Source organism: Neoarius graeffei, chromosome 3 (genome assembly GCF_027579695.1).
Source record: "Neoarius graeffei isolate fNeoGra1 chromosome 3, fNeoGra1.pri, whole genome shotgun sequence".
Taxonomy (NCBI): domain Eukaryota; kingdom Metazoa; phylum Chordata; class Actinopteri; order Siluriformes; family Ariidae; genus Neoarius; species Neoarius graeffei.
This window is the reverse complement of record NC_083571.1, coordinates 65479060-65551148: the sequence shown is the minus strand read 5'-3', so window position 1 is coordinate 65551148 and position 72089 is coordinate 65479060. Positions and strand designations below refer to the sequence as shown.

Here is a 72089-nt window from a genome sequence, read left to right as displayed (position 1 = left end):
GCACCCACTAACTAACTTTTTTATAAAGATGTTAAACAGAAGGAAAACAAAAAATATCACCAAGAATGTTCTTGAGGATCAGGAGTTCGGTCTGCAGTATTTTGAAAAGTAAGGATTAATGCCAGGCTCTTCTCACTTACTTTGAATAATCTGACACGTGTCTTGTGAGCCTCTTCTCGTTTTTTCTTCAAAGTTTTCACTACAGCTTGCAGCGTTCTTACTTTGTCCTCCAGGATGGAATTCTCAAATTCCAGCTGAGCATTGGACTCAAAAGCAATCTTAGCTCTTTCCTCAGCGTCAGCCTGAGAATCCTGAAAGTTCAGTGAACAAATGTGATTTCACTTTATTGACTTCTACACACGTTCATTTTTAAGGGCAGTATCATCAGCCATGGGAATAGCTGAAAGGTTTATATGTTGCAATGTTTAAAGACTATTCAATATTCTCTCCTAGATTTACTAAAATAAAAGCTTAATAATAGTACACACAGAGTGACCAGATCATTTCCAGTACAGTCACAACATTCTGAGATGCTTTTGTGGAACAGTTCAGTTTTGGGCTATGGATTCTCTTCCCAAAGACTGACTGACTGACTGTCTGTCTGTATGTCTATCTATCTATCTATTGCATGCCAACCAGAACTAAAGCCAAACATTAGCTTATAGGAACAACATAATTAACAATACATAATTGGGAGTCACGTGAGGAGGACCTGGGAAATGGCCACGCCTTAGATGTGCTCCCGTTCTCTGCCTACAATTAATAACAGTTAAACTATATAAAGTCTCCATGAAAGTTTAATTAATGCCATAAGTAGTCGGTGCTTCTACACAGCTCAAAGTTACACGAAGTTACACAGGTTTGAACCGCACAATGAACCAGGGGAAACGAAGTGTGCAAACTCGCTTGAAGACTTCAGCTACCATGGACACTAACCCTGCTAGCCCCACTAGCAGCGAAGCTAGCCAAAGAAACAACATGGGGGATATCCTCGCGGAAATTGCAAAGATGAGCACGACTCTGAATAAAGTGGCGAGTGACGTGTCGACAGTTAAGTCGGACACAACGGAGCTCAAAAGCACAGTAAGTGCTTTGCAAACTCGGCTCGAAGAGGTGGAAAGTTGCATTGCTGATGTGAAGGATAACAACACTATCATGATTAATGAAAACAAAGTGCTAAGACACAGAGTGGAGTAACTATGGAGTCGTGTTGATGATCAGGAAAATCGAGGGAGACGTAAAAACATTAAGCTGATTGGACTGAAAGAAGGAAAAGAAATGGGAAATGCAATGAATGACTACATAAAGAAGATACTGAACGAAGGACTGGGGCTACAGGGGGACGAGTATGAGATCGAGAGGAGCCACAGAAGTGGGGAACCACAGCCAGGTGACAATCATCCACCGCGGGTGATACTGGTGAAGTTTCTACGCTACACGGCTTGGCAGAAAGTTTTGACAGCTGCGAAAAATAGAGAGAGGGATACGGTGGGAGGACTGCAGTCTCTCTATCTACAAAGATATGACCAGGGAGTGTGCTGACCTACGAAGACGGTTCTCCCCAATAATGAAAGCTCTGTGGGAGCATCAGGTGAAACACACGTTGGCACACCCTGCAATCCTGAGGTTTACATGGAAGGGGAAGAGATTGAGCTTTACCGAGCCAAAGAAGGCTGAGGTCTTTGTTCGGGAAAACATTCGAAGCATGGAGAACGATTGACTGTGTGACATAAATAGGAGGGAGAGTGGAACTTTATTTTGAAGGTACGGCGGAAACGGAGACTCTGGGGCGCTGTGGTAACCGGATGGTTGGTGAGAGGAGCAGAAGGTACCGTCTATAGGACCTACACGGACTGGCATCACAAGGCTTACTACACTGTCATGTTCATTTTAAAGGCAGTGTTTTTTGAGTTATTGTTATTTGGTATTGTACATGTCCCTGTTCTGGGATACTAGTTCTGGAAGTGTTTTTATTTTTATGATGGCAGGTGTAAGGCATTAATGTGTGTGGAAGTAATGAGGGATAGCATCATGGATGAGGGTAAAAGGAGGCAAAGGTATATACTCTTTGGAGGTAATGAGTAGTGGACATATCAATATAGTGACATGGAATATTAATGACTGTAGCACACCAATTAAACACAAAAAAATACTCATCTTAAATCTAAAGGCACAGATATTGCATATATTCAGGAAACACATTTCAGGGACCAAGATGAAGCTTTAAAAATGAAACATGATTGGGTCGGTCATGTCTTTCATAACTCGGTATCAAGCAAGAGCTGTGGGGTTGTTATCCTCATCAACAAAAAGCTGAATTTTGCTATATTGAATCAATTTAAAGATTCTCATGGATGGATCTTAGTTGTGGAAGCACTTATTAATGGAGTTAAAGTAGTACTTTGCAACCTACGCGTATATGCACCAAATGGAGAAAATGCATCCTTTTTTCATGAGGTCAATAAAATATTGGGAGATACAGATGATCAGATAATCTTGGGGGGAGATTTCAATCAAACATTAGATGATCATTTGGATCGCAGTAAAATCAGAACAGGCATATTCCCCAGAGACGGAGCAGCTATAGATACTTTACGGGAGGAACTGGGTTTGATAGATACAACCCCGATTCCAAAAAAGTTGGGACAAAGTACAAATTGTAAATAAAAACGGAATGCAATGATGTGGAAGTTTCAAAGTTCCATATTTTATTCAGAATAGAACATAGATGACATATCAAATGTTTAAACTGAGAAAATGTATCATTTAAAGAGAAAAATTAGGTGATTTTAAATTTCATGACAACAACACATCTCAAAAAAGTTGGGACAAGGCCATGTTTACCACTGTGAGACATCCCCTTTTCTCTTTACAACAGTCTATAAACGTCTGGGGACTGAGGAGACAAGTTGCTCAAGTTTAGGGATAGGAATGCTAACCCATTCTTGTCTAATGTAGGATTCTAGTTGCTCAACTGTCTTAGGTCTTTTTTGTCGTATCTTCTGTTTTATGATGCACCAAATGTTTTCTATGGGTGAAAGATCTGGACTGCAGGCTGGCCAGTTCAGTACCCGGACCCTTCTTCTACAGCCATGATGCTGTAATTGATGCAGTATGTGGTTTGGCATTGTCATGTTGGAAAATGCAAGGTCTTTCCTGAAAGAGACGTCGTCTGGGTGGGAGCATATGTTGCTCGAGAACCTGGATATACCTTTCAGCATTGATGGTGTCTTTCCAAATGTGTAAGCTGTCAATGCCACAGGCACTAATGCAACCCCATACCATCAGAGATGCAGGCTTCTGAACTGAGCGCTGATAACAACTTGGGTCATCCTTCTCCTCTTTAGTCCAAATGACACGGCGTCCCTGATTTCCATAAAGAACTTCAAATTTTGATTCATCTGACCACAGAACAGTTTTCCACTTTGCCACAGTCCATTTTAAATGAGCCTTGGCCCAGAGAAGACGTCTGCGCTTCTGGATCATGTTTAGATACGGCTTCTTCTTTGAACTATAGAGTTTTAGCTGGCAACGGCGGATGGCACGGTGAATTGTGTTCGCAGATAATGTTCTCTGGAAATATTCCTGAGCCCATTTTGTGATTTCCAATACAGAAGCATGCCTGTATGTGATGCAGTGCCGTCTAAGGGCCCGAAGATCACGGGCACCCAGTATGGTTTTCCGGCCTTGACCCTTACGCACAGAGATTCTTCCAGATTCTCAGAATCTGGAAGATGATATTATGCACTGTAGATGATGATATGTTCAAACTCTTTGCAATTTTACAATGTCGAACTCCTTTCTGATATTGCTCCACTATTTGTCGGCACAGAATTAGGGGGATTGGTGATCCTCTTCCCATCTTTACTTCTGAGAGCCGCTGCCACTCCAAGATGCTCTTTTTATACCCAGTCATGTTAATGACCTATTGCCAATTGACCTAATGAGTTGCAATTTGGTCCTCCAGCTGTTCCTTTTTTGTACCTTTAACTTTTCCAGCCTCTTATTGCCCCGTCCCAACTTTTTTGAGATGTGTTGCTGTCATGACATTTCAAATGAGCCAATATTTGGCATGAAATTTCAAAATGTCTCACTTTTGACATTTGATATGTTGTCTATGTTCTATTGTGAATACAATAGCAGTTTTTGAGATTTGTAAATTATTGCATTCCGTTTTTATTTACAATTTGTACTTTGTCCCACCTTTTTTGGAATCGGGGTTGTATTTGGAGACTCATAAATCCGAAAGAACGGGAATACACATTTTATTCTCACTCTCATAGATCTTATTCACGAATAGATTTCTTTTTGGTTGCTGGCTCGCTTGTTGACCTGGTAGTAGACTGCAATATAGGAGTTATAGCAATAACAGACCGCACTGGTCGAATTACATATGAATTTATGTTCTACTAAAGGTAATGTTGGGAGGTGGAGACTAAATACAAGTTTATTGCAGGATGAACAGTTTGCTACAAAACTTTGTGAGGATATAAGGCTATTTTTAGATATTAATAGAGGAACAACAGAAAGATTAGCTGCTGTTTGGGATGCACTCAAGGCATTCATCAGGGGAAATGTATAGCTTATAGTTCATGGAAGAAAAAGGACAATAAGGAAAAAAAGTGTAACTATTGGAAAAAGAAATAGGTAAATTGGAGAAGCATCTAGCTGAACAATACAATGAAGGTTTCAGGAAAATCTGTAAACTAAAATTTGAGTTGCGTGAAATATAGAATAAAAAGGCAGAGTATTCACTATTTAGGCTCAAAACGAATTTTTATGAAAATGGTGAAAAAACTGGACGATTATTGGCAAGACAATTAAAACGCCTGGATTCAAATAACACTATTACAGCAATTAGGAAAGATGATAAACTATTTACATCAGCTAAGAAAATTAATGAAGTTTTCAAAAACTTTTATGAAGATTTGTATACGTCTACGTGTTCGGCTAGTGATGAAGACTTAAACTCTTTCTTCTAGAAGGTAGAGCTACCACAACTTTCTCCAGAGGAAAGGGATGGTTTGGATGATCCCATAGCGGAAGCTGAAGTTAGAACTGCAATTAAGGGTATGAAAACCTGGTATAGATGGCTTCCCGGTGGAGCACTACAAGAAATATATTGATATTCTTTGTCCATTTCTCACAGAGGTTTTCCAAGAAGTGTTTCAATATGGCTCACTCCCAGAAAGTCTTAGCAAGGCCATTATATCACTAATACCAAAAAAAAGACAAGGATTCAATGGACCCAGTCAATTATAGACCCATACGCCTAATAAATGTTGATTGGACAATATTTTGCAAGACATTAGCACTAAGATTAGATCAGGTTTTACCTAAAATTATTCACAACGACCAAGTGGGATTTATAAAACATAGATCTTCAGCTGATAACATGAGGAGACTGTTACATTTAATTTGGATAAATAGAACTAACCCTCACCCTGTTTCAGCCATATCACTCGATGCTCAAAAAGTGTTTGATAATGTGGAATGGGCTTTTTTTATTTGCAACTCTTTCAAAATTTGGGTTTGGTGATGGTTTCTGCAGATGGATAAAAGTCTTATATTCGAGCCCTAAAGCTGCAGTCTTTACTAACAGGATAATATCTCAGTTTTTTGGCATAACCAGGTCAACTAGACAGGGGTGTAGTCTAAGTCCACTATTGTTCACAGTTTTCTTAGAACCTTTGGCCACGTCGATTAGAGCAGGGTCAAGAATTAAGGGAGTCATTGGAGGTCACAGGGAGCATAAATAATTTCTTTATGCTGATGATATTTTGGTACTGAGTTGGGATCCAGCCAGTTCTGTGTCAGTTTTACTAGAAACTACTGAAGCATATTCTAAAGTTTCTGGTTATTGCATCAATTGGCACAAATCAGAAGCCATGCCAGTGTCTCGAACTTGTTCACATGGTCAGCTATCCGCTTTTAATTTCAAATGGTTACCAAAGGGGATGAAATATTTAGGTATAGAATTAGACCCAGACATTGTTAGGACTGGGACTGTTTTGGCCTCTAGAGGCCGCTGTTATTTCCTTTTCGTGTCATGTTTGTTTTGGCCTCTAGAGGCCGCCACTGTTCCTGTGTTTTGTGTTTGTGTTAATTGCCTGTTTAGTCCTGATTATTTTCACCTGTGTTCAATTTAGTTTGTGTATTTATACCCCCTGAGTTCAGTCCTCTTGTCACGGAGTCTTTGTGCTGTTATGTTTATCTCCAGTTTCCTCTGTACCGTGTTCTTTGTTTTGCACTTTGCTTTTCTTTTGGACCTAGTAGTTACTGTGTTTTTGGATCTTCTGAGCTTTGGTATTTTTGCCTTTTCTTTTCTGGTTTTTTTGGCTTTTGTTTTGTACTTTTGGATTTTTTATTTTTTCCCTTATATCTTCTGAGCGTTTTTGGATTATTACTTTTTGGATTTTTTGTGTATATATTGTAAATAAACCTTTTGGTACTTTTTTCTACTTCTGCCTCATGCCTCTGCATTTGAGTCATCCCCCTGGTGGCCTAGTGGGGGTTTGCTGGATTATCACACCAACGAACCAGGTTCGAATCCTAGCAAAACCCTAACAGACATAAGGGAAAGTATGACAACTAACATGGAAAAAGTATTAAATAAAATAAAAGCCAATTTGGATAATTGGAGTAAATTACACCTGACATTATGGGGTAAAATAAATGTAATAAAAATGGTTGTAGCACCACAAATAAATTACCTAACCGGGATGATACCCATATGCATTCCAAAGCAATTATTAGTAAGATATGACAAAATTATAAAACAATTCCTTTGGGATGGGGAAAAAACCTTGAATTTGTTTGGATAAATTATGTGAGTCCAAGAAGAGAGGAGGTTTATCATTGCCGAACATAAAATATTAGTGTTGCTTTTGAGATGTCCAAGCTTACAGGACATTGGGATGAAGCTGGTGTTGACCTGGACTGGGTCCTGATTGAGCGGGAACTCACCTCCCCCTTTAAACCTATTGAGGTTCTAGCACAAATAGTTAAAAATGAGAAAAATGAGGTGAGTAATCCTATTCTAGAACATTTGAAAATGGTTTGGCAGGAGGTACATAAGAGATGTAAAATTTCTCAGTATACTCAAAAATATGCATCCATATGGCATAACCCGAAAATAAAGATTGATAGACAGTCTATCTAGTGGGCTCAGTGGCTAAGAAAAGACATCAGAATAATAGATGATCTATTTGAAAATGGCAATTTTCTTTCATATATCAGATTTAAGGAAAAATTTAATTTAGAGGCCACTTTTGGAAGTACTTACAAATTAGACAGTGTATTAAAGAGGTTGTTCCTGTTGGTCAAGATAGAAGCGCGGTTGAATGCTACTTACAACTACCCAAAATGCATCATAAGGCTTCAGGATGGTATGGGATGTGTCCTTGGACAAATAATGGTTGTAGTAATCTCAAGATTATATGGGAGAAAGATTTGTCTTGTACACTGGATGAAAAAACATGGGAGGGGATTCTTTCCAACACTGAAGAATACATAAGAGAAGCCAGAGGCAAATTTATTCAGTATAAAATAATTCATAGATATTATTTTACTCCATCAAGACTTAACAGAATGGGTTTACTCAATAATGATCTATGCTGGAAGTGTGGGGAAAAAAGTGGTACTTATATCCATGCATTATGGGAATGTTCTAAGATCCTCCCCTTATGGGAAAATGTTATAGATTATATGAGCAAATGTTTAAATTGCGAACTTCCTAGGTCACCAAGATTATGTCTCCTCGGAGACAGAACTATGGTACCCCAGTTAAACAAATATACTTTTAGAATATTAAAAACTGGCCTAATGACATGTGCACGGACTATTCTGAGGTGCTGGAGGGAGCCTCAAGCTCCTACACTGAATATGTGGAAAACGCAGATGATGTTGGGGAGATTAAACTGAGAAAATTATATGATGAGAGAAAAATGGGATAGTTTTGGTGGACAGATGTGTTGAGTCGCCTACCCTGCCTACTTACCTGCCAGCTTACCTGCCTGTCTGGGTTTTATTTCATTTATTTTCATTTATTTATTTAAATTATTATTATTATTATTATTATTATTATTATTATTATTATTATTTCTTTATAACCTCCATCCTATCTGTTTTGTCTGATGTACGTTTGTCTGTTTGTATTTTTGTTAGCAATAATAAAAATATAATAAATTTGAATTATAAAAAAAATACATCATTTAAATTATTATATCCATGTTCACTGGATATGAGCAATCGCATGCTCTGATTGGCTACTCTACTACTAGGCTATCAGCTCATATACTGTGAGTAAAGAAAAACAAAATGGTGGAGCATGTAATGGAAATTTCTAATAAACACTTCAGAACGCTTAACAGTCGTCTTTTCAGTCATTTATTAAAGTAAATCATACAAAGGTATATAAGAAAGAAAGAAAATTAAAGCAAAACATCACCTCTAGTGATGTGAGAGTACGCGCGCGCTCTCTGAGTTGTGTTTTAGTGGCTGCTATCTATTATACTCTAAAGGCATTTGCTTACTGCTTGCATCTTCACGTGATTGGCTCAAGATTTTCTATGAAGCTTTGTTAGAGCGTGCACCTGGCGTTCGGGCGGATGCGTAGTTATGAGAACTCAGGCACCCTGCTTATCACCACCAAGGCCAGGAATGGTGGTTACATCATGAGAAGATGCAAGCTAGGATGAACTCAAGCACCCTGCTCATTACCACCAAGGCCACAGAAAAGCGATTACAACATAGGAAAAAACATCTTTCTCAGTCTAGGCCACTTGAGCTCAACACACAGAAACACAGAGAATAATAATGTTCATCCATTAAAAATTCCCTCACAAGCGTGTTGCTGAACCAACCGAGAATGAAATAAAAACTTTACTCGAAAACAAAACCCCCCAAAATACAAAAAAAGCAACAAAAATATGGAATAAATGTATATGATGGTAAGAATGTACAGTATCTAATTTTTTATTTTTCAAGAATTATTATTATCGCATTTTTAACAAATTGCTGCTGTCATTTTGCCGGTTTGTTTACATTCTAAGCGGAAATGATCTTGTTGGACATTTTGTATTAAGTTTTTATTTATCAAATTTGCAAAAAAATAAAAATGCTTTGTTTCTCAAAATCCAGTGAATGTGGATTGAATAAAACAGTTATTCCACTCAATCTTGTTGTACATGGCTTATAACCAACTCGGTGCTACGTGCCTCATCAGCTGTCAGCTCATGTACGACTCGATTTCATGGAATAACTGTTTTATATATAATATACTGTACATTTCATTTGCACATTCTAATTTTCATTCCACAGTTTTATTTTATTATTATTTTATTTTTGACTCTTTTTTCGTCTTTTTATCTAGTAGTATAAGTAGTTTGTTTAAATACATATGTCAATCCTTTTTAACTCTTTACCCCTTAATGACGACATATGACAACCCTGTGTATATCCCATAATGATGACATATGACGCCGGCATGTATGCACCATAATGATGACATTTGACGACTCTGAATTTGCCTCTACATACGTATTTTACCTTTTACAGGTATCCCAGGTGAATATTTATGATAAAATGTATGAATTTTGAAAAGATAATTGAACGTTATATAAAGCATCTTTGTAAAGTTACAGTAATCATTTATTGTACACCATTTGACATGAATACTTCATGTAAAATGTGAAGATTGGTTTTCACACAGGTATTACTCACATTTCAGACACTACCTGTGAGTTGGTGAATGTTGAAACATAACTTTATGAGTGATTTTTGTATTCTGTGTCATGCCCTCTTTTCAAAAATGTATGATATGTCATGATTGTTTCAACATAATGAAAGAGAAAACTGATATGAACAAAACCTTGCCTTTAGACTTTTTTTCTTGTAAATATGTTCTAAGGGTGAATAGTATATACAGTGGTGCTTGAAAGTTTGTGAACCCTTTACAATTTTCTATATTTCTGCATAAATATGACCTAAAACATAATCAGATTTTCACACAAGTCCTAAAAGTAGATAAAGAAAACCCAGTTAAACAAATGAGACAAAAATATTATACTTGGCCACTTATTTATTGAAGAAAATGATCCAATATTACATATCTGTGAGTGGCAAAAGCATGTGAACCCCTAGGATTAGCAGTTAATTTGAAGGTGAAATTAGTCAGTCTGTTTTCAATCAATGGGATGACAATCAGGTGTGAGTGGGCACCCTGTTTTATTTAAAGAATAGGGATCTATCAAAGTCTGATCTTCATAACACGTTTGTCGAAGTGTATCATGGCATGAACAAAAGAGATTTCTGAGGACCTCAGAAAAAGCATTGTTGATGCTCATCAGGCTGGAAAAAGTTACAAAACCATCTCTAAAGAGTTTGGACTCCACCAATCCACAGTCAGACAGATTGTGTGCAAATGGAGGAAATTCAAGACCATTGTTACCCTCCCCAGGAGTGGTCGACCAACAAAGATCACTCCAAGACCAAGGCATGTAATAGTTGGCAAGGTCACAAAGGACCCCAGGGTAACTTCTAAGCAACTGAAGGCCTCTCTCACATTGGCTAATGTTCATGAGTCCACCATCAGGAGAACACTGAACAACAATAGTGTGCATGGCAGGGTTGTAAGGAAAAAGCCACTGCTCTCCAAAAAGAACATTGTTGCTTGTCTGCAGTTTGCTAAATATCACAGGGACAAGCCAGAAGGCTATTGGAAAAATGTTTTGTGGACAGATGAGACCAAAATAGAACTTTTTGGTTTAAATGAGAAGTGTTATGTTTGGAGAAAGGAAAACACTGCATTCCCGCATTAGAACCTTATCCCATCTGTGAAACATGGTGGTGGTAGTACCATGGTTTGGGCCTGTTTTGCTGCATCTGAGCCAGGACGGCTTGCCATCATTGATGGAACAATGAATTCTGAAATATACCAGCAAATTCTAAAGGAAAATGTCAGGACAGCTGTCCATGAACTGAATCTCAAGAGGTGGGTCATGCAGCAAGACAACGACCCTAAGCATACAAGTCGTTCTACCAAAGAATGGTTAAAATAGAATATAGTTAATGTTTTGGAATGGCGAAGTCAAAGTCCTGACCTTAATCCAATCGGAATGTTGTGGAAGGACCTGAAGCAAGCAGTTCATGTGAGGAAACCCACCAACATCCCAGAGTTGAAGCTGTTCTGTATGGAGGAATGGGCTAAAATTCCTCCAAGCCAGTGTGCAGGACTGATCAACAGTTACCAGAAACGTTTAGTTGCAGTTATTGCTGCACAAGGGGGTCACACCAGATACTGAAAGCAAAGGTTCACATACTTTTGCCACTCACAGATATGTAATATTGGATCATTTTCCTCAATAAATAAATGACCAAGTATAATATTTTTGTCTCATTTGTTTTAACTGGGTTCTCTTTATCTACTTTTAGGACTTGTGTGAAAATCTGATGATGTTTTAGGTGATATTTATGCAGAAATATAGAAAATTGTAAAGGGTTCACAAACTTTCAAGCACCACTGTACATATACAAGGGTGGCTGTAGCAACTGCTTTAAGGCGTAAAGAGTTAATCTACCTCGTTCTGTTTTGTGTAAGTTTTGTGGGGTTTTTTTTGTTATTTATGCAAATGTATGTGCATATCACTTTCCCTTTGGGGTTTAACAAAGTAATCTGTCTATATATCGAGAAGAAAAGCTTACCGTAAGGGTTTCAAACTGGAACCAAAGGAGTCGGTAATCCCTTTCCTCTTGCGCCCTGCCCTAAAAGACAGACTTGAGTGCTTTACTTTTCATATCTGCAATAAGCCATTTCACTTTTTTTTATTTTTTTAATAAATGCAAAATTGGAAACAGCCCTGGAAACTGCAGGGCTGAGTTGAATGTTTATTATGCCATGACTTTTTCATTGCACATCAACTAGTTTCTGAGTTCTTCATGACCTGGGTGAGATGTAATAATAAAAGCAGCAAGTGATGAAAATCTAGAAGAGGTCACAGCAGGGACTGTTGTTTCCAAGCTCTTTTTATGTGCACTCGCTAACTTGTTATAATTGTGTTTTTAACACAATTTATAATTGTGTTATAATTGTGTTAAAAAGAGGGGAAAGAGAAAAAAAATAATGGCACCAGCAATGTTATCGGGTGGTGCAATTCTTTATTCAGCAAAAAATATGGAGGTCTGACATTATTTTGAATAGTAGGCCTTTTCTCACTCACCTTCAATAACTCATTACAAAAAAAGTGATACTCGGTAAGTTTTCTCTGCAGCTCCTTCACTTTGTCTTCAGGCAAAAGCTCAGAATTGGGCCCCTGAGTACTCGAAACTGTCTCCTCAGTCAGAGAGTCCTGGAACAAACAAATGTCATTAGCTTTACTTACTTCTACACACAGACGAATATTTTTTATAACCGTATCGTTGAGAATCACTGAAATGTTTACAGTGCCAGTCAAAAGTTTGGACTCGCTTTCTAATTCAGTGATTTTTCTTCTTTTTTTCATTAAAAAAAGTCACTTCATGTCTTAAATTAATGATGGACGTCGTTTCTCTTTACTTAGTTAAGCAGTTGTTGACATAAAAAGAGAATATTGCATGGCTATGAGAAAATATGAAGTTTATCTTCAAGTGGTGAATGCATTTTTCAACATGAGAAGATAAACTTCATATCTTCACGTAACCATGTAATGTTCTTTATATTATATGAACACATCCACACACAAAAAAATGCAAGTTAATCAAAAGAATTTTAATTTTGAACCAGTTCACCATTTTGACAACATGCATCCAGTCAGCGGGAAAATACTGGGAGTGACATCATCGGAGTGAAATATCAGGAATTATTATACATACAGGACACTTTTTCAATGGAATAAAAACATGTTCTATTCCCTTTTAGCGAGTTTCATTCATTTGGTTTGATAGCATGCAAGATTATCATATCACTTATCCTACCCAATGGAGAATGAACGTTTATATCACATCACATGGTTGTCAAGACAACATGACGTCACATGTCAGAGATGTAAAACTTCCGTGCTAGCGAGCGACTGTGACAATTTGTCAACAAACATGGCCGACAGGTTTGCTTCATTAAATACGGAAGATTTGAGAGAATTTTGCGTTGAACACCCGAAAGGATGTGTATGTATAATAATAATAATAATAATAATAATAATAATAATAATAATGGCCAGCTTTTTTATGGTATATCAGATATATTCCATTCGGCTAGCATGATATTGAACTCATCTTTGACTCGTTCAGTATCATGTTAGCTGCATGGAATATAGGTGATAGACCACTCAATGCCAGCCAATATTATTTAAATATGTCACTCAGGCCCATGATGTATTTCGTCTGAAAAATGTGAGTTTTTCAGCACGAGAAGATAAACTTCCTATCTTCAAGGCAACGTGTGAGTTTCTTTTTATTATATAGACACACTCACAAACAAAAAGTATCCAAATTTATCAAAACAATTCATCGATTTCCTCACGCGTGACATATAGAGATTTATGTCCCGGTTTTGGTTCTCCATGTCCCGGATGGAGCTCGTATGAAAAGTATGAGTGGTGTATTTCCCATTAAAACACTCGTGTCTATGCAATATTATGGATTACTACAGTTGTAGTACGGAATAGGGCTATTTACTGTATTTTTATTATTTGTTATTTACTGTTTGATCTCAAACACATTTAAAAGGCAAGAAACTCGTCCACTAATTAACTTTTTTTAAATGTGCAAAGCATCATCACACAAGATTTCCACAAGCTGTGTGCAGTGAACAAGTGAATCATCATAATGTAAAATGTTCATTCTTGACTGTCACTCCACTCCTACTTACAGCTGTGCGTTAGCTGGAATGAGTGGTACAGAGTGAATGGTTTGAAAGTTTGACTTGTGGTCATATGGGCTGAAATGTTTCTTTTTTTTTCTTTCATAAAAGCTTAACTTTGGTAACTTCTCCTTCTGTTTTACTGCCTCCTTCAACTCTTTAAACACCTGCTGCACATACTCACACTCCTGAAAGATAGCCATGGGTCAGAACATTTCTTCTTGACTGAAAGAATTCGCATACAGGCGACAACATGCAACAAATCTTCACTTATGTCCACATGAATTATATTTACATCTCAATACGTAATACGTTACATCTTGAACACAATGGTTCCAGGTGATCTGTTCTTCACAGCAAAGACCTCTGACCAAACACCCTATGTCATGAGTTGTCTTCCTGCCACTCTCAGTGAGTAACCTTCCTACATTCTCTTCACCGGCCACACCCACTGCCATAATTCAATCACTACCCTAACCTATCCATGCTCATAGGCAATGAGCCAATCAGTGCCTTCACCTGCAGCCACTTGCCATCAGTGCCTCTGCTGTATTTTAACCCCAGTTCTCCAGTAGCTCTCTGTCAGATCGTCTGCAACACTCAGCGTGATAACCTGCTCTGTGTTCCTGCTACTCTGACTCCTGAAGATATTCAGTTCCGTCCGACTCTGTCTGCTCTCCAGCCCCGGTAACCTGATCTGCCTTCTGTCCTGCCGACTCTGCCTCTTGCCTGCCTCTCCTGTACCTTTGCCTGATCTCCAGCTTGCCCAGCCCTGCTGCTCGCCTGCCTCTCCATCAGCCCGGTGTGAGCAGCCCTGCCTGGAGCCCAACTCTGCGGTGAGCTACCAGCCTCCTGCCTGCTACCTGCCACCACTAACTCCCCCATTCCCTTCCCTTTAATTTAATAAACTGTGGTTCGAGTGCATTTGGTCTCCTCTCCTGTCTGGTCCTTGACAGAACGATCTGACCAAGACATGGAGTCAGCGCCCGAACCATCTGCCCTAGACCGGCTGCAGCGCACCGAAGGAGATGTCAGTCGGATGTCTGCCGACATTGCAGCCCTGATCCAGCTTGGTCATCAGCAGCAGCAACAGCTCCAGCAACAGCAACAACGACTGGACCAAGCACTCCAGCTGCTCACCGCCCTAGCACCCCCTGCTCCTCTGAGTCAACCACCGCCGCCCCTCGATGCATCAGCCCCTGTCATACCCGCCACTGACATGCCAGCTCCGGCAGGTGCTCCTGCTGCACTTGATGCCCCGGAACCCAAGGTCGGCAGTCCGGAGCATTTTGACGGTGACCCTTCCCAAGTCCGTGCTTTCCTGACCAGCTGCCGGTTGCTGTTCAACCTGCAGCCCAAACCTTCGCGTCGGAGGCAGCGAAGGTGGCCTTCGTCATCACTCGTCTGACTGGCCGCGCCCACCTGTGGGGAACTGCTGAGTATGAACGCCGGACACCGGCGTGTGCCTCCTTCTCCCTGTTTGCAGAGGAGATGACTAAGGTCTTCGACCTGGGCTCGTCGTCAGTAGAGGCATCCAGAGGACTGATGAGTATTTGCCAAGGCAGACAAACAGTGGCTGACTACTCGATCGATTTCCGGACCTTGGCCCGGCATAGCAAGTGGAACATGCAGGCGCTGGTGGACGCCTTTCTGCACAGCCTGGCCGACTACATGAAGGACGAATTGGTCTCTTACGAGCAACCATCGACACTCGATGAGGCCATTGCCCTGGCCGTCCGCATTGACTGCCAGATCCAGACCCGTCGACGAGAGAGGGCCCGCCAGACTCAGTCAGTCACCAGCGCACGGAGTAACCCAGCCCCTTCTACGCCTCCTGCTGCTTCTCCGCCGAGCCTTCTGGACCAGTCAGAGCCCATGGAGATCGGCCGTGCTTCCCTCAGCCCGGCAGAGCGCCAGCGTCGGATCACCTCCAATCTGTGCCTGTACTGTGGGGGTGACGGTCACCGTGCTGCCTCCTGCCCAGTAAAAGCCCGAGCTCACCGGACATAGGAGGGGCCCGGCTGAGCTCAATGACCATCCAGTCCTCCACCAGCCAGAAACCGATGCTCCAAGTTTGCCTCCGTCTGTTGGATTCCACCCACACCCTGGCCGCCCTGGTTGACCCTGGTGCCGAGGCAAACATCATGGACACCGAGCTTGCGCACCAGTTGGGTCTGCAAAGCCATCACTTATCCTCCCCCATTCCAGCCAGGGCGCTGGATGGCCATCGCCTTGGCACCGTCACCCGCCTCACTGCCCCTGTCCCGATGACCCTGTCAGGCAACCACCACGAAACCATGCAGTTTCACCTGCTCCGTTCCCCCAGCCAACCTCTCATCCTGGGCTATCCATGGCTCCGCCAGCACAGTCCTCACCTCGACTGGGCCACTGGAGCGATAAGAGAATGGGGCAAGGACTGCCACCGGACCTGTTTACGAGCCACCACTCTAACCCCCCGTACTCCACCTGCCAGCTCTGCCCCCGACCTCACTAATGTCCCAGTGTATTACCACAGCCTTCGGGAGGTATTCAGCAAAGCCAAGGCCACTTCCTTGCCCCCTCACTGGCCCTACGACTGTGCCATTGATCTCCTCCCAGGCACTGCACCACCCAAGGGCTGTCTCTACTCTCTGTCCACCCCAGAAAGGAAGTCGATGGAGGACTACATCAGTGACTCTCTGGCTGCTGGCCTCATCCGTCCATCCTCCTCTCCCGCCGGCGCTGGGTTCTTCTTCGTGGGAAAGAAGGATGGATCCCTGCGCCCCTGCATTGATTACAGGGGTCTCAATGACATCACTGTCAAGAACCGATACCCTCTCCCACTGCTTACCTCCGCCTTCGATCTGCTCCAGGGAGCCATGGTCTTCACCAAACTCGATCTCCGTAATGCCTACCACCTGGTTCGGATAAGGGAGGGAGACGAGTGGAAGACCGTGTTCAACACCCCCACCGGTCACTATGAATACCTGGTGATGCCGTTTGGCCTTACCAACGCACCAGCGGTATTCCAGGCTCTGGTGAATGATGTCCTGCGAGATATGTTGAACAAGTTCGTGTTCGCTTTCCTCGACGACATCCTGATCTTCTCCCAAACCCTGTCCGAACACACCCAGCATGTCCAGCAAGTGCTCCGTCGTCTCCTTGAAAACTCCCTCTTCGTCAAGGCAGAGAAATGTGAGTTTCATGCCAAGTCTGTGGGGTTCCTGGGGTACATCGTGGCAGAGGGGAGCATTCAGATGGACCCCGCCAAGGTCTCAGCAGTGACTTCATGGCCAGTACCAGAGAGCAGGAAGAATCTTCAGCAGTTCCTGGGCTTTGCAAATTTCTACAGGAAATTCATTCGTAATTACAGCACCATTGCGTCACCCCTCACCGCCTTGACCAGCACCAAACAGCCCTTCGCCTGGACTCCGGCTGCCAATGAAGCCTTTGCCACTCTCAAGGCTCGGTTCACCACCGCTCCCGTCCTCTGGATGCCAGATGCGGAGCAGCAGTTCATCGTAGAGGTGGACGCATCGGATGTGGGAGTCGGGGCAGTGCTCTCACAGAGGTCAGCGGATGACAACAAACTCCACCCCTGTGCATTCTTCTCCCACCGGCTATTGCCGGCCGAACGCAATTACGACATAGGCAACCGGGAACTGCTGGCGGTCAAGCTCGCCCTGGAGGAATGGTGTCACTGGCTGGAGGGGTGCGTAGTCCCATTCCTGGTCTGGACAGACCATAAGAATCTGGAATACATCCACACCGCCAAACAACTCAACCCCAGACAGGCCCGCTGGGCTCTCTTTTTCACCAGATTCAATTTCACCCTTTCGTACCAGCCTGGATCTCGCAACACCAAGCCTGACGCACTCTCCCGTCAGTTCCAGAAGGATGATGCCCCCTCCAAGGATCCGGCTCCCATCCTACCTGACCCCTGTATCGTTGCTGCTCTGACCTGGGACATCGAAGAACGAGTGCGGGAAGCCCTCCATGACCAACCCAGCCCCAGTGCATGCCCTGCAAGTCTCCTCTTTGTTCCTGAAGACCTGCGATCCCAGGTTATACAATGGGGACACGACTCCCGTCTGGCCTGCCACCCTGGTTCCACTTGCACCTACCACCTGCTCGCCCAACGGTTCTGGTGGCCTTCTATGAGCAGGGATGTACGAGACTTTGTCCAAGCCTGCCCTACCTGTAATCAAAATAAGTCCTCCAGCCGGCCTCCTGCCGGTTTGCTCCAGCCTCTGCCCGTGCCAATGCGACCCTGGTCCCACATCTCCCTGGATTTTGTTACAGGTCTGCCCCCTTCTAACGGGATGATGGTCATACTCACCATCGTGGACCGCTTTAGCAAGATGGCACACTTTGTTCCCCTCCCAAAACTACCGTCGGCCAAAGAGACCACCCAGATCGTCCTGCAGCATGTCTTCTGCATCCATGGGCTGCCCAGGGACATCGTCTCAGACCGGGGGCCACAATTCACCTCCTCTTTCTGGAAGGAGTTCTGTCACCTACTCGGAGCCACCGCCAGCCTCACCTCCGGATTCCGACCCCAGTCCAACGGCCAGTCAGAATGGACTAACCAGGAGTTGGAGAAGGCACTTCAGTGCATGGCGTCACGCAACCCTAGAGCCTGGTGTGAGCACCTGCTGTGGGTGGAATACTCTCACAACTCCCTCACCAGCTCAGCCACTGGGCTGTCCCCATTCCACTGCGTGTATGGCTACCAACCACCCCTGTTCCCCAGCCAGGAGGGAGAGGTCACCTGCCCGGCTGCCCTCACCTATGCACGCCGATGCCGCCGCACCTGGTCTCAAGCCCACGCTGCACTCCTCAAGTCTGTCACCAGCTACTCCACTGGAGCCAACCGGCAGAGGACGCCTGCGCCCACCTACCAGGTGGGCCAGAAGGTGTGGTTGTCAGCCAAGGACCTGCCTCTCCAGGTGGAGTCTCGTAAGCTGGCACCTCGGTTCGTCTGACCATTCCCGATCCAGAGGATAATCAGCCAGTCTGCTGTCCGGCTCCGACTGCCCAAGTCAATGAGAGTGCACCCCACCTTCCACGTCTCAAAGCCAGTGCACGAGAGCCCGCTGGTCCCAGCTGCACCTTCTCCTCCTCCTCCTCATCTCATCGATGGTGGCCTGGTCTACTCCGTCCGGTGACTGCTGAAGTCACGGCGCAGGGGCAGGGGCCTCCAATACCTGGTGGATTGGGAGGGCTATGGTCCTGAGGAGAGGATGTGGGTTCCTGCTGGGAGAATCGTAGACCGTACCCTCATCAGCACCTTTCATCGCCTGCATCCGGACCAGCCGGCCAACCGGAGGGGTCGACCAAGGGGTCCTTGTCGGGATGACGATGCGCCAACCGCTACTATCCCCGAGTCCAATTCTGAACCGGATCCTGAGGCCATGGACACTGACTGGTCTGAGGAGTTCTAACCCTCCGCCGGGCTCCCCCTCCTCCCTCCCGTCTCGATGGGTTTGTTTTGGGGACTTCTGGGGCCGTCCCTTGAGGGGGGGGATTCTGTCATGAGCTGTTTTCCTGCCACTCTCAGTGAGTAACCTTCCTACATTCTCTTCACCGGCCACACCCACTGCCATAATTCAATCACTACCCTAACCTATCCATGCTCATAGGCAATGAGCCAATCAGTGCCTTCACCTGCAGCCACTTGCAATCAGTGCCTCTGCTGTATTTTAACCCCAGTTCTCCAGTAGCTCTCTGTCAGATCGTCTGCAACACTCAGCGTGATAACCTGCTCTGTGTTCCTGCTACTCTGACTCCTGAAGATATTCAGTTCCGTCTGACTCTGTCTGCTCTCCAGCCCCGGTAACCTGATCTGCCTTCTGTCCTGCCGACTCTGCCTCTTGCCTGCCTCTCCTGTACCTTCGCCTGATCTCCAGCTTGCCCAGCCCTGCTGCTCGCCTGCCTCTCCATCAGCCTGGTGTGAGCAGCCCTGCCTGGAGCTCAACTCTGCGGTGAGCTACCAGCCTCCTGCCTGCTACCTGCCACCACTAACTCCCCCATTCCCTTCCCTTTAATTTAATAAACTGTGGTTCGAGTGCATTTGGTCTCCTCTCCTGTCTGGTCCTTGACACCCTACTAGTTTACACAGACAGGTCATATACCTGGTGAGAACTACTTAAATATAGAAAACAAAATTATAACCAAGTTTGCATAGATGTTTTGACTGATGTTGACCTTGACTCTTGTTACAGCTTGCATACAGTGGGGCAAAAAAGTATTTAGTCAGTCACCAATTGTGCAAGTTCTCCCACTTAAAAAGATGAGAGAGGCCTGTAATTTTCATCATAGGTACACTTCAACTGTGAGAGACAAAATGAAAAAAAAAATCCAGAAAATCACGTTGTCTGATTTTTAAAGAATTTATTTGCAAATTATGGTGGAAAATAAGTATTTGGTCAATAACAAAAGTTCATATCAATACTTTGTTATATACCCTTTGTTGGCAAAGACAGAGGTCAAACGTTTTCTGTAAGTCTTCACAAGGTTTTCACACACTGTTGCTGGTATTTTGGCCCATTCCTCCATGCAGATCTCCTTTAGAGCAGTGAGGTTTTGGGGCTGTCACTGGGCAACACTCCCTTCAAAGGGACTTTCAACTCCCTCCAAAGATTTTCTATGGGGTTGAGATCTGGAGACTGGCTAGACACTCCAGGACCTTGAAATGCTTCTTACGAAGCCACTCCTTCGTTGCCCTGGTGGTGTGTTTGGAATCATTGTCATGCTGAAAGACCCAGCCACATTTCATCTTCAATGCCCTTGCTGATGGAAGGAGGTTTTCACTCAAAATCTCACGATACATGGCCCATTCATTCTTTCCTTTACACGGATCAGTCGTCCTGGTCCCTTTGCAGAAAAACAGCCCCAAAGCATGATGTTTCCACCCCCATGCTTCACAGTAGGTATGGTGTTCTTTGGATGCAACTCAGCATTCTTTCTCCTCCAAACACAAGTTGAGTTTTTACCAAAAAGTTCTATTTTGGTTTCATCTGACCATATGACATTCTCCCAATCCTCTTCTGGATCATCCAAATGATCTCTAGCAAACTTCAGATGGGCCTGGACATGTACTGGCTTAAGCAGGGGGACACGTCTGGCACTGCAGGATTTGAGTCCCTGGTGGCGTAGTGTGTTACTGATGGTAGCCTTTGTTTCTTTGGTCCCAGCTCTCTGCAGGTCATTCACTAGGTCCCCCCATGTAGTTCTGGGATTTTTGCTCACCGTTCTTGTGATCATTTTGACCCCATGGGGTGAGATCTTGCGTGGAGCCCCAGATCAAGGGAGATCATCAGTGGTCTTGTATGTCTTCCATTTTCTAATAATTGCTCCCACAGTTGATTTCTTCACACCAAGCTGCTTACCTATTGCAGATTCAGTCTTCCCAGCCTGGTGCAGGTCTACAATTTTGTTTCTGGTGTCCTTTGACAGCTCTTTGGTCTTGGCCATAGTGGAGTTTGGGGTGTGACTGTTTGAGGTTGTGGACAGGTGTCTTTTATACTGATAACGAGTTCAAACAGGTGCCATTAATACAGGTAACGAGTGGAGGACAGAGGAGCATCTTAAAGAAGTTGTTACAGGTCTGTGAGAGCCAGAAATCTTGCTTGTTTGTAGGTGACCAAATACTTATTTTACGGAGGAATTTACCAATTAATTCATTAAAAATCCTACAATGTGATTTCCTGGATTCTTTCCCCCCATTTGTCTCTCATAGTTGAAGTGTACCTATGATGAAAATTACAGGCCTCTCTCATCTTTTTTAAGTGGGAGAACTTGCACAATTGGTGGTTGACTAAATACTTTTTTGCCCCACTGTATAACTGTAACCCCAGTTAATGCCGACTATAGCGAGCTAATTGGTGGCTGGTAAATGAATGTGATTGAGGTTTGAGTACCGTAGTGGTGGCCTTGTCTATCATGACCATGGGCCCCTCAGAAGAATCCAGGGAACATGAAGGTCCTTGGTCTAGGTTTAAATTCAGAAGCAAGAACATCATCTTAGCATACAGTCAACAGAATTTAATCAGGGCCATGAAATTAAGTTACTTACTATTTATTATATTTTGAATTTCACCCAAGTTTAGTCAAAGACAGTTGCTCAGAAAGGGGTCAAAAATCCTGCTAAAATTACTAATAATAATAATAATAATAGTAAATATCACTAGTAGAGGACACATTCAGCAAGTAGCTATTCTAATAGTAATGTTTTGAAGAGTCTGTATTAACTTTCCCACATTAAAATTACTGTTATTTGTTAGTTTAATGTATCATATATTGGCAGTGACAAAAAAGTAAACTTTTCCAGTACTGTGCAAAAGTCCTAGGCATCTATGTTTTCATAGAAATTTGGTTATAGGTCTTTCTGGACAGCATAGTGGTGTAGTGGTTAGCATTGTTGCCTCACAGCAAGAAGGTTCTGGGTTCAAGCCCAGCGGCTGACGGGGGCCTTTCTGTGTGGAGTTTGCCTGTTAGCAATATTTTCCATCAATGAAGAGTTATAACATCAACGAAACAGACTTCATGCTAAAAATGTTAAAAATGTTATAATCACGTTGTCTGTTATCACCCAAATGAGGATGGGTTCCCTTTTGAGTCTGGTTCCTCACGAGGTTTCGTCCTCGTGTCGCCTGAGGGAGTTTTTCTTGCTACTGTCACCACAGGCTTGCTCATTGGGGATAAATTAGGGATAAAATTAGCTCATGTTTAAAGTCATTAAAACTCTGTAAAGCTGCTTTGCAACAATGTCTGTTGGTAAAAGCGCTATAAAAATAAACTTGACTATTTAGTATGTTGTATTTCCGGAGGAAACCCACACAGAGAACATGCAAACTCCACATAGAAAAGCCCCTGTCAACCGTGAGGTTTGAACCCAAAACGTACTTGCTGTGAGGCAACAACGACAACCACGACACCACTGTGCCACCTGTTACATGGTATGGGAAAATGTTAGTATGTTAAGAAAGAAAGCAACATTTAAGAAAGTGTCTGAAGTGTGACAAAGTCTCCAGAAAAAACATGATAGAGTCTCCAAGCCCCCATTTACACTTGGTTTTAACATGTATCTTGGACTAAATACAAGTGTAAACGAGCACCATTCAAAACACGTTCACTCAAACCATTTGCTGAGGTGATCTGAGACACATTTGACTGCATGTCATTTGTAAACACTAATGCATTCTGATGGATCCCTGACAAGGATGTAACAGGAAAATTCATCATTAATGTGGGACGTGATGTTTGTTTTGGAGACAGCGTGTCAACGCTGATGTACGTGGTTGGAGTGCAAGAAAATAATGAAGATATGTTGCAGGTAGGCAGCACGGTGGTGTAGTGGTTAGCACTGTCACCTCATGGCAAGAAGGTCCTGGGTTCGAGCCCCGTGGCTGGCGAGGGCCTTTCTGTGTGGAGTTTGCATGTTCTCCCCATGTCCGTGTTGGTTTCCTCCGGGTGCTCTGGTTTTCCCCACAGTCCAAAGACATGCATGTTAGATTAACCATAGGTGTGAATGGTTGTCTATGTGATGACCTGGTGACTTGTCCAGGGTGTAGCCTGCCTTTTGCCCGTAGTCAGCTGGGATAGGCTCCAGCTTGCCTGCGACCCTGTAGAACAGGATAAAGCGGCTAGAGATGATGAGATGAGGTGTTGCAGCAGGTAGTGTTGTAGGACCCAAGACTGGTCTTGGTCTCAAGACCACTTTTTGAAGGTCTCAGTCTCATCTTAAAATCGATCGCATTGTTACTCAGTCTTGTCTCGGTCTCAGACATGGAGGGCTCAGGATTTTATTTCAAGACTGGTCAAGACCACAACTGTGAGGATTTCACTAAATTGTCTATGCATTGTCTGATTGATTCGTTAACATCGTTACTGTGATTGGATGTAAAATTTCCTGCTTCAAATGCAACCAATAATGTGACTCATTGCTAATTTGAAAATTTTCTTCCTATTCATGGCTGTCACCCCCACCCCCCTTTACATCATACCCACTGGTCTGGTTCTGGTCATGACTTGATCTCAACCCCTCAAAGTTTTGGTCTTGATCTCGATGTACTCTGGTCTTGGTCATGACTTGGTCTCGATACACTTTGGTCGTGGTCTTGACAACATTCATTTGCAAGTTTAATGTTTTTAGCATCATTGTGTTAAGGACCTGTTGACCTTACAGCAGAAGTGACATAGGCCCTAACCAAATGTGAACACAAGTGGTCAATTGGACACCTTGGAGACGCATGATAGACAGGTGTAAACGCTGGTGTCTCGGCTGTCCACTTGTGACTCAATCGCTCGTGACACATTTTAAAACCAAGTGTAAACAGGGCCCAAGATACTCAATAAAACTTACAGCTAATTAATTTCCGGATCAAACTGCACAAAGTGGACTGAGACAACTATTTTTGAAGGCAAAGGGTCGTCAACAATTCTTTGCTTGACAGCATTTCTTTGTCAGACTGTACAGTACTAGACATGGAGCTTGGATGCTGATTATTATTATTATTATTCCATCCATTATCTGTAGCCGCTTATCCTGTTCTACAGGGTCGCAGGCAAGCTGGAGCCTATCCCAGCTGACTACGGGCGAAAGGCGGGGTACACCCTGGACAAGTCACCAGGTCATCACAGGGCTGACACATAGACACAACCATTCACACTCACATTCACACCTATGGTCAATTTGTTTGTTTGATCTGTAACCGCTTATCCCGTGCGGGGTCACAGGGGGCAAGCTGGAGCCTATCCCAGCTTACCATGGGTGAGAGGCAGAGTACACCCTGGACAAGTCGCCAGGTCATCGCAGGGCTGACACACACATAGAGACACAACCAACCATTCACACTTTCGGTCAATTTAGAGCCACCAATTAGCCTAACCTGCATGTCTTTGGACTGTGGGGGAAACCGGAGCACCCGGGGAGAACATGCAAACTCCACACAGAAAGGCCCTCGCTGGCTGCTGGGCTCGAACCCAGGACCTTCTTGCTGTGAGGTGACAGTGCTAATCACTGCAACGCCATGCCGCCCTATTACTACTACTACACCAGGTGTAGTAGTAGTAATAGGGCGGCATGGTGTTGCAGTGATTAGCACTGTCACCTCACAGTGAGGTGTAGTAAACCCCAAAGGGATTTGTTCGAACCTGGCTGCCACACTGTGACTGGAAAATGTTTGTCCTGAAAAATGAAGAGAATTATCGAACATCGAATAATGCATGTTTGCACAAGGACTGAGACGCACTCATGGGACAGATTACCTACGACCTTGAGGATCTGACATCCAGGTGCCCTACGATGCTCCTCAGTAGCTTCAGGAGACCTGGCTTCAGTTGCACTCACATGATCTGCTAAACACTTGTATAAATCCATTTTTTTTAGCTGTTTCTTTCGCCTTGACACCTCCAATAAACAGCTTGTTACTGAGAAGTTAACTGAATGTTGTTGTTTTTTTTTTAAACTGAATGGCATCGTGGTGTTCTGACTGGGGCTCTTTTTGGAACTTGTTGCGTCATACTGTTCTGAAGGCCACGTGATCTCTTCACCGCCACAGACAGCGAGTTTTATATACACACGCACGGATATATACGGTCTGTGTGAGAGAGAGAGATCACTGCGATGACGCTATCTGCGCTTAAAAATCGTTTGCACGTCTACATCGCTTTATACGGTAAAGCCTATTTCTGGGCGCCGATGGTCTCTTCGTGCTGCGTTCAAGCGCACCCGCATCCATACGGAACATTCAATCGGAGCAGCAGATCGAAAGAAATTATTTCCCGTTTATATCAGATAAAGCACAAACGTCACCATTTTTAAAACGATATTCAAACATGGTTCAAGACAGACGAATCATGTTCAAAGATATGACTGATCTAAATCTGTTTTACTGCAGCGTTTTTAATCATTTGGTGCTCCAACCTTATGTAACACAGGTTGGCGCATCTACATCGATTTATACGGTAAGATTGTATAATACAGATACCATTGTTTATAATAAAGGTATTGTATATTATGTATACAAATTATTGTAGATTGCATATTTATACTGTATATTATCTATATTTTTTCCTCCTTCCTTTTCTGCATAGAGACCAACTGCCAGAACCAGACTCCTTGTGTCAAACTTTGCCAATAAGCATGCTTGTGATGTTGTGATAGAGGCAGATAAAAATCTAATCATCAGCCAACTCCACTAGACTCCAAAAACACCATCCCCAGGTACCTGAGATACATGACTAGTAATTTTACTGCACCATTGTCAAATAATTACATGCTATAAATCATACCCATCTCACATCATTTAACTTGCTTTTCACATGCCTGCTCTCATCCTTCCCCCAAATCCCATCTAGTATCTTGTTTATCCCTGTACCAGCCCAAAATTATCCAATTTCTCCATTCCTGGATACCTCCATCTGCCTACTCATCAATCCATATTTTACATCCCTGGGTTTAAGATTTTCCCACATGGTTTACATTTTATTACCCAAGTCTGTACTTCCTTCTCACCCTTGCTGGTCTGTTTTTGTAAAAATGTCTCAAGTTTTCATTCGGTTTTAGCAAAAGCCGTTTTGTTAAACATTTGACATTCGATCAGCACCCACGTTCTTTTCACTCAACAGGAAACAAGGTGAAATAACTGAAGACCAGAGTGTCACGTCTGGGTGGTGGAAACATTTTATTGACTACTGTACATCCGTTCACTTGTCCTCCGGCTTGTTGAAGCAGTAGGTGAGACAGCACTTCCCGCAGTAGTGCCTGTCGAAGTGGCTAGCCATGAACACGCCAGCGCCGCACTCATCAGCCGGGCACTCACGACGCAGACGGTGGATCTTTCCGTTCTCATCGACCTAACGGAACGAGAAAAACTGTCAGTCTGGGCTGGTCTTTAAACTAATCTAGAAAACAGGCATGTTCTCATTTCTCACCTTGTAGTACTTGAGCACAGCGAGTTTAACCTTCTTTCTCTTGTGCTTGTTCTTCTTGGGAGTGGTGTAAGACTTCTTCTTCCTCTTCTTTGCACCACCACGCAGCCTCAGCACCAGGTGCAGGGTGGACTCCTGGAGCAGAGAGAATGTTGAAGGAATTGTTAGTCTTTCTACAGATATTCAATCATCATGCGGATTAAAAGGAGTGACAGTGAAAAGCTCGATATGGATTTGTTTTGGGGTTTTTATTTCGTTGTCTGGACTAGGTCTCAGTGATATGACTGATATTGTGATTAAATTAGATGTTAGACTACACATGAGATACTGAGGCTATTGTGATAAATATCTTTATATACACAAAAAAAAAATTACAAACTGACTAAGAGTAGCTGACTATCAATGATTTTGTTCCCCCATGGCAATCAACTGTATTAATCTACACTACATAGACAAGTGCTTTACTGGGAAATACACCGCTTGTATTTTTCACAAGAGCTACATCTGCGACATGGAGAACCAAAACCATGACAAATTTCTGTCACTCATGAGGAAATAGATGAATTACTTTGATAAATTTGGGTACTTCGTTTGTGAATGTGGCTATATAATAAGAAAATTGCACATTGGCTTGAAGATAGGAAGTTTCTCTGTGTGTTGAAAAACTTGTTTTTCAGATGAAATATATTGCAGACCTGAGGGACATCATTCTCAATATTTCATTCCGAGATGTCACTCCAAGTGTTTTCCCGCTGATTAGACGCACGTTGTCAAAATGGCAAAGCGGTTCAAAATTAGAATTCTTTTGAATAACTTGCTTTTTTTGTGTGTGGATGTGTCCATATAATATAAAAAAACAACACGGTTGAGTGAAAATATGAAGCTTATCTTCTCGTGCTGAAAAATATATACATTCATCACTCGAAAATATACTTCATATCTTGGCGCAACCGTGTAATATCCTCTATATATTTACACTTTCACCAAACTATTAGCGAGTAACAGTCTGGAAAGAGTCAGAGTGTAGGAATTTTTTTTCTGATGAACAATTCCATGAACCTGGAGACACCAATTTCATTACCAAGATAAATTAGTTCATGATCTTTATTTCTAAAATTCTAACGAACTGCACAGGACAGAATGAGGAGACACGACTGAAGTTTGTAAAAGAAAAAGGAGCAAAATCTATTAACACCAATAAAATGACAAGTCTACGACACGGTCTATTAGTAACAGAAGCTGACAGAGAAATGTACGGTTCACCTGTTTTAAGCAAAACGCCCATTTCAGGAAGCTATATTCAAATACATTAAAATGGCAATAAAATTGTTGCATTTTGAAATCAAATCAATTCAGGTTGGTCTCTGCTTGTATGAACAGGCTTTAGTCCAAAACTCAAACAAAATCTATCAATCTGTCCACTTAGCGGTGTGTTGAAGACTCTGCAGCTGAAATAATGTTAATGTACACTATTAAATAATAAACCAAACACTTGGTTAAATTACGATTATGTTCATTGTTTTGTAACAGGCTCCCAACCCTGGTCCTGTATATTATAGTTTCCCGCTCTCAACACACCTGATCTAACTCATCAGCTAATTCACAGCCAATCCTGAGCTCAAGTGGGTGGGTGTGTTAGATCAGGGAAAAGACTAAAACGTGGGGGTGTCCATGGTTGTTTTCTCCTTCTTGAGGACTGACGTGTGGGAACCTGTGTTATAGATGCTGCTGCTCACCTTCTGGATATTGTAATCAGACAAGGTGCGTCCATCCTCCAGCTGCTTCCCAGCAAAGATCAACCTCTGTTGGTCAGGAGGGATGCCTGGATTTAAACAGGAAAGGGGAGGGGAATCATTAAGACTGCTGCACCTTCAATAAAGCAAAACAAGCAACAGTTACAGGTGGGACATGCGTTAAATGTGTGATGAAACTGTTCTATGATGCACAATAGCTATAATTACTTCTTAAAAAAAAAGTAGGAAGCCATGGCCTAATAGTTAGAGAAGCAGTTTTGGGACCAAAAGGTCACAGGTTCAATGCCCTGGACCAGCAGGAATGGCTGAAGTGCCCTTGAGCAAGGCACCTAACCCCACTCAAGATGTTCTGGGTATGCTGTACGTCTCTCTGGACCAGAGCATCTGCTAAATGCCAGTAAATGTAATTTTGTATGGGGGCGTCATGGCTCAGGTGGATAAGGCGCCATACCATAAACCTGGGGACCCGGGTTTGATTCCGACCCGAGGTCATTTCCCGATCCCGCTCATTTCCTGTCTCTACACTATCCTATCCAATAAAGGTGAAAAAAGCCCAAAAAATCTTTAATAATATTTAATATCTATATACATATTGGTTATCACAACAGAGAACTGTTATTCTCTGTTGTGATAACCAATATGTATATAGATATTAAAAATTAAGAGTTTTGGGGAAGCTATGGCCGAACAGTTGGAGAAACAGCTTTGGAACCAAAAGGTTGCTGGTTCGATTCCCCGGACCAGCAGGACTGGCTTAAGTGCCCTTGAGCAAGGCACCTATCCGGCAAGAGTGGTGGCAAACCTTGTCTGATTAACCAAAGAAAAACTGATGTGATTATCAGTTCGGGCATTGAACCCGACCAACTGAACTGAAAAATAAGAGCGCCTGTTAAATGTTAATGTAATATACCTTGGGGGGAGCTTGATATTTTTATACTGCAAGTATGAACACTGAAAAGAAAGGTGAAATACAGAGTGTTTCTCAAAAAAAATCACAATCTAACTTTGCCAATTCTCGTTCAATTGACCATTTTAACAGCATGTATGGAAACAGGTCAATTTTATAAAGTGTTAAACATATTTTTAGGTACAGAAATGCCATTCACTGGAAAAGAGAAGGCATTTTGTGCAAGTACGCTCAAACACAGTTGAACAAGACAGTGCAGCATGCATTTGACCATTCTCTAAAAAAAAAAAAAAAACTGCAATGCAGATTTGGACATGGCACAAAGTTCAAAGAGGAAGGCTGTGTGTGTCCATCCCCATCTCGGGCAGCACGCATATTGAATGATTTCACATGTTTTCATAGAATACACACACCTTTTTGAATTTCTCATTCAAATTGAGGAATAAATCTCGTTGTTCAACATTAAGCCTGTTCAGTTTCATTTGCCTAGACTGTAGCTTCTGGGATATTTACTTTTTTAAAAAAACAAAACCCTCTGTATTGTAACAGTCTCTTACAACTTTTAAAGACTCCGAAGTAAATATCTAAGGATGCTTCCAAAATCCGTAAAGTAGTTTTAAAGAAAAATCAAAATAGAGATGACTGCTTAAGGCTGTCACAATATCAAGCAGCGGTAGTCCTGTGTATGCATTACCTTCTTTGTCTTGGATTTTGGCCTTGACATTTTCAATCGTATCTGAAGGCTCAACCTGTAATTAAAGAAGAGGGGAAATCAGGATTTATGCACTGAGGAGAAATTCTCAGTGATCAGTGTATAAACATGATGGCTAGCTGTGCTTGGCTTCAAGCTTTCTCGATCATGTACTAACTAATGAAGCAGAGAAAAAAAGCTTAATTCTCGGACATGTTTATAATCCTAAGCCAAAAATGTGACTCCAGAATAAAACCGCTCCATTTGCTAGCAAGAATCTCAGACATGCTGAACAGCCCTGTTTACACGTGCTACAACACAGCTAGCCGGTTTAGCATCAATTTAAGGCTAGTTATGACTTCTGTTCTTCCTGACAAACATACAAAAGGTTACATGTTAAGGACATCTACTTTTATTTTGTTTAAAATGAGAGCAAAGTCAGTCCTGGAGATGAAAACTAGCTCGCCGTGTGAGCTAATGTAGCTCCTCTACCCACCTCAAGGGTTATAGTCTTCCCCGTAAGGGTTTTTACAAAAATCTGCATTTTGCCGTTTAATCCACCTGCACACAAAACACGCCAAAAAGTTTATTCAGTATCATAAATCAATCGCTGTATGACTTTGTGTACATTTTCAACTCGTTTTTTGAAACCTAAACCCGGAGCTCAACTCACCACAAGCCTCCTGCTAATGGCGGATCATGAGAAGAGGGCTTTCAGAGCGCGCCACGGGGTTTTTTCGAGCCGCTTGCAGGGGCTAGGAGGCCATGAAGGTGCCTGCTCAAAAATAATTTGTTCGTCACAAAATATTTGAATTGAATGTTTAAGTTGACGTGTTTTTGAGATCAATTCAAATATTTAAAAATGTGTGTGTGTGTGTGTATATATATATTTATTTAATATTTCGTAGAAACCAGCTAGGGTAGTGAGTCGGTCACATTTTGGGGACATCAGTTTGTGGAATCGACTCAACGGTATTATCGTTTATCAGTGCAGGGCATCAGAGAATCGATTCGTCAAGCGATTCTCTGATTCCATGAACTGGTAAACGAGATATTTCCCCATAAATGTCTGAGAAATGGCATTCTCTACATCACACAAGCACTCTGGGGATTTTCTGTGAATTTAAAAAATGTAAAATATCAAGTACAGTGAAAAACTGACCTACAGTAAAAAATAATAATAATAATAAATTGTGGTGCGGTTTTCATCAAATCCTGCGCTCTGATTGGCTGGCGAGCAGGTACCTCTGGCGACTTGTTCGTTCACAACAACAAACATAGTAGAATTTTTTGTCAACTTTTTTTTTATAAGATTATCAAAAATCTTATTTTTTGCCAGCACTTCTCAGGAAAATAGCATTAATTTTACAGCATGGATAGCGATAACGACAGTGTTCACAGCAAAAGCGAGTTTTACTACCCTGAGGAAGAAGAAATAAAAGAAAACATTTCAGGAGAAAGCTAAAACCTCTAACTTGCTAACGCTGAGCAAAAACATGGCTGAATCCTGAATGACTCAATTTTGCATAAATAGGGGACTACATAGGTGGCAAAATGTAGGGGTTTTTTTTCCTGCCATGGAAGTGCACTTGTATACCGAGGAGGAAGCCATTTGCATTACAGCCATGAATTAGGATTCAAAATGGCATTAATTTTACAGCATGGATAGCGATAAGGACAGTGTTCACAGCGAAAGTGAGTTTTACTACCCTGAGGAAGAAGAAATAAAAGAAAACATTTCAGGAGAAAGCTAAAAACCTCTAACTTGCTAACACCGAGCAAAAAACATGGTTGAATCCTGAATGACTCAGTTTTTATAATTAGGGGACTACATAGGTGGCAAAATGTAGCTTTTTTTTTTTTTTCCTGCTATGGAAGTGCACTTGTATACCGAGGAGGAAGCCATTTGCATTACAGCCGTGAATTAGGATTCAAAATAGCGGCTCGGCTCGGTTTTCCCTTTTGGGCGCTCTCACTTTCTGTTAGAATTTGGTAAAGAAAAAAATAAATGTATTATTTACCAGCTTAAGGTCGGTTAGTATGGTGAAATACTGTGACCTCGGCCTCGGTCACGGTATTTCACTATACGGACCTCCCAGCTGATAAATAACATGTATGTATTTTTTTTTTTAATTTACGGTGAATAACACAATGAGGAGACAAGTGTGCTGTGTATTTAACGCACTTTGCATTTTTTTATTTCACAAGTTTATCTTTCCTGTAATCGGAGGGGAGGAAAAATATGGTTTTGAGCCGACTCTTTGAACAGACTCCATCGATTCCTGTTCAAACCCATGAATTTGAATCAGAGTCGACTCGGAATTCATGGAATCAAACGAGACTTGGTTGTTAATGGAAGTAAAACTGCATTTCCCATAAACCCACTCGCTTGCATAGCAACCAGACATTCCTTTAAATACATCAGTAGAAATTTCAACTTTGTATAGATGGTATACTGCAACTTCACAAAACTTACAGGAAAAAAATAAACAGAAGACATTCATGGAGTTTAAAGGACAAACTGCGCCTCTATTTGAATCTGCTAGTGACAGGAGTTTTATGGAATCACTAAAAGAGTTCATAAAGGATGAAAAAGAGCAGTTCTGCTCTTCTGATGAAGGACCTGATGAGCAGAGATTTATCATTTACAGCACAGCTTTCGATAAGGTACATGAATTACATTAAGCATTATAAAAATATATATCAGATTTACAAAGTAATTTTGATCAAGGAAATTAAATATGCTGGACTTGATCATCCAATGACTGCATTAAATACTGGGTCATTAATTATTTAGGCATATTTTAAAAATTTAATCACCTGTATTATTACACTAACAATACAATACTGAAATTATTAATCCTCCATCAATGATTCATTTTGCAAATATTCCAAAATATTGTAACTTGTCATTCACCGGTTTCTTTTTGGTATTTTGCCATACTAGTTCTGAATATGGGTGGCATGGTGGTGTAGTGGTTAGCACTGTCGCCTCACAGCAAGAAGGTTCTGGGTTCGAGCCCAGTGGCCAACGAGGGCCTTTCTGTGCGGAGTTTGCATGTTCTCCCTGTGTCCGGGTTTCCTCCGGGTGCTCTGGTTTCCCCCACATTCCAAAGACATGCAGGTTAGGTTAATTGGTAGCTCTAAATTGACCGTATCTGTGAATGGTTGTCTGTGTCAGCCCTGTGATGACCTAGCGACTTGTCCAGGGCAGGGTGCCTCTTGCCTATAGCTAGCTGGGATAGGCTCCAGCTTGCCTGTGACCCTGTAGGACAGGATAAGTGGCTACGGATAATGGATGGATAGTTCTGAATGTAGGCCTAAGAGAAACAATGGTACAAATATTTGTATATTTATATTAGACGTAATATTTCTCTAGACTCGCGCTTGGTAGGGCACACATCTCAGTCACGCTACATATGATCAACATCAAAATTAAGTCACTTGAATCTAGGATAATACTAAAGCTGTCCAACAAATTTCATCCAAATCCATTCACTACTTTTTGAGTTATGTTGAGAACAGCCAGGGGGGAAAAAAAACAACTTGATCTGGATACATACAACCCCGATTCCAAAAAAGTTGGGACAAAGTACAAATTGTAAATAAAAATGGAATGCAATAATTTTAAAATCTCAAAAACTGATATTGTATTCACAATAGAACATAGACAACATATCAAATGTCGAAAGTGAGACATTTTGAAATTTCATGCCAAATATTGGCTCATTTGAAATGTCATGACAGCAACACATCTCAAAAAAGTTGGGACAGGGGCAATAAGAGGCTGGAAAAGTTAAAGGTACAAAAAAGGAACAGCTGGAGGACCAAATTGCAACTCATTAGGTCAATTGACAATAGGTCATTAACATGACTGGGTATAAAAAGAGCATCTTGGAGTGGCAGCGGCTCTCAGAAGTAAAGATGGGAAGAGGATCACCAATCCCCCTAATTCTGTGCTGGCAAATAGTGGAGCAATATCAGAAAGGAGTTCGACAGTGTAAAATTGCAAAGAGTTTGAACATATCATCTACAGTGCATAATCTCATCAAAAGATTCAGAGAATCTGGAAGAATCTCTGTGCGTAAGGGTCAAGGCCGGAAAACCATACTGGGTGCCCGTGATCTTCGGGCCCTTAGACGGCACTGCATCACATACAGGCATGCTTCTGTATTGGAAATCACAAAATGGGCTCAGGAATATTTCCAGAGAACATTATCTGTGAACACAATTCACCGTGCCATCCACTGTTGCCAGCTAAAACTCCTATAGTTCAAAGAAGAAACCGTATCTAAATGTGATCCAGAAGCTCAGACGTCTTCTCTGGGCCAAGGTTCATTTAAAATGGACTGTGGCAAAGTGGAAAACTGTTCTGTGGTCAGACGAATCAAAATTTGAAGTTCTTTATGGAAATCAGGGACGCCGTGTCATTTGGACTAAAGAGGAGAAGGACGACCCAAGTTATCAGCGCTCAGTTCAGAAGCCTGCATCTCTGATGGTATGGGGTTGCATTAGTGCGCGTGGCATGGGCAGCTTACACATCTGGAAAGACACCATCAATGCTGAAAGGTATATCCAGGTTCTAGAGCAACATATGTTCCCATCCAGACGACGTCTCTTTCAGGGAAGACCTTGCATTTTCCAACATGACAATGCCAAACCACATACTGCATCAATTACAGCATCATGGCTGCGTAGAAGAAGGGTCCGGGTACTGAACTGGCCAGCCTGCAGTCCAGATCTTTCACCCATAGAAAACCTTTGGCGCATCATAAAACGGAAGATACGACAAAAAAGACCTAAGACAGTTGAGCAACTAGAATCCTACATTAGACAAGAATGGGTTAACATTCCTATCCCTAAACTTGAGCAACTTGTCTCCTCAGTCCCCAGACGTAAACATGGCCTTGTCCCAACTTTTTTGAGATGTGTTGTCATGAAATTTAAAATCACCTAATTTTTCTCTTTAAATGATACATTTTCTCAGTTTAAACATTTGATATGTCATCTATGTTCTGTTCTGAATAAAATATGGAATTTTGAAGTTTCCACATCATTGCATTCCGTTTTTACAATTTGTACGTTGTCCCAACTTTTTTGGAATTGGGGTTGTATTTGGATCCTGGATCCACATGCATATTCAGATTTGCATCGAAATCTACTCAATTGTTGCTTGGCTCATCTTTCCTTAAAATTTCATAAAAATCTGTTCACTACTTTAAATTATGTGGGGGGGACACTGGCGAAAACATAACCTCCTCCAACAAGGTTGGTGGCGGTAATATCGCACCATACAGTACATGTATATATTTTTTTCTTTAATATATAGATGTTTCATGTATGGGCAAAGATTGAGTTCAAATACTGTACTTATGTCTAGTCTACCATATATCTGACCTTTATATGGGGGAATACAAACAAGAGTCAAGTGTCAAAGCACATGCATTATTATTTTACAGTGCATTTAAAAACAATGTATATTTGGGAAACTATTGACAACTTGTATGTTTGCATATATTACATATTATAGAAATAGTTTTTTTTTTTTTGTATTATGTATTACAAGACATGTAGTTGACTTAAGATTATGGAAAGCAAGAAGAAATGAACACATTAATCTCTTTATTTAATCATAAGCAGTAATTCCTTTTTACATCATTTTGTAAGTCATAATTTCTGTAAGTATAAAATGGTTTAAAACACTATGCAACATTTCATTGGCCCTTTAACTTTTTTTTCTCTTAGTCATTTTTGAATATACAAGGTTTCTGCAACACAGTCAAAATTACTAGCCTACATTTTGTTGATGTCCACTTGTTAGATAATCGACTATGCTACAGCTTACAAACCGATTCTCACGGCCATCAAGAAGGAATATGATGACTTAATTGCCTCAGTGAAAAATGATCAACATCAGGCCCAGCTTGCTCAGAGAAAACTGAAGGCCATGTTGGCTCAACCCACCTCCTTAATGTACTATCAGAGAAGAGCTGCTCAGCTACAGGAGAGGTAAAACGCTTTCGTTTTCCACAGAGCTTTATCAGAGATAGCTCGCCAGAGGTGTCCATCAGGACTCTGATCAAACAAATTCAAGGGTTGGACATGCAGCCTACAATGCAATGAATGGAAGGTCAGGGATGGAATTGGTCAGCATTTCTTTACAAGCAGGCGAGGTTGGTCAGAATTCCATCAAGAGTGGGTGGAATTGGTCAGAATTCCTTTCAACGTAGGTAGGATTAGTCATAATTGGCCTGAGGTCTGGGTGGGATTGGATAGATTTGCTTCAGAAACAGATGGAAATGGTTGGAATTCCTCTGAGAGCAGGCAGAATTCCCTTGAGTATGCTGGTCAAAATTGCACCAGGAGTGGATGGGATTGGTCAGAATTACTTTGGTTGTGGGTTTACAGTGTAAGTGAGACTTTCTTCAGGATTGAGCAGGACTGGTCAGAACACTGACTGGACAGGATTGGTAAGAATTCTTTTGGGAGTGAGTGGGATTGGTCAGAAATCCTCCTGAAAAGAGAATTGCTTCTTGGCAAGCTGGATTGGTCAGAATTCTTAAAAGAATGGGTGGGATTGCTTACTATTTCTTTAGGTGTGAGATAGGATGGGTCAGAAATCCTTTGGAACACAGAATTGCTTCTTAGCAAGCTGGATTGGTCAGAATTCCTTCAAGAGCAGGTAGGATTGGTCAGAATTCCTTGAGGTGTGAGTGGGACTGGTCATAAAGCTTTCAGAAGTCAGAATTGCTTCAGGGTAGGTAGGATTGGTTAGAATTCCTTTGGGAAAGGGCAGGATTGGTTGTTTCAGGAGTGAGCAAGATTATTCTGAATTCATTCGGAAGAGAGAATTCCTTGGGTAGCAGCCTGGATCAATCAATTTCTTCAGGAGCAGATTGGATTGGTCAGAATTCATTTGGGATTGGATGTGATTGGATTGAGTTTGTTGTTGTTTTAATCCACAGCAGTCCTTGATTTTCATTCTTTCAGGATTGCAACCTTAGAGCGAAACACTGCTGACTTACAAACGGAGATAAAAAGGTTTCAAGAGTGCAAAAATAGACAAGATTCCCAACAGCTGGAAACATTCGAGGCCACAGTTCCCATTGGTCAGATACCAGGTACTTCGACATTGCCACATGCGTTTCATTTTTAAAAAGTCTCAACTGTGGCCGTGGCGTGATTCGGTGTTAAAATATTCCTGATGTTTCTCCATCTGCAGATCTTACTCTGAGCAAGTCGTTAAATCCAGAATCCCTGAATAAACATCTGGAGCATTTGGAGCAGAAGCGAAATGAACTTTTGAATAAGAAAAAGAGCCAGTATGTCCCAGTGCAGATCAAAACCGACCTAGATATGAAAATGAAAGCCATATTGAACCGAAGAGATGAACTTATTGTAGAGAACAACAAACTGCTGCTGCGGTGAGAACCTCACTAAACCCTTGAAAGGGTTTTTTCAGTCTGATCCTCTGAGGAGAAACTCCTTAAAGTGTCAGGAATGTTTTTTTTCCTTTTAGGAGTTCCAAGTATGACACTTGATCTATCCCAAGAGCATACAAGACAACACTTTAAGTCCTAGAATGGGCATGTACAAAACTAAACCTAAAACACTTTGGTTTTGCAAGATAGAGTTATAGTCACTACGTAGACCTTGGAAACAAAAATAGAGCTTGGAAGTGTTGATTACATTGAAATTTGAGTAGTCCACTGATTACACTTGTGTACTGTACAATTAACTGGTCTTTTACACTAGGTCTAAGCAGTTGACTTATTTGAAAGATGCTCTCAGCCATTGGGAAAAATCAGGAAGCCACACCCCTTTACTCGAGCACCTGTCTTCGGAGTTGAAGCATGTGTCAGAAATTAAAGGTTCCATATCAGCCATGTTTCAAGCAAGTAACAGACCATAGACACATTGCTCTGTATTTGTCTTGTTCTGATTGGTTTCTTTTGTTCTAGTATGTGAAGATGACTGCACTGGCTCCCACACTGATGGTTCAGAAGAGGATGACCCAGGCAAAATCAATGAATCTAAACGTCTGGCAGCTTATGTTGAGAGGTTTCTGATTAATAATCGTAAAAAAGAGAAACATTTTGTCTTGTTTGTTTATCATTTGTTGATAAAAGCTACAATATTTATTGATTTGGATTAATTATTGATAATGTAGTGCTGGTTTTGATTCAGCACCTAAACCAAGTCATCTTTATTGCTCTCTAAGGAATAAAACACTGTGTCATACTGTTATAGGAAAACAATCAATGATTGGGTGGTTTGATGAAGCAGAGTCATTGTTGCTACCCTGAAGTTGACTATTTTCCGATAATGGCACATCCTGAAGTGTTTTATTACTCTTACAGTATATCACACCACTTTATTAATACATCTTACTACTTAAAGAATGCCACATACTTTTTATCTATTTGTAGTTACATTGAATGACTGTTCTAGAAAAACAAGTTTTTGTTTTTTCCTGTTATCACTGATGTCATAGCAGCAATAAACTCATTTGTTCACAATGGCTTGAGGAGAAGATTGTCATGTGACCAAAAAACCCTTAACCTAAAGAATATCCCTTGGTGAAAAAAAAAAAAAACTTGGTTATAAAGCTCTGACACTGGAGACTCGTTCAGTAAACATATCCTTCCAGAAAGTATCACCATATCAACAATTGTAGCCTACATTATTCTTTGTTCGATAACCAGGTCGAGCCACATTACTTCCTGATTTGCCATTCTTAACATATATATAAAATAAAATCTCATACTTGGTTTTCCAATATTTCTGGTTGGTTTGTTTGCCAATAGTCTCGAATCAAATCAGATGATCACCATTTTGAAAGGGAAAAAAAAAGATAAGATGCAGCAATCTTCAATACTATCTGAGGAAATTTCCTTTAAATATAGCACAGTGCCCAAAAAGCTCCATTTGCTTGGTGGCTTCATGCTAGCAAATGGTTCATTTGCCATTGACGCTTCTGCATCTTTCACTGGTACCGTTACGGGATGGAAAACAGGCAAAGTACTTAACAAGATCTTTCTAGTTCATGAGTTTCGTGCTTATATTGTTTTTCCCAAAACTGAGGTTCACAACCTCCCAGAAAATGGCACAGAGCTTCAACCACCAGGTCAACGGTGTTTGTGTATTCACCAACTCCATACAGTAAAGCTCTGCTGCATTTCCATCATCCACAGGTTTGTCGAGCTGTTTGAAGTGGGTGACTATGAGAACGCTGCTTTTCATGCTGCCATGTCTCCTCATGGAATTCTGAGAAACATTAACGTCATGGAGAAATTCAAAGGTACATATGTTCCATCATGTTCTCCTGCTACAACGTGGAACTGTAGTTTGGTGATTATTGCTTTCTTTCCTAAGCGATCACAGTGTATGAGGGAGCGGTTCCTCCTCTGCTGCTCTTCTTCCAGTTCTTGATGACCTCTGCACCGCCTGGGGAACCACTGCCGGAAAAGTTGTCTATGGAGGGGGTCCGCTTTGCTCTACAGCATGGCTATATTGAGCTGGTGACGTTTGGTGTGTCTGAACACAGGTGAAAATGCCTTAATCTCTTGTTCTTGAAGAGAACAATGATATGAAGGTGTTTTAGGAGGCCGATTGTAAAATTGTGCAGGATTTCATGGAACAGTTTGTGGGTTTCTGGTCAGCCCTGGACAAAGTTATTGTTCCATTTGGAAAGAGCTGAACTCTTCTCTCCTTGTGCTATGCTCACAGGCTGACGTACAGTGAGGAATTAGGTGATCTGATCTGCGGCCATGGACATGATGACCTACATGGAGTGGACACTTGCTTGGCCCTGGCTCAGATTGTTTACTCTGCCTGCCATGTGCTCAGAAAAGCCGCACTTAGCATGTGCAAACGAGGCCTCACTGGCACAGCTTTAGAGTTCATTCACGACAACAAAGAATTCACAATCGGTGAGAAACACACTCACAATCTAGACACACTCCCCGACTTTAAAAATCACAGACCGCATCTTTAATATCGAGCACACCCAAAGTTCTCCTCATATCCAGGTAGCTGCAGGAAAATATTTTTTTAGAGAAGAAACTCTGGTCTCTCTACCAATAATATACTACTACAGTTTATAATAATTGTATAACGTACACTCACCGGCCACTTTATTAGGAACACCCACCCACCTGCTGTTTGATGCAGTTCTCTAATCAGCCGATCCCTTGCCAGCAGCACAATGCATCAAATCATGCAGATACAAATCAAGAGCTTCAGTTAATGTTCACTTCAAACATCAGAACGGGAAAAATTGTGATCTCAGTGTGACTTTTTCACTGTGGCATGGGTGTTGGTTTGAGCCAGATGGACTGGTTTGAGTATTTCAGAAACTGCTGATCTCCTGGGGTTTTCACACACAACAGTCTCTAGAGATTACACAGAATTATGCTACAAACAACACATTGAGTGAGTGACAGTTCCGTGAGCGGAAACAAACGCCTTGTTGAGAGAGGTCAGAGGAAAATGGCCAGATTGGTTTGAGCTTTTTTTTTTGCCAGGAAGGATATAGTAACTCATCACTCTTTACAACCGTGGTGAGCAGAAAAGCATCTCAGCATGCAGCAGCAGAACACATTGGGTTCCACTCCTGCAGCCAAGAACAGGGATCTTAGAATCAAGAACAAGTTCCTGTTAAAGTGGCTGGTGAATGTATATTAGCTGTGATGCTGAAGAACTTTTCGCTGCTTGTTGATAGATTTAATGAAAAGTTCTGCAATCTTGTCTGAAAACGTGCCACTTGATATCTGACTGTTAAACTGGAGACTCCTTCCAAATGGTGTATATTTCGCAGATGACTATATGTTTGTGTTGAGGGGATTTCCCAGCGTGGCTCTGCTGCAGGATTTCACTCAACTGTGTGACAGCACGCCGGCGCTGATGTCCGTAGGGTTTATCTGTCATTATCTTCTCAATTCTGACCTGGAAGATCTGGCCTTCCAACTGCTGGAACAGATTCATGCAGGAAGACAAGGTTAGAACACAGTCATGAGATAATCAACTCGCGTGCAGTATGTCGACGATGTCCCGTATGCAGCATCAGGCACATGTATTGTCCATTTAACACCTTGCTCTCAGAATTATTGGCACCTTTGAAGCAAAAATGAATGCCACTTAAAGTATGAATACTAACTACAATGAGTGATGGTCAAATATTGTCTTGAATTATTGAAATTTTTTTCTTCTAAAAAAAAAAGTCGTTATTAAATATCCTCAACTCTGACACGTTAGAATGGCTGCGTTCCAACCACTAGTGTGTGTGTGTGTGTGTTTGTTTCAAGTACTTGTATACATGTACAGGTGCTGGTCATATAATTAGAATATCATGAAAAAGTTGCTTTATTTCAGTAATTCCATTCAAAAAGTGAAACTTGTATAATGTATACATTCATTCCACACAGACTGATATATTTCAAGTGTTTATTTCTTTTAATTTTGATGATTATAACTGACAACTAATGAAAACCCCAAATTCAGTATCTCAGAAAACTAGAATATTGTGAAAAGGTTCAATATTGAAGAGACCTGGTGCCACACTCTAATCAGCTAATTAACTCAACACCTGCAGAGGCCTTTAAATGGTCTCTCGGGCTACATCCACACGACAACGGCAACGAGATTTTATTTAAAAAAATATCGCGTCCACATGGGCAACAGATCAGTAAAATATCAGGTACATATGGCAACGCAACGCTTGCTGAAAACGATGCAATACACATGCCACACCTCTACATGCGCTGTAAGACGGTCCCATCAGAGACACCAGAACAATAGAAGAAGTAGGACGCATGTGCATAAACCCCTTCTTCTACCCGGCGTGAAGCACTCACAGGAACAAGCACACAACAACAAGAAGAAGATGGCTGCGACTACGTGAGAAAATCGTGCCTTCTGTGTGTACAAATTAGTTTTATTAGTGTGCATAGTTTTATATAACTTAATTTTCTTATTGTGTGTGAACATTTTGAAAAGCATTTTTATATAATTTATATAACTTTTTTTTATATTGTGTGAACATTTTGAAAAGCAGTCTTATCCAATAAAAAAAGAAATTCAAGAAATGGTTCAGTTACTTGTTTATTTAAAAGAAAAGCTGTATACAAAAGTGAATGCAATGCAGTGGTTCATACAAAACAGCGAGAGTGTTGCTTGTTCTAGTCATGTGGTTGTGACGTCATCATAAACAAATCCGTTCTACTCATCCAGACGACTTCGCAACGGCACTGTTGCTAGATTTTTCCACTCTGGAACCTGTTCTCGTTTTGGGGCACCCAAAACGCCGGTGCCGTATGGACGCCAGGCCGAAACGATAAACAATTTTATCAGATTCACCTGAATCCGTTGCCATGTGGACAGCCTCTCAGTCTCGTTCTGTAGGCGACACAATCATGGGGAAGACTGCTGATGTGGCAGTTGGCCAAAAGACGACCATTGACACCTTGCACAAGGAGGGCAAGACACAAAAGGTCATTGCTAAAGAGGCTGGCTGTTCACAGGGCTCTGTGTCCAAGCACATTAATAGAGAGGCGAAGGGAAGGAAAAGATGTGGTAGAAAAAAGTGTACAAGCAATGGGGATAACCACACCCTGGAGAGGATTGTGAAACAAAACCCATTCAAAAATGTGTGGGAGATTCACAAAGAGTGGACTGCAGCTGGAGTCAGTGCTTCAAGAACCACCACGCACAGACGTATGCAAGACATGGGTTTCAGCTGTCGCATTCCTTGTGTCAAGCCACTCTTGAACAAGAGACATCATCAGAAGTGTCTCGCCTGGGCTAAAGACAAAAAGGACTGGACTGCTGCTGAGTGGTCCAAAGTTATGTTCTCTGATGAAAGTAAATTTTGCATTTCCTTTGGAAATCAAGGTCCCAGAGTCTGGAGGAAGAGAGGAGAGGCACAGAATCCACGTTGCTTGAGGTCCAGTGCAAAGTTTCCACAGTCAGTGATGGTTTGGGGTGCCATGTCATCTGCTGGTGTTGGTCCACTGTGTTTTCTGAGGTCCAAGGTCAACGCAGCCATCTACCAGGAAGTTTTAGAGCACTTCATGCTTCCTGCTGCTGACCAACTTTATGGAGATGCAGATTTCATTTTCCAACAGGACTTGGCACCTGCACACAGTGCCAAAGCTACCAGTACCTGGTTTAAGGACCATGGTATCCCTGTTCTTAATTGGCCAGCAAACTCGCCTGACCTTAACCCCATAGAAAATCTATGGGGTATTGTGAAGAGGAAGATGCGATACGCCAGACCCAACAATGCAGAAGAGCTGAAGGCCACTATCAGAGCAACCTGGGCTCTCATAACACTTGAGCAGTGCCACAGACTGATCGACTCATGCCGCATTGCTGCAGTAATTCAGGCAAAAGGAGCCCCAACTAAGTATTGAGTGCTGTACATGCTCATACTTTTCATGTTCATACTTTTCAGTTGGCCAACATTTCTAAAAATCCTTTTTTTGTATTGGTCTTAAGTAATATTCTAATTTTCTGAGATACTGAATTTGGGATTTTCATTAGTTGTCAGTTATAATCATCAAAATTAAAAGAAATAAACATTTGAAATATATCAGTCTGTGTGTAATGAATGAATATAATGTACAAGTTTCACTTTTTGAATGGAATTACTGAAATAAATCAACTTTTTCATGATATTCTAATTATATGACCAGCACATGTATGTACTAGTCATGCATTTTCCGCATTTCCAAATCATCTCCTGGGTTGGCTTGTTTTAAAATGTTTTCAGTCCCTGAGTTCACTTTCCATGATTTAAAGACAAAAATTGTGCAGACTTTAAGGCAGACAAGAACCTCGGGCCTCATTTATCAACTGTGTCTATGCAAGAACCCCAAGTTATAAAGTATAATGGCTAGTAAAGCAATTATGAGGAGCTTCCATTCCACTTCTTTGTCAATCATATCAGCATCTTGGTTCTCACAGAAACTACTTTTGTGATGAACAAAAAAAAAATGGAGGTCTTCGGACTGATTGTCCCTCTTAGTCTTCTGTTGCCATGGAATGTGGTCCAATTTAAAGGTATGCACTGAAAGTGAAATGTGTGGTGGGTTCTTTTAACACCAAACAGTTACGGAGCCCCTGAAAGGACATTTTGTCTAGGAGGTAAAAAAAAATCCGATGAAAATGTTAAATGATCTTGTGTGCATGCAAAAATGTCGTGTTTTTTTTTTTTTTTTTGAAAGGGATTTATTGCACATACAGCATTTCTTTTAAGGAAGAAAAATCTTGTCAAAATGACAAATTTGTATGCAAAATTTCCATGAGATTTTTCTTAATGTATCTTTTTTTTTTTTTTTTTTTTTTTGCAAAGGTCTTTTTGAAAAGCTCTATAAACAGTACAGTGTGGCACTTTAGAAAAAAATCCCTATCGTCACCTGCTTTTTGTGCAACCAGAACGCATGTGAAAGTGATGTCTCACTCAGGGGTTTATAAGCACTGTAATGTTTGACCAGTGTTCCCAATTTAGTGACTTAACTTTCGCTAGCAACTAAAATTTGATCTAGCAATCAGCAACAATTTTGGCACCTTCTTGCAAATTCCATTCTCGTTGTTGAACAACAGCAAGAATTTCTGTTCACCCATTTGTGAGTGACCTTTTTTTTTTTTCATTCTAATGTTTGAGAGCTCCAATAGCAACTTCTGGAAAGGTGTGGGGTTTTTTTGTTTGTCAACACTGTTTAACAGCAGTTTGGTGTGGTTTATACATAAATGTCGCTTAACAGCATGGTCCCAGTTCTTCATTCTTTCACATGCATCCTCCAGGTGAGTTCGAGAGAACCATCCTGGAGGATGAAATGTGCAGCATCGAATGCTGGAGCCAAATTGCTGCCCGTTGTGAGGAAACCAACCACCTTCACCTGGCACAGGACATCACCTCCACACTGCTGCTCCAAGACGGCGTCATGCGCCTCTCCCCAGGCCTTGACGACGCCAAGCTCATGGAGCACGTCTTCATGTAGCAAGCCGACCACCAGGAGGAGCCTGTGAGTCAAACTGGTCCAAACCCAACCCTGTGTTATCATGGACTTCAGAGATGCTCCTTATTTCCTGTTCAGTGCATCAGCACTTTTCAGAACACAGGTTGCACATGGAGAAGCTCCTGGCGTTTGACTGTGTTAGACCGAATACAAAAAACCCACCCCAGGTCACTGTGAAGCTTTCACAGCAGTGAGTTTTCAAGGTTGGAAGTGCGTGCTGTTGTTGGCAGGTCACTGTCACTGGGTTTTTGTTTGGGTTTTTTTTTTTATGCAGAGGAGAGAGAAGGCCAGCTTTGTGATCTCCCCCGCAGCACACTGAGCTCTTTGTCATGTCGCTTAGCCACTATGGTAACAAGGCACATGAAAGCAAGCAACGCCTCCTCAGTCTACAAGCTCCCACATTCAGTGACCATTTTTTTCTCTCACACACACGGAACCTAGTCATCATCTCTAAACACAGCACAGAGGATGAGACTTGTTCCTGAGAATTATCCTCAGAGGATTGTTCTTGTTGTCATAGTTTTTTTTTTTTTTTTTTTTTAAATCAGCCTGCAAAAGATGCTGGTTTTTGAATAATGGTCACACTTTTTATTAAATGTGTTTTAGTTTTACTTTTTAGACATTTTGGATAAAAATTCAGTTTAACTTTCATATTAATAGAGAACTATATTTTCTGATTTTTAAAGTAATGCAATGTCTAAATTTAGGCAGTACAATGCATTTCATGTTCAGTTTGTCACGTGGATCATTAATTGCTTTCATTTCAGTAATAAATGTACAGGTGAACTCCTGCAGTGAGTGAATGAAAAGGATTCATCATGCCATCTGTTATTTTTATTTTAAAATCAAATTAAACTTGAAGTAAATTTTAAAATCTCATCTCATTATCTCTAGCCGCTTTATCCTTCTACAGGGTTGCAGGCAAGCTGGAGCCTATCCCAGCTGACTATGGGCGAAAGGCGGGATACACCCTGGACAAGTCGCCAGGTCATCACAGGGCTGACACATAGACACAGACAACCATTCACACTCACATTCACACCTACGCTCAATTTAGAGTCACCAGTTAACCTAACCTGCATGTCTTTGGACTGTGGGGGAAACCGGAGCACCCAGAGGAAACCCACGCGGACACGGGGAGAACATGCAAACTCCACACAGAAAGGCCCTCGCCGGCCACAGGGCTCGAACCCGGACCATCTTGCTGTGAGGCGACAGCACTAACCACTACACCACCGTGCCGCCCAATTTTAAAATCTGAGACAGAATTTTGAAAGAAGAATTCAGAACAAAAAAATGTAGTGAAACAAATTTCATATTTTAGTTTTGGAGATGAATTTAAAAATCATTAAACTGGTCTTGTGTCTGAGGAATTAATAAAAATAAATATCTGAACATGAGCCTCCCCAAAATTAACTGGACTACATTTTATTAACTTTTTTTTTTTTAAAGAAATAAAAAAGGAATGGAGATTAATTTCATGTCAAGCTTTACATATTTTATATCAGGATTACATTTGTGTGTGTGTTTTGTTAGTTGACTTTGATTTTGTATTTATTACCATCAGTCAGCTACAATAAACCTTTTTCTAGAAGGTACAAAAGAAAGCGCGTGTGTGTGTGTGTTAGGGAGCAGCCTCAGCTTTTGGCACTTTAATCACTATCGATCTTCTGCAGCAAGCAAAGAGGGGCCAATCCTGAACCTTCTGCCGGGTCATTGTTATTGTCTGTGTGTGTGTGTGTGTGTGAGAGAGAGAGATGAGTGAGTGCGTATCCAGAGAACTGCAGCGTCACTCACCCCTTTACCTCACTCGACTCAGCTCAGCCGGTTTGTTTTTCTCCCTGCAGCTCAACTCTCACATCCGCATTCAATACACTCCCAGTGTTCACAGCTCATCTACACGCTGGGGCTCATCGATGTCCCACTGTTCGACACCAACTCCTAAAGATTTTTAGGAATAAAATGCACAATATATTGTGTGTGATATATAAATAAAAGATCGCTGCACCACCGTGCTGCCACAAATCACAATCTCCTTGCAGCAAGAAGGTTCTGAATTCAAACCTTATGGCCAATGGGGGCCTTTCTGTGTGGAGTTTGCATGTGCTCCCCGTGTCTGTGGGTTTCTTCCAGATTCTCAAGTTTCCTCCCATGGTTCAAAGACATGCAGCTTAGGTAAAATAGTGCAGCGGTTAAGAGAATAATTGTTCAAATTATGATAAAAGTACCAAACTTGGACCAAGTACAGCCTGAACCCTTGTCTTCCACATAAGGGAGAGCTTCACCAGAAATTTGCATTATTTCAGGGGTAGATTAAGTATTAAATATTGGGTATCGGTTAATATGTTAAATATTATAAAAATCATTTAACACTGTGTATATAGCCAAATTGGTGGTCTATTTTCCCTTCAGGTGGAAGACAGCTATTGATTAGAGGGATTTTAAGCATGTTTAGCTAAAATAATAGTGGTTCTGCAGCATAAATACTTCAAAATGTACACAATTTAAACTTTGAATATACAGAATACTTAACAGTTAAGAATTATACCATATCAGTAACATTTGGCCTACATTATACATGGCTGTTCATCCAATTGTTGCACAATTTATAGCTGTGTAACTTAAAAGTAACAATCCTATGTCTTTTTCATGTATTTCACTCTTTAGAGTATTGTCCTTAAACATTAAATTTTGATTTAAAGGGTTTCAGTTTATTGTTATACTTCTTGATCTCAAATATGATGTTATTCTTAAGGGCTGGTTGAACCATTTTCTGTACAGACTTAGCATAGTTATAGAAAATGGTTCAATGGTGAGTTGAAATGTTAAAAATGGGTCTGATTTGCACCTATCCTGTCTGTCTGCATCTGTTATTATCATTTTCAGAAAACTTTGTTGTGGTTTTTACAAGACTCTCCTGCATGAGCAAAAAAAAAAAGAACAAAAAGTTGATATTGACCTGAGTGGGTGACATTGGTTTGATTATTTGATCTGATTATATCCACTGGCTACATGATTACACATTCTGTCTTACAGATGCATGTGCATGTTCATAATCACAAAATGAGAGACCTGAACTGAGGACCGCCGACATCCTGGCTGCCATTAATTTTGAACTCTTGTAATTGGTGGTGGATTCAGCTTGAGTAGAATAGTGGAGGTGATTATCATAAAATTGATGATGTAAATTAATACATGTACATGTAATATGAGCTAATCATTTTGAATTTTCATCTCATCTCATTATCTCTAGCCGCTTTATCCTGTTCTACAGGGTCGCAGGCAAGCTGGAGCCTATCCCAGCTGACTACGGGCGAAAGGCGGGGTACACCCTGGACAAGTCGCCAGGTCATCACAGGGCTGACACATAGACACAGACAACCATTCACACTCACATTCACACCTACGGTCAATTTAGAGTCACCAGTTAACCTAACCTGCATGTCTTTGGACTGTGGGGGAAACCGGAGCACCCGGAGGAAACCCACGCGGACACGGGGAGAACATGCAAACTCCACACAGAAAGGCCCTCGCCGGCCCCGGGGCTCGAACCCAGGACCTTCTTGCTGTGAGGCGACAGCGCTAACCACTACACCACCGTGCCGCCCATTTTGAATTTTATATTTTAAAATGTCTATCTACAGTATGTGGAGGATGCTTGTACATATTTATAGACACCAATTCTTTTGCAATTCACTACTATGAAAATGGCACTAATTTTCCTAACACTATTTTGTCTTTCAGATGCATGTGCATGTTCCTGATGGTACTGAACTGTAGCATTTTCATGTGCATATAACAGCTTACTGACTAATACCTGCAATGTAAATTCATGGTGGAGGATTGTAATTAGACATTTTAGTTGGTGGAAGTAATTCCTTGAATAAAACTTTTGAATGGCAATTAAATAATTGGTGTGCTTAGTTACTTTTTTTCTGAAAGTTTAAAATATTTTTTATTGGTCATTTCTACATTGTCAACACTTTTTAAGTATTTACAAAGTACATTTAGCCCTGTTTTTGTTGTTGTCAAAGAGATAGTTACAAAATAAATCCACACAATGCATATTTCTTGCTAAAAACCGAGTATCCTAAATAAAACACTTAATCCACCCCCTTAATCTTTTAATTTTTGCTGAAGCTCTCCTTTTTCTGCTTACCAATGGTCTTGGCTATGCATCTGCAAAATTTGGTACCTTTTATCAAAATTTGAACAATTCTTCCAAATATTCTCCTTAACCGCTGCACTAAAATACCCAGCCGCTGGGGTTGTACAAACCAGTGCATACTTGGGGCCAGTCCCAAGCCAGATAGACTGGGGAGGGTTGTGTCAGCAGGGGCGGTCCTGGGGGCGGGCCGACCGGGCAGCCGCCCGGGGCGGCATCGCGGGCGGGGGGGCATCGCGGAGGGGGGGCAGCACGAGCGCGGGCGCGAAAAAAAAAAAACGGTCCCCCCCAAAAAAAACCCCGAAAAAAAAAAACAAGACGGGCGGGTGTGTGTGTGTAGGCTTATTTATTATAGCTAGTTAAAATAGTTGATATAAAATGTTTATAGTTATGTGATGGTTGTCCTGATTTAGACTGGTGTTTTTGTTTGTTTGTTTGTTTGTTTTTGGGGGGGGGTTGCGAGATGTTGCACCCGGGTCCAGATTAGGGCAGAACCGGCCCTGGCTACATTTCAGGTGTAGTTTGTTTTATGAATGTATGTACTTGCATAGATGTGTACTTGGTCTTCCAATATGGCGCTTAACAAAATCTCGCGGCGCGGTGACGTCATGCGGTAGCCCTCTATACCAAAGTTGCGCAGGTGACGTCATCAGTGTGTGTGTGTGTGTGCCCAATGCCGGGGTGGCCCTATATTTAGCCGGGACCATCCCCGGCCCAAACCATCAATGGTGGCCTGCTTGGAGCATGGGGAAAATAATTTTCACTAATTTTGGTCACTGATCTTATTCTTGCATTAATCATCAATTCAACTGCACTCTGCATTTTCACATGGCAGCCCAGACGCCGACAGCATCACAGCAGATTAAATAGGCGCTACCAAATAAGGAAATTCTCCCCTCCCCTCTATTGCAGTTGGTTTGGTCCAAGACTCCTCCTCTGTATTGCGGGGAACTTAAACAACATTGGCGCGAAACAGCGCGCGTCAGTGATGGAGGGCAGAAAGAGGCCAGGTGGAACCGAAAGGGCGAAACTTAAAAAAAGGAAGGAGGTGGCAGCAAAATGTGCCAAATTGACAGATATGTTCTCAAGACCAGCTGGTAGGTTACGAAAGATATGGAGTATGATAACCCTGTTTGTCGATTTTATCAGTCTATGCTAGGCCTATAATGTGTCGATAGTTTGCGATGTCAATTCAGCTTTTTGATGTCATGTGAAATCTCGCAATTTACACGGTATAGATGTGGTGTATGTCTTAATTCTAAGAAGAACCGGACATTGCTTTACATCCCAGTTATTAACAATTTTAGATGAACAGGTCCCAACTGTGCTGTTGCGCGTTATTTCCTCATCCAGCCTATTTCATCTCGCTGTCACACCGTGCATTTCCACAGGCGTGCGCACATTGTGGTTATGAACACATAGGCCTAGAAGTCATATTTGATGTTAAATAATTGTTGTTAAATATATAACTTAGAAGAGGTGTATGCGTATGCCAATATTCTAAGCAGAATCGAACACTTGCTTTAGCCTACATTTCATTTAACCATTTTTGAGTTGCCTAATGCGCCCTCACGCTTTATCTGCCGGTTGCTGAGTACCCAGCATTGCTGATTTGCCATTATTTTCGAGGCGTATGCGGCATGTAATGCACAAGCATTGGTTCAAATGCATGCGAGAACCTATATTGTTAAAGTGAAGTGAAGTTTACCTGAATTTAAACCAAATAAAAAGCATTGTGAAAGAACAGTTATTTGTTTTATCTTTTTTAATGTACTCAAATTCCTCCTCCATTTCAAAGTGGCCTGAATGTGAATTAAACTCCCGGACTGAAAACAGGGCCCACTCCGGCCTGTGTGTGCCTAACTTGTAGCCCCATAATATGCACAATCCCGCCAGCAGAACGTTGTACTAGTCATCAAAAAGACTTTACTACCATAGTACTACACTACTATGACATTACACAGAGTCTTAAGTAATACATTACGACTTGATCATTGCCATTCTGGTAACAGCAAATTTATAACGGGCCGTGTCCGCGATGTACAACACACGATGAGAAATGTTTAAACGACCATGTAAAGCTGTTAACATTCTGTTGGCTAATACAGAGGCCAACGCGGGGGGGGGGGGGCGCCGCGCCAGCAGGGGGTTTCGCCCGGGAGTAAATCACTCTAGGATCGCCACTGTGTGTCAGAAAGGGTATCTGGTGTAAAAATCTATACAGAATCAAATGTGCAGATCTTGATAATCTGCTGTAGCAACCCTTCACAAAAATTGAGTTAAATTTCGGGGGGGGCAGGGTAGTTTGAAGTCATTTTTGTTGATCTTTAGCAGAATCTTAAAAAAAGGCTTTTTTTTTTTACCAGAACTAAATATCCACCCTTAGAGGAAAGCGCTATCCGCCCTCTTCCACATACATCTGCTAATGGACACCTGTGATTGTCTTGAGTCTCCAGCATGATTTAACTTCATCTCTGTTTACTTTGTGTGAGGAAAAAGACTGAATTCAACTTCTTTACAATGGAAATCTAAGGGTAGTTGTTGAACTCCCCTACAATAAAGGTGTTTGGACAAGACTGATACAAGAGACATTCCTGTTATTTTAGGGTGGGGTGGTTTTTTTTTTTTGGACTGGTGCTACTCACCATATTTAACTTTTTAGGCATTTTCCTTCTTTACTAACATGACACAAAGCTTCTTTACCCACCCCATACGTGTCTCTCAAAGTTCAGCATTGTCCTTTTTGGATTGTTGCGTTGAATTGACGTTTCTTTCCACTTTGTGTGTGAGTGAAGTCAAATTTATAGCACTTTTAACAGACATTGTTGTAAAGCAACTTTACAGAAAATTAAAGGCTTTAAACATGAGCTAATTTTATCTTTAATAAATCCCCAGTGAGCAAGCCTGTGTCGATGGTGGCAAGGAAAAACTCCCTCAGATGACATGAAGAAACCTCAAGAGGAACCAGACTCAAAAGGGAACCCATCCTCATTTGGGTGATAACAGAGAACATGATTATAAATAACTCTCTTCTATAACTGTGTCCTTCTCTCTCATATATAATGTATACGCACGCACATTTATGTACATGTTTTTATATATATAAGCAGTGGGCCTAAGACAGAACTCTGTGGAACATCAAACTTTATCTCTGTATGTCTAGAAAAATCACCATTTACACCAGCATACTGATAGCAATCAGTTATATAAGACCTGAGCCAGGAGAGGGCTGTTCCCTTAACTCCCACAATGTTTTCTAGTCTATCCAGAAGAATGGAATGATCAGTGGTGTCAAAGACTGCACTAAGGTCAAGCAATACAAGCAGCGAGACACAGCCCTGATCAGACGCCAACAGTAGGTCGTTTACTACTTTAACCAGTGCTGTCTCTGCGCTATGATGAGGTCTAAATCCTGACTGATACATTTCATAGATGTTGTTTCTATGTAGATATGAGCATAACTGCTGTGCCACAGCTTTTTTAAGGATCTTGGAGATAAAGGGGAGGTTTGATATTGGCTTATAATTGGACAGCTGACAGGGATCAAGGTCAGGTTTTTTGATCAGGGGTTTGATAACTGCTAGTTTAAAGGATTTGGGTACATAGCCAATTTTAAGGGAAGAATTTTTTATTTTTAGAAAATGTTCAATTGCTTCTGGTATTATCTGTTTGAATAGTCATGTAGGTAAGGGATCTAGTACACAAGTTGAAGATTTTGATGTGGAGATTAATGAAATTGGTTTGATTTCTAGAATGGGAGTAAAACATTCTAATTGCTGATCTGATAGTTATATTGTTAACTACAGGGTTACTGTGGGTGGTAAAAGAGAGCAACTGGACTTGCTTGAAAATTCTTGAAGACGTTTCACCTCTCATCCGAAAGGCTTCTTCAGTTCTGTCTGACTGGTAGGGAGCATCAGGTATTTATCCTCTCATGGATGAAAAGCTCATCTAAGGGGTCATTGAGTCATCCTGTTGGTGTGGGTCACTGGGGGCTGGTTGTGAACGGCCTCGAGAGTCGTTAGGATGAGCCCCCAGTGACCCACACCAACAGGATGACTCAATGACACCTTAGATGAGCTTTTCATCCATGAGAGGATAAATACCTGATGCTCCCTACCAGTCAGACAGAACTGAAGAAGCCTTTCGGATGAGAGGTGAAACGTCTTCAAGAATTTTCAAGCAAGTCCAGTTGCTCTCTTTTACCACCCACAGTTTACCATGACCTGGATGACTGAGAATCTTCACAGACATACAGGGTTACTTAAATTGTCACTTAAATTGCCTGGCCCTAAATTAGTAGCTTGAATTTTTTTCAGATATTTTCAATTTTGTCATTGAAAAAATTCATGAAATCGTTGCTACTACATATTGCGTGTGTGTGTCTATAGTGGTCTTTTTCCTAATTAATTTTGCTACAGTATTAAATAGGGCGGCACGGTGGTGTAGTGGTTAGCGCTGTCGCCTCACAGCAAGAAGGTCCTGGGTTCGAGCCCCGGGGCCGGCGAGGGCCTTTCTGTGCGGAGTTTGCATGTTCTCCCCGTGTCCGCGTGGGTTTCCTCCGGGTGCTCCGGTTTCCCCCACAGTCCAAAGACATGCAGGTTAGGTTAACTTGTGACTCTAAATTGACCGTAGGTGTGAATGTGAGTGTGAATGGTTGTCTGTGTCTATGTGTCAGCCCTGTGATGACCTGGCGACTTGTCCAGGGTGTACCCCGCCTTTCGCCCGTAGTCAGCTGGGATAGGCTCCAGCTTGCCTGCGACCCTGTAGAAGGATAAAGCGGCTAGAGATAATGAGATGAGATGAGATACTGTGGTACAGTATATAGTATGTCATACAGTAATTGCTGTCAACATTTACATACTGTACTATAATGTCAAAAAAGGTAATTACCTGTTCTCTTCTCTAGATCTTCGGATTATGGTGGACACAGTGAATCTACTGATGTTTGGTTGTACCCTTTCTCTAGCCTCCCTCATGCTCATACCATGGACAAGAACATGGTCAATCACAGTAGCTCTGATTTCATCAGATATTACTGTTTTGTCTTCGCTGACCACCTCAACCTCCTCTCACACAAACTCTTCCTCTCAGGTTTCTATCCATTGTAGGGCCTCACAAACCAGTGCTCTCTGAATTGGCTTAGCTATTCAAGCTAGATTGGATGGGTCATACCGCAACCGGGCGGTTTTACTTCCGTAAACACTGGCCATGCTCACTGCGTGTGACGTCGTCGTATCCTGCAATGCGCATGCGGAACACTTTTAGGTCGCTTTTCGTTCATACTGAGGATCACATACAAGTCGCATATATTTGTTAATGTGAACGACCTCACAAAAAAATCGGATTTCACAAAAAAATCGGAATTGAGCATTAAGCCTTGCAGTGTGAACGTAGCGTTTGTCTTCCACCGTACTCCCCTTTCCTAAACCCCATTGAGGAATTCTCCTCCTCATGGTGGTGGAAAGTATATGAACGCCAACCTTACACCAGGGTAAATCTCCTGCAAGCCATGGAACTTGCCTGTGGTGACATACGGTAGGTGTGGAGGCATGCCAAGCCTGGATACGGCATGCCAGGGTTTTTTTCCCCCGTTGCCTGGCCAGACAAAATGTGGCCTGTGATGTGGATGAATTCCTGTGGCCTGACCAGTACGGAGACATGATGCTGTGGCTGAGTAATGCACTTATTTGTATATTTTTGTACTTTATTTTTACATGGGCTTACTGTACACAAGTGGCAAATGCACAAGATTTCTGCTTGTGCATTTACATGTAGCATTTGTAAAAACAAGATTTCTGTTTTTTGTCTTTTTGTACAAGTGCTAAATGCACAGTTTTTTTTGTTTTGCAACATGCATTTAGCCTACAGTGAACAATAAACATTTATTTCTCCAGCTTCATGTCCTGAGCATTGTGTTTTCTATTTTTCTATGTAGTGTTTAGTGACTGCTCAGTAGTGTTTTTACAGTTTCTCAAATGCTAAAACACAAAAGCCAATCCTCTAAACCAAATGACCAGTTGTCTAAACACATTTACTAAATCTAGCCATCATTTGCCAATATCATAAACATATTTCACATGAAGACACAATTCACAAAACACAATCCTCCGTTCTCATAAATCTAAACACATTTTTCCTTGCTAAAACACAAGTTGCAAAAGAACTCTGCTCATATTCTCAAATGAAAGCTCATGTGATGCAAAATGCTTGCCACAGTCAGCAATATTTGAACACAATGAACACACCTGGCATCATTAATTACACACAACGACTCAAAATTGAAGACACTTGTTGCTAATGCTGTGACCACATGTATAAAAGCAAGTTCAGAGTGCACAGTTTGCTGAAGATTCCAAACAAACACAATGGATGAAGGCAGAGTCAGGGGAAGAGGAATTTGAGTCAGAGGAGGGAGAGGAGCTGACCATGGAGGGAGAAGAGCTGGCCATGGAAGAAGAGGAGCAGGCCAATGAGGAAGTGGAGTTCAAATCAGAGGAGAAAGAGGAGGAGGCCAACAAGGGAGAGGACAAGGTCCAGGAGGGAGAGGACAAGGTCCAGGAGGGAGAGCAAGACAACCTCGCACCATCATTACGGACGAGATGCAAGCAACAGTCATTGACCATGTCATTGTCCATGGCATGACAACAGCTGAAGCAGGACTAAGAGTCCGTCCAAACCTGAGTAGGTTCACCGTGGCCACCATTATCAGGGCATTCAGATAACACAACAGGTATTGTACTCTATTACTTTCTTTGTCACAATACAGTTTTACAAGCCTGTGAAAGTAGTCTATTGGTTTCAAATCAATTGTTATTGTAAAACATGTCAATTGACAACACGTTTCTTTCTTTAGAGTTGAAAGAATGCCACATAGAGGTGGGAGGGTTGCCATATTTACAGCGGCACAAGAAACCCTCATTGTGGATATGGTTCGTGAGAACAACCTCATCAGACTCCGGGAAATCAGAGACAAAGTCATTGCCGATAATCTCAACTTTGAGAGCATTGATGATGTCAGCTTGGCCACAATAGACCGAGTTCTCCGGCGCCAAAAGATGCGGATGAAACAGGTCTGTAGGGTTCCCTTTGAGCGCAACTCTGTGCGACACAAAGACCTACGTTACGAGTATCTGCAAGTAAGTATACATCCATCTTCACAGTACAGTTAGTGTACATACTGTGTTGCTCAGTGGCCTACATTACTTCTGGACAATACTGTGCTACCTGATTGACTGTTGTTCTGAACACCTGTGCACTTTCACATTTTCACAGAGGATATTACAGTTGGACGCGATGGCCAGACTTCATGAGTACCTCTTCCTGGATGAGGCTGGCTTCAACCTGCAGAAACGAAGGCAAAGAGGCCGTAACATCATTGGCCAAAGAGCCATCACTGAGGTTCCTGGCCAACGGGGGGGTAATACTCTTTCTGCGGCCATGGGTTCGGAGGGGTTTGTCCACCAGCATGCTGTCCTTGGGTCTTACAACACCCAACGTCTCCTCACCTTCCTAGAGGAGCTAAGAGACATCCTCCTGGACCGCCAACAACACCATCCTGGGCCCGCACATCCCATTTATGTGATCATTTGGGACAATGTCCGCTTCCACAGAACAAACCAAATCGGAGAGTGGTTCACCACCAACAGTAACCAGTTTTTAAACGTCTGTCTGCCACCCTACTCCCCTTTCCTGAACCCTATAGAGGAGTTCTTCTCATCGTGGAGATGGAAGGTTTATGACAGACAACCATTCACTAGAGAGAACCTCCTAAGGGCAATGGAGCTGGCCTGTGGTGACATCCCAGTGGAGGCCTTCCAAGGATGGATGCACCATTCCAGGGCGTTTTTCCCGCGGTGCCTGGCAAGAGAGAATATAGCCTGCGATGTGGATGAGGTGATGTGGCCCGATGCAGCTCAGCGACATGATGCCGCACAGTGATTGTGGTGTGAATAAAGTAAATAAAAAAAACTTCACACCCTGAACATGCTTTCAAGAGTACTGTTGTGTGCAGTAGATTCTGTTTTTGCATTGAGTTGTGTTACAGTAGTGTACATGCAGTATTTTCTATAGATTTATACTCTTCATATGAAACTCACAAATCTAAATGCCTAATCCTCTACAGAGATCTAAGATCTGTTAGTGTAAAGTTTCAAAAAATATGCATTGGCAGTTATGAAACAAAGAACCTTCTCACAAATTGAGCATTGTGTTTTCAATTGTTTTGCTGTAGTGTGTAATGATGTGTATAGTGTTTACATTTTTGAAAGCTTCGAGCTGCTCTTTTGGTGTGAGTTTTAGTTTTGAAGTGAGAAGGTGTGGTTGTGTTTATGTAGCTTTAGAAAAGGGTGTTGTGTTTAGACATTGGGGAACATAGAGGAAACGTTTGTGAAATGTGTTTTAGCATTTGAGAAACTGTAATTTTGATTGACTCTGGGCACAATTTGACAACATAGTTCATTTTTGAGCACAGATTGAACTGTTTTTGAGGTGAAAGTTTGGTTTTGCAAGAAGAGTCTGAGGTTTTGTGAATGTAGCTTGAAGATTGGGTTTTGTGTTCACAGTTTAGAGAAAAGGAGAGCAGCTTTCAAGAAATGTGTCTTAGCAATCGAGAAAAACTGTAAAATCTCCAACCACTAAAGCTTTGTCTAAGGAAATAAGGTCTAAGATGAAATCCACAAATTCTGAAAGAAACTCAGAACATGGCCCCAGGGGCCTGTAAAAAACAAGTAATGGAATTGACTGGGTAGACCTATTTTTTGAGGCTACATATATTATGAAGAACTTCAAATGTATTGAATTCATAACCAGGTTTTTGTGTTATGCCTAGATAATCATAAATAACTGTGACTCCTCCTCCTCTGCCAGTTAGACGAGGCTGGTGTATATAACTGTATCCAGGAGGACTAGGTTCGTTTAATGCTATATATTAATTTGGCTTAATCCATGTTACTGTTAAACACAGTACATTAAACTCCTGATCAGGAATAAGTTCATTAACAATTAGCACTTTAGATGTAAGAGATCTAATATTTAAGAGTCCTACCTTTAGATCAAAGGTGCTGGCAGTGGCTGTGCAGTCAGTATGATCTAATTGTATATTAATTAGGTTACTAAAACAGAGTATTTCTACTTTTTTGTTTAGCTCGAGGACCAGAGACAGTCTCGATGTAGTGGACCCTGAGTGATGACTCTGCAGCTAGCAGACAGTCAGTTTAGCCTGTTCATCTGCTCCCTGGCCTTGGCTCTGGATTGTCATAAGTTAACGAGGCCTGTTCTGATACTATGAGCTATTCTGCAAGAAATGAGAGCAGCACCTTCCTGCGTGGGATGGATACCGTCCCGCCCTAACAGGCCACCAGTGCCCTCGAAATTGCTCCAATTATCTATAAAACCCATATTGTTTTCAGAGCACCACCTGGACAACCAGCAGTTCAGCAACCATAACCTGCTGTAAGCTACACTGCCATGCCACATTGGGATGGGGCCAGAGCATACTACAGTGTCAGACATCGCCTTCGCTAATTTAAACACCTCTACAAAGTTACTCTTTGTAACCTCAGAATGATGAAGGCATATATCGTTAGCTCCTATGTGGTTAACTATCTTTGAGAACTTATGCTTGCCTAGGACCCTAAGATTACCTGCTATGTCTGGCACCCTGGCTCCCAGTATACACCTGACTAAAGTTGCTGGTGTCCCTAAAGGCCTAGCTAATTTCACATGCCATATGATGGAGTCTCCTATAGACCCTTTTCAGTCACGTGACCTTCGTAAATGTGACCACCATTTTGGACATGTGGACTTCGGCTCGAATCAGTTTGAATGCGAGGAAGGTGACAAACAAAAAACATAAAAGAAAAAGGAGCGAGATGCAGAAAACACCTTCACTATCCAGCGACGTAGGGCATTTACAGGGCGAGCAGAGGAAGAGATATTTGCAAAAATTGAGGTTAGCAGGCTTAGAGAATGTTTACCTGCTTCCACCAGGATTGTTCACTGACGTACGGAAGTACACGAAGCCCTCGTCTTTACCTGACTTCGGCCCACATGATCTGTATACCTATGTCGTTAAAAACCCATCGCCATACACATACACGCCAACGTCCGAGGTTCCGGAGCGCGCTCCGGCTTGCTCCAGGAGTGCTCCGGCCGAGGTTCCAGAGCGCGCTCCGGCTTGCTCCGGAGCAAGCCAGAGCGCGCTGCTTAATTTGAGGGCAACCTCGGCCGGAGTGTGCTCTGGAACCTCGGCCGGAGCGCTCTGGAACCTCGGCCGGAGCACTCCGGGAGCAAGCCGGTGCGCGCTGCTTAATTTGAGGGGAACCTTGGCCGGAGTGTGCTCCGGAACCTCGGCCGGAGCACTCCGGGAGCAAGCCGGCGCGCGCTGCTTAATTTGAGGGGAACCTCGGCCGGAGCACTCCGGGAGCAAGCCGGCGCGCGCTGCTTAATTTGAGGGAGAGCAAGCCGGAGCACTCCGGGAGCAAGCCGGCGTGCGCTGCTTAATTTGAGGGAGAGCAAGCCGGAGCGCGCTCCGGAACCTCGGACGTTGGCTCCAGCAGCTATTTATACTGGATCTGGTGTAAATAGCTGCCGGATCATAATTACAGTAAACTAGTAAATACAGTAAAGGAAAAACTTGAGACTGAAAGGTTTTAACAGTCATCCAAATGACTGAACGTAAACATTGCTACAGTAACATACCAGCTACTTGTTGACATTAGCTAGTCAACAATAGCTACTACATATAGCGCTGCTTAATTTGAGGGCAACCTCGGCCGGAGTGTGCTCTGGAACCTCGGCCGGAGCGCTCTGGAACCTCGGCCGGAGCACTCCGGGAGCAAGCCGGTGCGCGCTGCTTAATTTGAGGGGAACCTTGGCCGGAGTGTGCTCCGGAACCTCGGCCGGAGCACTCCGGGAGCAAGCCGGCGCGCGCTGCTTAATTTGAGGGGAACCTCGGCCGGAGCACTCCGGGAGCAAGCCGGCGCGCGCTGCTTAATTTGAGGGAGAGCAAGCCGGAGCACTCCGGGAGCAAGCCGGCGTGCGCTGCTTAATTTGAGGGAGAGCAAGCCGGAGCGCGCTCCGGAACCTCGGACGTTGGCTCCAGCAGCTATTTATACTGGATCTGGTGTAAATAGCTGCCGGATCATAATTACAGTAAACTAGTAAATACAGTAAAGGAAAAACTTGAGACTGAAAGGTTTTAACAGTCATCCAAATGACTGAACGTAAACATTGCTACAGTAACATACCAGCTACTTGTTGACATTAGCTAGTCAACAATAGCTACTACAGAAGAACAAATAGGTTACAATGGGTTATTTTAGCCTATTTGGTTACACACTCGCTGCCACAGAATGTTAACAGCAATGTAATGCCTTTTCTGGCTAATTTTATTCGTCTTACCTCCAACAAAGTGGTCACTACACAAGCGTTGGTATGCCGAGGGCTGCCAATCTGTTAATGGCCGCTGTCCATCTTCTCCGTTGGGATCCGATAAAATGATAAACTTTGCCTTGTTTGTTGATGGTTACTACATCCAGGTGCACAACAATATAGTGGCATGATGGAAGTCTTGCTGAAAGTAAAAACTTTCTTTGCTGCCGTTCCTCAATGTTGGCTGTGGTAAACTACTGGTAGTACACGTCCAAAATGGCAGCCACGTTTGTCGTGACGTCACGTGAAAACGGTCCATAACCAGAGCTCTTTCAGGTTTCTCAGTGGGTGCATCACTAAGGAGAGCGAACCTGTTTGACATGTGAGGCAGAGAGGAGTGGTGCTCCCGTGGGCAAGCTTCAGCACTAGCTTTGGGTCTGTGATTATGCTGCAGAGTCATCACCCATTTGTCCCGCTATGAGGGCTCTAATGTCGGAGTTGGGTGATTTGCTAGCTCCACCTAGGGCATCCAGACTTTCCCCTGTAGAAACTACACTGCTCTCATTCTCACTAACCCTCTCTAGAGTCTGGATGTGCACCTCTAAAGCTGCAGTCTTCTGTCAGAGAACTAACTAATTTGCACTCATCACAAATAAAGCCATCAGTCATGTCTGAGGAAAAATGACTAAACATCCTGCACTAAGCACACTGAACAAGCTGAAGGTGTGCCATGATGAATGGATTTGCATACAGTGGATACAACCTGTTAAAATGATAGGTTTTTCTGATGTAAAAAAAGAGACCATGATAAATAATTTCAAAACTTTTCCCACCTTTAATGTGACCTATAACCTATACAATTCAATTGAAAAACAAACATCTGTTGGGGGGAAAAAATAAATGTGCAGTCAGCTGGTTGCATAAGCGTGCACACCCTTACACTAATACTTTGTTGAAGCACCTTTTGATTTAATTACAGCATTCAGTCTTTTTGGGCACACACCTGCCATCAATTAAAATTACTCTAACCCCAAATAAAGTTCAGACATTTACTCAATTGCATCCTCCAGCAAAAGCCAGGGTTCACAGAGAGCTTACAAAGCATCAAAGGGATCTCATTGTTGAAAGGTATGTTAGAAGGGTACAAAAAAATTTCCACGGCATTAAATATAGCATGGAGCACAGTGAAGAGTCATCAAGAAGTGGAGATGATGTGGGACAACAGTGACATTACCGAGAACTGGACGTCTCTCCAAAATTCTTGAAGACAAGATAAAAACTGGTCAGGGAGGCTGCCAAGAGGCCTACAGCAACACTGAAGGAGCTGCAGGAATTTCTGGCAAGTACTGGTTGTGTACATATGACCACAATCTCCTGTATTCTCTGTATATCTGGACTGAGGTTGGGTCAAAGAAACATCCAGGCCCGGCTAAATTTTGCAAATAAAATACATCAACTCTCCCAAAAGCATGTGGGAAAATCTGTTCTGGTCTGATGAAATCAAGGTTGAACTTTTTGGCCACAATTCCAAAAGGTATGTTTGGTGCAAAAACACTGTTCATCACCAAAAGAACACCATACCCACGGTGAAGTATGGTGGTGGCAGCATCACGTTTTGGGGTTGTTTTTTCTTCAGCTGGAACAGGGGCTTTAGTCAAGGTGGAGGGAATTATGAATAATTCTAAATAGCAGTCAATTTTGGCCCAAAACCTTCAGGTATCTGCTAGAAAGATGAAGATGAATTTCATCTTTCATTATAACAGTGACCCCAAAAAAGTTTTTGAATGGCCCAGCCAGAGCCCAGACCTAAATCCAATTGAAAATCTGTGGGGTGACCTGAATAGGGTTGTGCACAAGAGATGCCCTCGCAATCTGACAGATTTGGAGCGCTTTTGCAAGGAAGAGTGGGCAAATATTGTCAAGTCCAGATGTGGCAGGCTGATAGACTCCTACCCAAAAAGACTGTGCTGTAATTAAATCAAAAGGTGCTTCAACAAAGTATTAGTTTAAGGGTGTGTACACTTATGCAACCAGCTTATTGTACATTTGTTTTTTTCCCCCCCTAACAGATTTTTGTTTTTCAATTGAATTGTATAGGTTGTAGGTCACATTAAAGGTGGGAAAAGTTTTGAAGTTATTTATCGTGGTCTAATTTTTTTTACATCAGAAAAACCTATCATTTTAACAGGGTGTGTACACGTTTTATGCTGTATCCACTGGACTTTAATCAAAGATCTGTTTATTAAAGCAGATCTAATGCAGACATGATGTGGCCTCCATGTGCGGTCTTTGCATGGGAGGAAGAAACTTCCGGTCTTGGCATTGTCCGAAAAAATTTCAAATTCAGAAAAAGTGAAAGTACAATCAAAAATGAAAGATACTGGAAAATTATTTATAGAGAAGATAAAAAGATTAGTGATTAACACCAACACTTATGGAAAAAAGACTCCTCGCAAACAACTCGAAAAACAGGAAGTATGTCACACAGGATGTGCATGCACTCTTGTCTCGTCCAAGTGCACATTAGAAGAAAGTCTAAAATTACTGACGTGTGTGTGTGTGTGTGTGTGTGTGTGTGTGTGTGTGAAATCTGATTGTGGACAGTCGGTCACTTTTCATTGTACCCTGTTCGTCTAGAACACTTATATTTAGCCAGGCTGATATTTTACTTTGTGTGAATGTTGCTGTGTGTGAAAATGGAACATGGCTCATCGAGTCCCAATATGGTCGCTGGAGAGTGAGTGAGAGGGATTTTTTTTTCTTCCTTTTTAAAATCCTGGCACAATGTGAGGAGAAATATACAAAAACATTGCAGTGTTTCATGAAGAGACCACGAACACACACAGGAATGACTTGATTAAAACACTGCTTTCTTGGCTGGTCTTAAGTTTCCTATTCTATTATTTGAGACTTTATTATTATTATTATTATTATTATCATTATTAATAATAATAATAATGGGCGGCACGGTGGTGTAGTGGTTAGCACTGTCGCCTCACAGCAAGAAGGTCTGGGTTTGAGCCCCATGGCCGGTGAGGGCCTTTCTGTGCGGAGTTTGCATGTTCTCCCTGTCTCCGCGTGGGTTTCCTCCGGGTGCTCCGGTTTCCCCCACAGTCCAAAGACATGCAGGTTAGGTTAACTGGTGACTCTAAATTGACCGTAGGTGTGAATGTGAGTGTGAATGGTTGTCTGTGTCTATATGTCAGCCCTGTGATGACCTGGCGACTTGTCCAGGGTGTACCCCGCTTTTCGCCCGTAGTCAGCTGGTCCAGCTTGCCTGCGACCCTGTAGAACAGGATAAAGCGGCTAGAGATAATGAGATTAGATAATAATAATAATAATATCAAGGCCCATCCCTCCACAAGCGAAGATGAACATGGTGCCTTGCAGCTCCTCTGTCTTCACAAAACTTTTTGTAGTTGTTGACACATTGTGATATTCCACTAAGAATTGCAGAGTGCCATGCAGTGTGGTTTTTTTGCAAGGATCTCCCAGTCAGTGCAACTGACACGAAATGAATGTAGGTCACGGCTGATGGCGTCTTTGAAGCAAAGGCGGCCAACAGGGTGAACATCTGGTAGCTCACCGTAGAAGACAGATTTTGGGCAATCGGCCGTCCTCCATATGGACAGTATGACCAATCCATCGCAAGTGGTGTGCGTGGATGATTGAATAAAGGGCCATGCTTCTAGTCTCCTCCAGGATATAGTCTCCTCCACAAGTAGCCTAAGATGGATCTGAGGCAGCGGAAATCAAACACATTAAGGCTGTGTTCTTGCCTTCTTGTTACTCTAGAAGAGTGCCCAGGTAGTGTGGTGTGCTTGCACACAGGGCCTTCAAGTGCAGAATGTTGTAGCCTAGTGTAGCGTAGATCACTTAGTCTTTCTTGCTTCCATGTGACCCAAAATTCACAGCCATAGAGAAGAGTACTCAGCACGCAGGCCTAGTAGACTCAAATCTTCAGCTTGGTAGAGAGGTGGCAGTTGTCCCACACGTGGGCACGGAGGCGTCCAAACGTAGTGGATGCTTTTTCCAGGTGTGTGCCCAGGTAGTATGGTGTGCTTGCACACAGGGCCTTCAAGTGCAGAGAGTTGTAGCCTAGTGTAGTGTAGATCACTTAGTCTTTCTTGCTTCCAGCTGCAGCCACCACCTAGCTTGTCAGAGTGAAAAGGGAGGCAATTATAAGACCTCACCCTGGTGGTTAGAGTATCTCACTGGTCAAGACTTTCACAGCACCTCCATGTGGCACACCATGGGCAACTGTGACCTTGCAGTCTCAGGTTAAGTTTTTCTTTGAGGGATCTCTGAGCAGGTTGAGCCTCAGAGGTGTAGTGTGCAGGCCCACCGGCATGTGGACACATCCTGGCACTCACCAGTCAACCGCCCACTGCCTTGTGGGTAATAGCCTCTTTAGGCAAAGGCTAGGAGATGGCAAACTCTGAATCCAAACCAACTGCTGTCTTGTAGGTTATGCCTTTTTAGGCAAAGGCTAGGAGAAGGTAACTCTGATTTCAAATCCCTGGGCTTGACTCACCCAGTCGTCAGTATCTGGGAAGGGCCCCAGCTATGAGTAAATAGCACATGTCAGTCTGGCAGTAGGGACTGGCAGCTGTTGAGGAGCATGGGAAATAGTTTCCCTAGTGGTCTGCAGCAGCAAACTTGGCGGGCAGAGGATCCGTATGGACAATGGTCGGTGAGCATGGTTCTTGAAACAGACCACTGCGGGGCAATTCCATGTCACTCTGTCGTGCTACGCACTCCATCAGGTTTATTGGCATGGGACCCAGAGGGAGGTGTTTGTCCAGAGCAAGCATTCGCCTTCAAAGTCTTGCCCCGGCACACGGTGTCTAGAGCTTCATGGAGAACAGACAAAAAGGAAAAAAATAGGGGCAGCACGGTGGTGTAGTGGTTAGCACGGTCACCTCACAGCAAGAAGGTTCTAGGTTCAAGCCCAGTGGCCAACAGGGGCCTTTCTGTGTGGAGTTTGTATGTTCTCCCTATGTCTGCATGGGTTTCCTCTGGGTGCTCCGGTTTCCCCCACAGTCCAAAGACCTGCATGCTTGGCTAATTGGTGGCTCTAAATTGACCGTAGGTGTGAATGTGAGTGTGAATGGTTGTTTGTCTCTGTGTCAGCCCTGTGATGACCTAGTGACTTGTCCAGGGTGTACCCTACCTCTTGCCCATAGTCACCTGGGATGGGCTCCAGCTTGCCTGCAACCCTGCACAAGGATAAGCAGTTATGATAATGGATGGATAATAATAATAACCAAATGCAACAGCTAGAAGTCATAACATTCTTCCTGTGTACACAATGTAAATGCATGCAAAACACACCACACTGGTGAAATATGCAAAGCAAGCAGAAGCTTATAATCCTCTCAGCAATTCTTTTTACCACAACTTGAACTACAGAACCAAGAGACTTTCAATGGATATAAATGGCACAATGGGATCTTGACAGTGTTTTTGTGTTAGCCATGTTTTTTTAATATCATAAACAAAACATACAAAGAATGTTCTACAATGAGACACATTTTAATTCTTCCTGGAAGTACTGATTGAAGAAGGCAGACACTAAGGCAGACATATAAGGGAATCGTGGATAATCTAGCATCTAAAAACAAAATTTTGTACAATTACATTTCCACAGATTCATTATCTAGCTAGCTACCTAACTCTAATTTGGCTTCCAGGTTTGGGCAGGTTGGAAATAGCATGGATGAGGTTTACAAATTTTAATTCCGATTGATTTCTTAGTACAACCATGGCACTCCCAATAAAACTGGCAAGTACCCTTTTTGGTGTCTGCTGGAAAGGTGTGGGCAGCAATTTGATCTTCTGCCCTTACTGCAGTCATTGGGTTCATGCAAGATGTAGTGGCATTTAAAGGTTCATTATCAAAGGTTGTTGGCTTCTGCTGCAAACGTTGCTCTGGAGATTTGAATTCAGAACAATCTATGACAGAGGTACAACTTGGTAACTGCAATCTGGAGGTTGTTGATAGGTTCTGCTATCTTAGTGATGTCTTGGATGCCTGTGGTGGTAGAGTTGTATCTGCTGTGATCAACAGGGTGCGCAGTGGATGAAGAAAAATTCGGTGACTTGCTGCCTCTTCTGACTTCCCGAGCTGTATCATTAAAGGTGAGGGGAAAATTGGATCAAATCTGTATTCGGTTAACATTGATCTATGGTTATGAAACATGGGTGTTAAAAGCTCAGGATGTTCAGAGACTTCATCGTAACAAAATGGCCATGGTACAGTGGATGTGTGGCTCCTCCTGGAAGGAGATGAAGTCTTGTGATGAACTGAGGAGTCTTGCTGGCATTGACTATTGAAAACAAGGTACAATGCTGTCAATTATGTTGGTTTGGCCACGTAGAGAAATGTGATGAAAGCAACTGGTTGAAACATGTCCAGTGCCTGGAGGTGAATGGTTCCAAGGGTTGTGGCTGCCCTTGGAAAACCTGGTGTCAAGAAGTTCAAGTTCAAGCACTTTATTGTCATTGTTAAGGCACAACGAAGTTTCTTTTGTGCTGGTCCCAAAGGTGCAAAAAGTTAAGGTGCAAAATATTAAGGGAAAAAGGTGATAATAAATATATTCAAAATGAACATAAATACACTTAGGGCGGCACGGTGGTGTAGTGGTTAGCGCTGTCTCCTCACAGCAAGAAGGTCCGGGTTCGAGCCCCATGGCTGGCGAGGGCCTTTCTATGCGGAGTTTGCATGTTCTCCCTGTGTCTGCATGGGTTTCCTCCGGGTGCTCCGGTTTCCCCCACAGTCCAAATACATGCAGGTTAGGTTAACTGGTGACTCTAAATTGACCGTAGGTGTGAATGTGACTGTGAATGGTTGTTCTATGGTGCACCTATAGAAATTGACCAGCAGCTTCTGGGGGAGGTTGACTCTCCTTAAACTCCTCAGAAAGTAGAGTTGTTGTTGTGCTTTGCCTACTACCATGGAGGTGTTATCAGTCCAGGAGAGGTGCTCTATGATGGTCACTCCGAGAAACTTGAAGCTGGAGACTCTCTCCACAGCCTCTGCTCTGATGGTTACTGGGATGTGTGCTGTCTTTTTGGAGGTCCTAAAGTCTACAATGATTTCTTTGGTCTTCTTGGTGTTCAAGAAGACCAAAGAATCGATCAGGATCTATGGAATATCCAGTTGCCTTGTACAATATCAAGTCGAATGGAGGAAAAGCATCAGATGACAGTCCAACTCATGCTTGCATGGACTCCTAAAGGACTAAAGTGCTACGCACTTCCTGGTTCCTGAGTTGTTTGCGACGAGTCTTTTTTTTCTGCGAGTGTTGGCGTTTAATTACTAATCTTTTTAAATTTTTTTCTACACATAATTTTCCAGTATCCTCTTTTTTTTATTGTACTGTCGCTTTCCTTTTTGTACTTTCCACTTTCGCTTTCCTTTTTTGTTTTTTTCTCTCTCTTTTCGGAAGAACGCCGAGACCGGAAGCTTTTTTTTTTTCTCTTCCTGCGTAAAGACCACAAGCGGAGGCCATCTACATCGGATCTGCTTTAATATCAACAGATCTTCGATTAAGGTACGTGAATCCTTTCATCATGACACACCTTCAGCCTGTTCAGTGTGCTGAGTGCAGGATGTTATATTATATTGTCAGTCTGTTTGAGTGTTTAGTCTATGTCTAGTTCTTATCTAGAGTGTTTATACTGTTTATATTGTTTGTTTTTTCAATTATTCTATTTTTATCTATTGCATTGCCTGTTTTCACCGTGGGTCAGAGAGGACTGAAATTTCATCTGTGCTGTATGTCGAGCATGTATAGCATATTTGACAATAAAGTTGACTTGACTTGACTTTAGTCATTCTTTTGTCGCTAGCGAGAGCTTTATTTGTGATAAGTGCAGATTAGTTAGCTCTCTGATGGAGAAGATTACAGTGCTAGAAGCACGTGTCCAGGCTTTAGAGAAGGCCAGTGAGAATGAGAACAGTGTAGTTTCTGTAGGGGAAAGTCTGGATGCCCTAGGTGGAGTTAGCAATCCCCCAACTCTGGCATTAGCGCCCTTACAGCAGGGTGAATGGGTGACTAGTCGGCGGCATAAGTATAGAGCCAAAGCTACCACTGAGGCTCGCCCACGGGAGCACCACTCCTCTCCATGTCACGTGTCGAACAGGTTTGCTCTCCAGCAGCTTTAGTCAGGTGTATACCGGGAGCCAGGGTGCCAGACATAGCAGGTAATCTTAGGGTCCTAGGCAAGCACAGGTTCTCAAAGATAGTTATCCATGCAGGAGCTAATGATATACGCCTTTGTCAGTCTGAGGTTACTAAGAGTAACTTTGTAGAGGTGTTTAAATTAGTGAAGGCGATGTCCGATGCTGTAGTATGCTCTGGCCCCATCCCAATGCGGTGTGGCAATTTAGCTTACAGCAGGTTATGGTTGCTGAACTGCTGGTTGTCCAGGTGGTGCTCTGAAAACAGTGTGGGTTTTATAGATAATTGGGCTAATTTTGAGGGCACTGCTGGCGCGGGACGGTATCCATCCCACTCGGGAAGGTGCTGCTCTCATTTCCTGCAGCATAGGTCATAGTCTCAGAACAGGCCTAGTTAATTTATTTTTTTTAAAGATTTTTTTGGGCTTTTTTTTTCACCTTTATTGGCTAGGACAGTGTAGAGACAGGAAACGAGCAGGAGAGGGATTGGGAAATGACCTCGGGTCGGAATCGAACCCGGGTCCCCGGATTTATGGTATAGCGCCTTATCCACGACGAGGCCAGGGAGAGCTGAGGCCAGGGAGCAGACAAACAGGCTAAACCGACTGTCTGCTAGCTGCACAGAGTCGTCACTCAGGGTCCACTACATCGAGACTGTGTCTGTTCCCCGAGCTCAACAAAATGGTAGAAATATTCAGAGAGTTTGTTCCAGTAACCTAATCAATATAAAATTATTTCATACTGACTATTCAGCCACTGCCAGCACCTTTGATCTAAAGGTGGGGCTATTAAATATTAGATCTCTTACATCTAAAGCGCTAATGTTTAATGAACTCATTACTGATCAAGAATTTAATGTACTTTTGTTTAACTGAAATATGGATTAAGCCAAATGAATATATAGCATTAAATGAAGCGAGTCCTCCTGGATACAGTTATATACACCAGCCTCGTCTAATTGGCAGAGGAGGAGGAGTTGCGGTTATTTATAATGATTATCTAGGTGTAACACAAACCTGGTTATAAATTTAATACATTTGAAGTTCTTCATTTTATATATATATATATATATATATATATATATATATATATATATATATATATATATATATGAGTGATTCCACGCTTACAGTATGGGTACTGAAATGGGGACATGAACTTATTTTTAAAAATTCACCTAAAACCATTTCTTTTTTTACCATTAGGTCACAAAACATGTAATCTTTAATGAATGATATGTTAAAAGATAACTTTAATTTTCTGAGATGTAATAAAAACATATTTATATGCCAAAGTCAAGCCTATGAGTTCCAAAATGATGTCTGTTACATTACTTCTGTTACGATTGTCCATCTCACGTCTGTTACAAATTAATTACAATCTAGCTATATACCATGTTAGTCTTATTGAAAGAATGTGTATGTTTATTCTACTACACATGTTTATTAATTATATTTGCTAAAACATCACCTTCCTATGTTTCAAAAAGTAATTCTACATTGTTAAAATTGAGAATATATATGTCCACAACACTTCTGTTACGTTCTGACTTTGGCATATAAATATGTTTTTATTACATCTCAGAAAATTAAAGTTATCTTTATACATATCATTCATTAAAGATTACATGTTTTGTGACCTGATGGTAAAAAAAGAAATGGTTTTGGGTGAATTTTTAAAAATAAGTTCATGTCCCCATTTCAGTACCCATAAGCGTGGAATCATTCATATATATATCTCCTTGAAAAATAAGTCTACCCAGTTAATTCCCCCTCCTAGAACTGCCACCTTATTGTGGTGGAGGGGTTTGTGTGCTTGAATGATCCTAGGAGCAATGTTGTCGGGGGCATTATGCCCCTGTTAGGGTTTCCCAAGGCAGACAGGTCCTAGGTGACAGGCCAGACCAAGAGCAGTTCACCAAAAAACCCCTATGGAGAAAAAATCCAGGACCGTGACGTCGCCCGGTAGGACGCAGCCGGGGCCCCACCCTGGAGCCAGGCCCGGGGTTGGGGCTCGTATGCGAGCGCTTGGTGGTCGGGCCTTTGCCCATGGGGCCCGGCCGGGCTCAGCCCGAAGAGGCGACGTGGGCCCGACCTCCTGTGGGTTCACCACCCACAGAGGTAGCAGTAGGGGTTTGGTGCAGTGTGGATTGGGTGGCAGTCGAAGGCAGGGGCCTCGACGACCTGACCCCCGGACACAGCGGCTGGCTGTTGGGACATGGAATGTCACTTCGCTGGGGGGGAAGGAGCCTGAGCTTGTGCGGGAGGTTGAGAGGTACCGGCTAGAGATAGTCGGGCTCACCTCCACGCACAGCTTGGGCTCTGGAACCCAGCTCCTCGAGAGGGGCTGGACTTTCCACTTCTCTGGAGTTGCCCATGGTGAGCGGCGGCGGGCTGGTGTGGGCTTCCTTATAGCTCCCCAGCTCAGCCGCCATGTGTTGGAGTTTACCCCAGTGAACGAGAGGGTCGCCTCTCTGCGCCTTCGGATTGGGGAGAGGGCTCTTGCTGTTGTTTGTGCCTACGGGCCAAATAGCAGTATAGAGTATCCGGCCTTCTTGGAGTCCCTGGGAGAGGTACTGAGGGGTGCTCAGACTGGGGACTCCATTGTGCTACTGGGGGACTTCAATGCTCACGTGGGCGATGACAGTGACACCTGGAGGGGCGTGGTTGGGAGGAACGGCCTCCCCGATCTGAACCCGAGTGGTGTTTTGTTATTGGACTTCTGTGCTAGTCACAGTTTGTCCATAACGAACACCATGTTCGAGCATAGGGGTGTCCATAAGTGCACGTGGCACCAGGACACCTTAGGTCGGAGGTCGATGATCGACTTTGTAGTCGTGTCATCTGATCTCCGACCCTATGTCTTGGACACTCGGGTGAAGAGAGGGGCTGAGTTGTCAACTGATCACCACCTGGTGGTGAGTTGGATCCGCTGGCGGAGGAGGAAGCTGGACAGACCTGGCAGGCCCAAACGTATGGTGAGGGTCTGCTGGGAACGTCTGGCCGAGCACTCTGTTGGGGAGGTCTTTAACTCCCACCTCCGGGAGAGCTTTTCCCAGCTTCCGAGGGAGGCGGGGGACATTGAGTCTGAGTGGACCATGTTCTCTACCTCCATTGTGGACGCAGCTGTTCGGAGCTGTGGCCGCAAGGTCTCCGGTGCCTGTCGTGGCGGCAATCCCCGAACCCGGTGGTGGACACCGGAAGTAAGGGATGCCGTCAAGCTGAAGAAGGAGTCCTATCGGGCCA

The 72089-nt window shown here is 42.6% G+C and overlaps 2 protein-coding genes across 2 annotated transcripts; one reads left to right on the top strand and one right to left on the bottom strand.

Moving 5' to 3' along the window:
• Nucleotides 1-26483: 26483 nt before the first annotated feature.
• rps27a (ribosomal protein S27a) lies at nt 26484-30823 on the bottom strand. The gene is made up of 6 exons (XM_060917156.1): nt 30775-30823; nt 30598-30662; nt 30105-30159; nt 28486-28571; nt 26753-26884; nt 26484-26674 (listed from the first exon to the last, which is right to left on the bottom strand). The coding sequence occupies exons 2-6, from the start codon at nt 30643-30645 to the stop codon at nt 26525-26527; spliced, it is 471 nt and encodes a 156-aa protein (XP_060773139.1). The 5' UTR covers nt 30646-30662; nt 30775-30823; the 3' UTR covers nt 26484-26524.
• Nucleotides 30824-32603: 1780 nt separating this feature from the next.
• On the top strand, nt 32604-45103 carry LOC132882857 (clathrin heavy chain linker domain-containing protein 1-like). Its single transcript, XM_060915964.1, is given in 10 exon segments — nt 32604-32768; nt 35923-36110; nt 37092-37222; nt 37324-37525; nt 37857-38162; nt 39296-39402; nt 39477-39648; nt 39831-40033; nt 40921-41100; nt 44907-45103. Coding segments are annotated over 10 exon segments (1851 nt in total).
• Nucleotides 45104-72089: the final 26986 nt, after the last annotated feature.

Coding starts and splice junctions, on each gene's coding strand:
- rps27a (XM_060917156.1), bottom strand. CDS start 30,645: ATGCAGATTTTTGTAAAAACCCTTACGGGGAAGACTATAACCCTTGAG. Junction 26,885..28,485: donor CTGATTACAATATCCAGAAG/GTGAGCAGCAGC, acceptor TCTCTGCTCCAG/GAGTCCACCCTGCACCTGGT. Junction 26,675..26,752: donor CTGTGCTCAAGTACTACAAG/GTGAGAAATGAG, acceptor TCGTTCCGTTAG/GTCGATGAGAACGGAAAGAT.